Below are 72,089 nucleotides of genomic sequence, written 5' to 3' on the forward strand. Positions count from 1 at the left end.
CGTCATCGTAGGACTCAGGGGTGTATGTTTACGCGATATTACTTAGTACGTCCATGTACCCCTCTCCTAATCCGAACTGCTTCGACGGTGTCGGACTGGCGCAATCGTATTGACGTTGGGTAAATATAGCGAGAGACCCAGCTCGAATCAGAACACGGGAACCATTTTTTTCTTCAATCCACCCACTATCATCACCGATGATGATGATGATGATGATTTCTATTGGTTTCCCCTTTGTATCGGGGTGATGACATGTCATCTTACCAAAAAAGACTAATATACCTATGTTTTACACTTTTGGTTCAATACTAGCGCTGCTTAGGGCAGGCACAAAAAGCTTATTAGGCACAAAATATTTTTTTTTCTGTTACAAGTGGTAACTGTCCTAGGCAATATTCCCCTCTCTGCTTTTCGTCCACCAGCATTCTAATCTTCTTTTCGTCCCCTCGACAGCCTTGAAGTTAACTTCCTCTGTGATACCTTTAAATCCTAGGGCTTCTGACAGCCCAATATTCCCTTCATGTAGATTTGGATGGATACCCTCACATTCTAGCACGATGTGCCGCATAGTTTCTGTTTCTTTTCCGCAGACCACGCATACCCCATCATTTTGTGAATACTTCCCCACAAAACTCTTATTTCGCAGGCAACCTGCTCTAGCCTCAAAAAGCAAAGGACTGCCCTGGGAATTATCGTAGAAATTTTCCTTTCTGATGTTCATCTTCTCAGCCCTGTACATCTCTAACGACGTTTTGGCTTCCATTTTTTCCCTCCATTTATTCGTTTCAATCTGCCTTGCCTCTTTTTTGGTTACCTTGGCTGTTTTGGATTCCCCACTGTTATTTCCGTATTTCATCGTTAGCCTTCTAGTCTTTCTTAACCACTGCGTGTCCACGCTTTTCAAGTATAGGTACCTAAAAACCTTAGCTGCCCACCTTCGTTGATCCATTGCCCTCAACCTCATCTCAAAGCATATTTTACTCTGAGCTTCTCTAATTTCAAACGACGCCCAGCCCATATCTCCCTGAACTGCTTCGTTAGTTGTTTTTCCATGCGCGCCTAAGGCCAGACGTCCTACCGTTCTCTGGTTTACTTCAAGGCGTGATAGAACGTCTGATTTTAAGCAGAGTACAGCATTCAAAAACGTGAGACCCGGAACCATTACTCCTTTTCACATTCCTCTTACTACTTCATATTTGTTATACCCCCACAGAGCTCTATGCTTCATTATAGCTGCGTTTCGCTTTCCCTTAACCTTAAGTTGCTCCTCGTGAGTACTTAAGTAGCTATCCCCTTTGTTTATCCACACTCCCAAATATTTATATTCCTTAACTCTAGGTAATTCGCCTTGCTGGATAGACACTACGTCGGTGGTAGCGTCATTGAAAACCATTATTCCTGATTTTTCTGCACCGAAATTTAACCCGAGGTCAGTGGCTTGCTGGCCGCAAATATTTATTAGCCGCTGCATATCGGCTTGGTTATCAGCTAAAAGAACAATGTCGTCTGCGTATAACATTGCCGGAATATGCTGTTGTACCACTTCGCCTTGCAGCATATGGGTTAGGCTAAACCCTACTTGACTTTCTTCCAGTTTCTTTTCTAACCCTGCCATGTAAAGCATGAACAGTATTGGGCTCAAAGGGCATCCCTGTTTCAGTCCCCGATGGATGTTGACCTGCCGGGCGCATTTCTGTCCTTCCCAAGTAAGGTGCCCTCTATTGTCTTTATAGATTGCTATAAGGAACTGTACTAACTCGTCATCTAATCCCTGGAGTTTCAACATTCTCCACAGCCGTTCTCTGTTTACGTTGTCATATGCCCCTTTAATGTCCAAGAACGTAATCCATAGTGGTCTATTCTGTGCTTTCGCAATTTCAATGCATTGCGTTATCACGAACAGATTGTCATCCAGTCGCCTGTCTTGTCTAAATTCATTCTGCAGTTCCCCAAGTATTTCATTTTCTTCCATCCATGCTTGAATTTCTGATTTTATCGCCTGCATTACGAATCTATACACCACTGACGTTACTGTGAGTGGTCTGTATGACTCAATACTGGCTTTGTCTCCTGTGCCTTTATATATTAAATTCATCCTACTTTCTAACCAGTCCTCTGGTACTTGTTTGGTTTCTATTACCTTATCTATTGCCCTCATAAACGATTCCTTACTTTTAGGTCCAAGTAGGTTTATCAGTTGCATTGGTATTCCGTCCGGGCCCACTGCTGTCTGAGGGGAAACCTTTTGCTCTGCTTTTTTCCAATCAAGGTTGCTCAAACCTATTTCCCTTTCCGCAGTCTTTTGTGGCGCTGATGTTATCGGTGCAGGTTTCCCTACCACTATTATCCTAAACTTCTCACTAATCACTCGATGAATATGCGCCAACGCGTGCTCTCCTTCTAAATGTTCCCCCTCCTCATCAATCAGGAATTTTTGATGGTTAAACAACGCCAGTGAACGTTGGCTTTCCTGCAGTGCGTTGTCAGTTTACATCACGACATTTTTCCACCAACGAAAGGTATACTACTTCGCTGTAGAAAAGATAATGAACATCACCTCCTCAGAGGTGCTGAAGAGGCCTCCGGTGCCCTGTGCAAGCCAAGGAGTCCCTGGTGGAATGAGGACTGTAGGCGTGCACGAGAGGGTCCGAACAAAGCGTGCGGAATCCATCGTTGTTACCCCACGTCAAAAATTTTAATTTCTTTTAAATTGGCCAAGGCTGTTTGGAAGCGAGTGCATCGTGAGGCGAAGAGGGAGAGTTGGCGAACCTTCCTCACTTTTGTCAATTCATAGACAGACACACACAAATTCTGGAGACGAATACGAAAAGTGAAAGGACGACAGACGTAGCCAGCCCCTGGCTAGTACAAAAGGGAACACACTTTAAGACCAGGATAACACACTTGCACAACACTTCAACACGTGTTCAGCTCAGCACACTACACTAACAGTATCATAAAACACGAAATATATTTTGAGAAGTCTTTGCGAGACAGCAATATGTCAAACTCATCTTAGAGCACCCCCTTTTCACTTAATGAGCGGAAGGCTGCACTCGGTACTTTTAAACCTTAAACTTAAGGTCCAGAAAAGATTTCATACACAATGATGCAACAATTACATGCAGACACACTCGAAACACTGATTCACTTCTCCCTGTCTGTTAACCAGGTGGGAACATCCGGCGCCTCTTCAGCTAAAAGGATAGGGCTGACAAATAAAGTACCCCGTCTGCCTGCCTCTATTCTGTGCTATACGATATTTTCTAAACCCTACCGTCATGATCCGTCCCTGAAGAGTAGCCAGAGCGAAGTATCTTTTCGTTTATTGCAATCTTTATTTTCTGAACCGGATAATTACCATCGATTTCTTGTTATGTAGTCCATAATTCCATCCCACCCTCTTGCATCTCAGTCAGTCTTCTAGATTGCAAAATATTTTAAAGCCATAATAGGAAAATCGCATCAGGCAAAAACAATGTTCCGGTGAACTAATCATCGAAATAATTCACAATAAGCAGTCCACAAAGCTTCTAGCTCAAACTATACTTTCTGATCTAGACATCAGGGTCGCACCCCCATTGGAGCCTGAACTTCATGCAGGGTGTGATACCCGATTCAGATCTTCTGCACGAAACGGATGCGTATCTCCTTACCGGCTTGAAAGATCAGGGCGTCACTGCAGTGAGATGCATCACCATCCGCAGAGAAGACAAGGACATTCCCACCAAGCGCAGTCTTGACCTTTGACTGGGCAAAACATCCACAACATATAAATGCAGGTTTTATCCGGTGCTGAATAAGTCCCTACATCCCGAACCCGCGGCGCTGTATTAAGGGCCAGCGGTTCGGGCGCGGTACCAACTCTTGCCGTGGCCGAACGGCCTCTGCAAAATACGCGGTGCATGATCATCCGAGCAGCAACTGCCATCCGCAACCTCACTGGTGTAAACTGCGGGGGGCCGCATGCTGCATACTCCCGCAAATGTGAAAAATTTCAAATTGAGAAAAAGGTCATACACATCAAGGTAACTGAGAACACCTCCGTTCCAGAGGCGCGAAAGAGGTTCTTCTCCTTCCCCCTAGGGAGGTACGCCGAAGCAGATCCTGGGGGACGGAGCAGCGTCTGGTTTCCACAGGCTTCCAGATCAGCGAGTCGGAACTGGTCCCTCCTCCACACCCGCTCGGTTGCCTCATGAAGCCCAACCCGCCAAAACGCCGCTTTCTGAGGCAGCAGCGGTTGTAGGGTAAACTGCCTTTGTCAGGACCGGTTCCGCTACCGCCGCTACCTACCCTTACTCCAGTAGGTTGAGAGGTGCTGGTGAGATGGACACCGGGGCCACGCATCGGCTCCCACCGACACAGCACCAGCCGTGCCACTTCTGGTGCCCCAGACGCCCTCGGCGGTGGCGGGTCAAACGAAGGGTCACCGAAGGGGGTTCATGTTGAGGGGGCCTGTCACGTCGAGCACCCCTCTGACATCTGACGAGGCGACGGACGTTGGATCGTTCCTGCCTGCAACGCAGAACAAGAAGCGGCCGCCGACGGCCAAGCATACAAAAATGCCCAAGAAGCCTATCCCAGAGTAACAGCCCCAGAAGACGACAAATGAACGCTCACACAAATTCCGTTCATTCCTAAATGTAAATAATAGGAACACAAAACATCATTCAATGGAACTTCTGAGGCCTCTGAAAATCTTGACGATGTGTATGAGATGCTGCATATCAATCAGCCAAGTGTCTTGTGTCTCCAAGAAAGACACCTCAATTCCAAACAAACAACTTTCTTAAAAAGGTACATAGAATTCAGAAAGTATAGCGTTGGCATCACACTCTTCAGGGGGTGTGGCTATTGTCGCCCAGAAATCATTGGCATGCCACCCTATCTTCTAAACGCAGTCTTTGAGGCTGGAGCGATGCCTCCGATCATATTCAGTATGTTGATAACGGTATGCTGCATTTACATCTCATGATTTTGCACCATTGTCCTCTGATCTCGAGGCACTGGTTCACCATCCACCCGAACCATACATCCTGAAAGTCAACCTTAAAGCACACAAATCCCTTTGCGGCTCCACCAGAGAGGATGCCAGAGGTCGCCTGATGGATAAGTTCCTTACGTGCTCTGGAGCATGCCTTTCCAACAAAAAAACAGCCCACTTACCATACCTTAGGACACAATACATACCCACATCTTGACTTGGCTTTTGGATCCGCAGTTCTCGTTCTATACAATGAGTGGGGCGTGGGCATGGACCGACAACATCTTGAGCCCAATGTACAATACATTGCCCACTCGTTCTTAGTGCTCTGGAAGTTTTCCAACAGCCGTAGAAGAAAATACCGCCTGTGCAAAAAATTGTACAGACATGTGCTGCCATCTAGCACAGAGGGTTATTAGTCGACTGCGCGGTTCTTTTTGCGCGCAATTTGGAAGATCGCCTCCGTTCTCGTGAAGTCGTTCTACTTGACCCGTCCAAGTCAGATTTCTATTTTTCTTACCTATTTTCTTACCGCTTTACGGTATTGTTTGAGATTTGTGTTGAATAGATTGTTGAATGTGTAGGAATAATCTAGAATCAATTTTATTTCCCGCAAACATGTATTTTTTTTGTTGTGCTGATTTCTTTTGTGTAGAATTTATTGCACCCTGGGATCGAGGTACATTGCATTAGCCATTTTCGCGTGTGTGTGCCGTATGTACTGTTACAATGACCAGGCAGTAAAATCATATTTATGTCTGCGAAATATGCTTTTTTTGGTTTTTATTGCAACGTTATCAATATCCAATTTTCTGGAGTGTGCTAGGGCTGCAGCTGAAACCTGCCGTGGCAATATTGTAAACCATTGCTTCTCAGGACACATCGGATGTCGACTTGTCACAAGACAAAGAGGACACAACTGTTCTGCAAACACCACTGCCAGATGCTTCCTCTTCTAACACGACCGCAACATTGCTTCCTATCTCTTTCAGGGCAGCGGGTGCCAGACACATGCCAGAGCTTTCTGAAGCAAGGTCACCATCAAGGAGCTGTAACCCCGGATGCTCTGAATGCACGAAGTTTCACTGCCCTCGCTGCGACGTTCTCCTTTGTTTTCCTTCCTCAAGAAATTGTTCAAGCAGTTTCATAGCTAGAATTTCTAGCTGGAGTACTGTCTTATTTTATTACGCGCAATATGTGATTTTCTTTTTTTTCGCGCACTGAATCCCAGAGTGCAATATATTGCACATGCCATGGTAGGACAATGCCACATTTTAGATCAATAAAACTTTTTTGTTGTAATTTCCTGGGTGTAATGGGCTCATGCACCCGTTTTTGTCTACTACACGCGGCAGTTTGGTAGCCGGTCTAACGAGGATATGGTAGTGACCACATCTCCACTTTAATAACGTATATAGGCACACGCCCAAGAAGTGCATCTTCCCATAACAGGTTTAATGAACAAAAATCAAACCGGAGTACATTCACAGAAACATATAAACTACACCACTCATCCGTAAAACATCTCGTGGAGGAAGCTGCCCACCTAATCACGGCGCACGTCCTCGACGCCACCGAACAGTCCATTCCTCATGCTTCCGGTTACCCCCGCACAACCAGAGGAGGCTGTGGTGGAATGAGGACTGTGGGCGAGCGCGGAAGGCCCAGAATAAGGCGTGGGGTATCCTCCGTCGGTAGCCAACATCCAATAACCTTGTATCATTTAAAAGGGCGAAGGCAATTGCTAAGCGTGTGCGCCATGAGGGAAAATGAGAGTTGGCGCACCTTCCTTACATGCATTACCTCATGCACAGACAGGCACAAGGTATGGACAAGGATACTTAATCGTAAAGGACACCATACACATAGCCTGCCCTTGGTCAGTACAACAGGAGACACACTCGAAGAGCAGGCTAACACACTCGCAAAACACTTTCAAAATGTGCCAAGTTAATCCCACTGCACCAACACTTTCTAAAAACACAAAACATCCTGCGAGAAGAGTCTTTGCGAGGTAGAAATAAGTCAACTTCATGGTATAACACTTCTTTTTTACTTCATAAGCTGAAGATTGCACTCTGTACTTGTTAACCTTCAGCTCCAGGTGCAGACATCATTACATACACTGTTACAAAAAGCGATGTTTGAGACCATAACAAGACGACGAGAAGGAAGAAGGGACAAGCGACTGCCTCACGAGGGGCGAGACTCGTGCTAGCTTCTTCCTCGACCGAATCGCCCGCTCTAAAGTCTTAATAAACCGGTGCTAGTTTTACCGCGTCTGCCTCCTGGTTTTCAACAAAATGGTGCCGTGACCAGGATCAAAGGATAACACAGTTGAAGACCTGAGTGCGCACTGCCCCACAACGATGACGTGAGTGACCGCAACGATGGGACTGAACTGTCACCGCTGACCATTGACCGCAAGCGTCCACAAGAAAACTTAAGGAATTGAGGACGCGCCAAACGTGCATGTACCGAATCCCACCCCCTCAACCATTTTACCGATTCTTGACGGACGTCTCGCGGAGACCACTGAAAGACAACGACAACGGCTTCGACATTCCACCGAGCGTGATCCTTCTCGACGACTACCTAGACATTAACGACGTCGAGAATGGACCTGCAAAACCTTTGCCAAAGAAGAAGCGTAATCCGACAGGACATCAAAGCACTGATCGACGACATAAAGTCCCGCATTACTGACGAGACATCATCAATCGGTGAGCTAATTTTGCTGAAAAAAAGTTTATTAGAAAAATATAAAATGCTGTAGAAACTGGACGGTGAAATTGAAGAGCTTGTCGAATTGGATGATTTAGAGAAAGAATGTGAAGCATCAATCGAATTCGAAGATTCCATCCTGCTGACAAAATTTAGAATGGAACGATTGTTCCCGGAATTACAAAAATATCCTAGCAATGACACTGTAGCAATAGCCTCCGAACAAGACGACAGCACCATAAAGATGAAAGAGTCAGCACTAAAGAACAGTGGCCGTCCTAACGAAAACAGCGATTTGGCGGCACCTCCGAAGGACGATCGTCAGGAGCCCCATGTCACCGAACGAGCTGGTACTTTCAAAGTACAACATAATGCCTCAAGTGACAAAGTGCAGGCAGAGGCTCCTAAGGCTTGCTCAGACGAACTTACAAGAACTTTTTTCACAGTTGACACTGCAAGCGATGAACCTGTGTCATTACCTCCAATGAATATAAAGAGGGATAGAAGCGACGACACTACATTGGAGGTACCAAAAAAGAAGTCTTCTGCGCAGGATTTTGAAGAGATTAAAAAGTGTGCACCGCACAACGAACGACTTCATGGAACCCCGAAGGTGAACCAAAGAACACTGCAGAAACATCGACAGTTTGACGCAGTTGCAGGCGCACCTGTCGATCGTTCAATTATATGTTGCCATCACGGAAACACGACTTTGGTGGGGATTTTATTGAATAGAACAAAACGTGAAGACTTTATAACCCCGATGCCAAAACAACGACGGCGAAAATGGCGAAGCCGGACAACCCTACGACAGGCACGTACAAGTAGCACAAATAGGGCTCAACCGAAACGTGTGATCCAGTACAATGTGAGACTAAAAGGAAGGAATCAAGGGAAAGCCACATGTCGAAGGACCTGTATACACCTGAAGAGATATATCCGGTACTTGAATTTCCTTAGGACCCGACAGTCAACCCGACGACCATGCCGCATGAAGTTTGTACGAAGTCTGCAAGGTCGTCATCCAGGACGGACGACGGAGCAATCGACTCGATTACCCTGCTCAGATTCTGCAAGGCGCAGGTATCACAAACGCACCAAGCATCGATGGAAACGAAAGTATAGACTAGACCAACACAGGGCGGCTACGACGTTCATGACAAGGATTTTGAGCACATTGAACTGATCACGGGACCTTAGACGAAAGTGTTGTGTTGAAAGACGAGTGCTTGCTTGATGACCGTTGAAAACTGCAATCCTTCACGTCATGCCCATTCTCCTCCGCCATTTATCGCGTGGCCGGGAGGATGTTGGAAAAGTCCGAAAGGAGGAAGAGGTGGCCATTAGCAGCTGCCTCCTACTATCACTATCATTGTACAGTTCCATCCGCCATTAAAAAGAATCGCTCACGTCCCGCGGTCCTCGCCTCGGTTCTTTAACAAAATGGTGCCGTGACCAGGATGCAAGGTTTACACAGTTGAAGACCCCTAACGATGAGGCAAGACTATTGAAAAGGACACCCCGGCCTCGAGAGGCGCATCGAATCAGCTTCGACAGAGCAACATCAACGTACCGGGCCTCGCCATAGACCGTTTGAAACGGAAACGTGGGACGCACCGCGCATCAACGACAAGGATCATTAACGAGATGAAATCACTGCTGGATGGTAACCCACTACCTATCGGTGAGCTGAATGAACACCTCAACATACTCAAACAGAAGATGACTATATTAGCCGACCTGGACAAAGAGATAGAGCAGCATGTACCAGATGAGGAGCTAGACGAGGAATTTGCCACAGCAGAGCATTACCAGGACTCAATCGATCGCATGATCTATCGCTCGGAGAGAAAACTTGCGGCCACGTGCCCTTCGGCGATTACTACAGGTCAGGAGGTCACTCCATCCCGCGAAAGAGTCCAGGTTCGACTGCCGAAGCTCGACATACAGCCCTTCGATGGAGAATTTATTCGCTGGCCAGAATTTTGGGACCAATTTGAATCTACAATACATAAAAATCCATCGCTAGACAATGTGGACAAATTTAAGTACCTGCGCAGCTACCTTAAGGGAAAAGCGGAAGGCATGATAAGCGGCTTATCAACAACCAATGAGAGCTACCTTACAGCCATCGAATTGCTGCAGCAGCGTTATGGAGATAAAACACTGATAATAAACTAGCACATGAGCAAATTGCTGAACCTGCCTAGAGTGACCTCCTGCGACGACCTGAACGGCCTTCAGACGCTCTATGAACAGATACATACCCACGTGAGATCATTGAAGAATCTCGGTGTGGATGTCGCGGCCTACGGAGTAATGTTGAAGACTTCGCTACTGCAGACGTTGCCCCGTGAGCTCGTACTGAAATTCAATCAACTGACTTTAAAAGAGACGTCAGCACGAGGAACGGGAGGTGAACGGCCTGATGAAGTATCAGCGCTACTGGATCTGTTGCACCTTGAAGTACGGAGTCGTGAGACCACCTTGGTCATGACTGGATCACCAATAGACCCGCCAATTAAGACACAGCCAGTCCGTAGGCAAGTCAAGGACCATTTTCAAGGTTCTGCTTCTATGCTTACTGTACGGTCTTCCCGCAACGGCTGTGTTTTCTGTGATTCTAACGACCACATCACATAGGACTGTGCAGCTCAACTAACGTTAGAGGAAAAGAAAGCGAAGTTGCAAAAACAAGGAGGCTGCTTTCTATGCGCGAGGCCCCTTCACCGTGCCAACGAATGCAAGAATGCGAGGAGACTCTCATGTCGCAATTGCCAGGGGCGCCACATCACTCCCTTGTGCGACCCAAACTGGAGACGCCGACAACCGGAAAGACCAACGACGGTGTCGAGTTCGGCGACTGAGTCCGTGACTCTTCAGAGAACTGTCCTTCTCCAAACGGCACGGGTGTGGGACAAGGGAACAGCTACCAAACATCTGGTGAGACTGCTGCTGGACGGGGGTAGTCAGCGTAGCTTCATAACGGAAACGCTGTCTAAGAAATTGCGACCAAAGGAACTCGCCGAGGAGCGGATGACGATTTCTGGCTTTGGGAACTCATCGTTTCATCGCAAGCGGTACAAAAGAGTACAGCTTACCCTATACAGTCAGTACGACAACCACGGGTTTGAGATAGATGCCATCGAAGTTCCCGAGATATGTAATGACTTGTCTCGGTTGACAGAACAATCAATTCTTCAGGAACTCGATGCCAACGCAATGCCCTTCGCCGACTTGTCCTGCTTTGAAACCCTGACAGAACCAGGCATCAGCCTGCTTATCGGAGCGGACTTTTATTGGAAACTGGTGACAGGGGACATTCGACGCCTCAACGGAAATCTCACTGCGGTGAAAACAGTCTTCGGGTGGACGGTACATGGAGATGCTACAGTTACTCCGCCGATCATCGGTTCACAAGAGGTTATCAGTTTTCACGTGGCAAGTGAAGAGTGTATATCCGAGCAGATGAAGGCGTTTTGGGAACTTGAGCACCTCGGACTAAGTGATAAGGCAGAGCTTTCCGAAGACGACCACGACATCTTAAAGGCCTTCGCTGAAACAACTTTTAAGCGCAGTGGGCGCTACCATGTCGAATTGCCATGGCGCCCGAATCGTCATGAGCTCAGAGATAACAGAGATGTGGCGTGTCGAAGGCTTGAGACTTTTCAGCGCAAGATAAGACGAGAACCAGAGTTTCAAAACGAATACGACATGACCATTCTAAGTTACTTTCACAATAACTTTGCTGAGAAAGTCACCTCGGACACCATCCAAGGACCTGTGTACTCTATGCCCCACCGTGCTGTGGTAAAACGAGAAAGAGAGACAACCAAGGTGCGCATTGTCTTGGATGCGTCTTCTCACGCTCCTGGATGTCCGTCTCTACACGACGTTTTGTGGGTGGGACCTAACTTGAATCCGAATATTCTTCACTTACTCCTTATATTCCGCAGCTATCGAACGGGAATTACTGCAGATATAGAGAAAGCTTTTCTACAGGTTTCCTTGGTGAAGAGAGATCGCGATGCATTCCGCTTCCTCTGGTATGAAGAAAACTCGTCAAACATAGAGGAGTACAGAATGACCGGAGTTCCCTTCGGTGCGTCGAGTAGTCCCTTTCTTCTCGCAGCAACACTACGACACCATTTTCGTCAGGTGGAAAATCAGTACCCGAAGATCGCTCCTCGTTTGAAGGATCACTTTTACGTTGATGACCTCGTAATCGGAGCCAGCAATTACGAGGAGGCAAGGACACTTGTGAACGATTGCTTCCACATTTTACAAGACGCGGGAATGCGCTTGACGAAATGGACTACCAACAGCAGACGTTTGCGAGATAGTTACAGCGAGAGTGATCCCCTCAAGTTCGACGCAGGTGAAGAAAAGAAGATCCTTGGTCTGGTCTGGAACACCAGGGCGGACACTCTAAAACCACCCCTACAGCACATGCTCAACCAACAGGAAAAACCCAAAAGAACCAAAAGAGAAATCCTAAGCTTCGCCTCCCAGATATATGACCCTTTTGGTCTTCTAGCCCCTTTCGTACTCCCAACTAAGCTACTAATACAGAAGTTATGGATGCAGAAGTACTCCTGTGACGAGCCTATACCTGAGTGCTTGCTTAAAGATTGGATAGTCTGGACGGAGGGACTAAAAGATATTGCAAAGTTTTCGTTCCCAAGATACTTCGGTTGTTCCCCGGATGACAGGCGTGTCAACACAGCGATTCATGCATTCAGCGATGCAAGTCCGGTAGCTTACGGAGCAGTGCTGTATTTGAAAGCTCAAGGAGGAACGAGGCCAAAAACTGTCCAGGTGCTCCTCGCCAAGTCAAGAGTGGCACCATTGCGGAAGTTGACCTTGCCGCGCTTAGAACTGATGGGAGCCCTTGTAGCAGCTAGACTTGCAAAGTCACTTAAACAGGCTTTGGACATAGAAGGCATAGACACCGTCATCTGGACTGACTCTACGATTGCGCTCCATTGGATAAAAAACTCAACGAAGAAATGGAAACCCTTTGTCGCAAATAGAGTCGCCGAAATACAGTCGCTGACAGACGTCAACGCCTGGAAACATTCTCCTGGGGAGCAAAATCCAGCGGATTTACTCTCCAGGGGAATCACTGCACAACAACTTTTAGAAAGCTCACTTTGGTGGAATGGACCGCACTTTCTTGCGTCAGCGGTACCCGACATCAACGACATCCCGGATTTCGACCACTACGAAGATATCGACAGCACAGGCGAAGAAAGTACGTTGCCTTCAACCAACCTAATTCTCCTGTGTGCGGTTACAGATATCAAATCATACAGCTCATACAACCGTCTCGTACGAGTAACCGCTTGGCTGAAGAGGTTCATTGATAACTGCAAGAACCCTATGAGTAAACGTGCTGGAAACCTCCAAACGAGTGAGACACAAGCAGCTGAATTGTATTGGACCCGGCAGACTCAACAAGACGCATTTGGATCAACTGTCACTGTAATGACTTCGTCGCTAAAACGCTTCGACCCCTATTTCGACGAGGAAGGAATACTGAGGGTAGGGGGGCGACTTCAGTTCAGTAATCTAAGAGAAAGCTCTAAGCACCCAGTCTTGCTACCTGCTACAGACCCATTCACAAGACTCTTGGTAATCAAGGGACGCCGCAGGCTTTTACACGCGGGTGTCAGCCTTGTGCTTGCCGAACTGCGAGAAGTTTTTTGGATCATCAGGGCCAGGCAAGTAGTGAAGAAGGTCATTCACGAATGTACAGGCTGCCGACGATACTCTGCCAAGCCTTATTGCGAGCCACTTGCGCCCCTGCCAGCCAACAGAACTGTGCCATCTCCCCCTTTTGAGGTAACGGGCATAGACTTTGCCGGACCTCTACTGCACAAGCGGAACGGAATGATGGAGAAATCCTATATACTGGTTTTTACCTGCGCAGTCGTCCGAGCTGTTCATCTTGAACTTGTAACTTGTCAGCGCAACAGTTCCTCCTCGCGTTCCGGCGATTTGTTGCTCGGCGAGGCCTCTGCAGGATCATATATTCCGACAATGGGAAGACTTTTAAAAGTGCTTCTAAAGACATTAAGCGGGTATGGGCTCTCGTGAAAGGAGATGAAATTCAGGGATATTTTTCGGAAAACTGCATCCACTGGAAATTTATTGTTGAACAAGCCCCCTGGTGGGGAGGGTTTTGGGAACGATTAATTCGGACAATCAAGACAACCCTAAAGAAAACAATCGGAAAGAACAGCCTGAATTTCGAGGAACTTGCAGCCATTCTAACTCAAGTAGAAGCAATAATGAATTCAAGGCCCATCACGTACGTCTATTCAGAACCCTACGAACCTAATCCGCTAACTCCAGGCCACTTCCTCATTGGGCAGCATCTAACAATGTTGCCCCAAGAAAGTTTGTGCCCCCATTCAGCCCCTTAAACTTCTGCCGAGAAACTTCGTGGGAGATGGAAACACCGAGAGCAACTACTCGAAAGACTCTGGACCAGATGGCGACGCGAGTACCTGCATGAACTACGCTCCGCGCACATGAGTCCAAGGACAGTTACGTATTCTATACGTCTCGGAGACGTTGTCCTTATTGGAGAGAGGAACGCGCCCCGCCAAATGTGGAAGTTGGGTCGAGTGACTCAGGGTTTCCAAGGTAGAGACGGAAAGGTTCGTTCCTGTGAAGTGCGTACATCGGCCGGAACCACTTTGCGTCGACCAATTCAACTCCTTTATCGTCTTGAGGCTTCAGATCCATACACTCCAAGCATTGAAGATTGAAGAAGCTAAACCAACCTGATTTATTTTATTTGGCCGGCCCGGAGCCTGTTACAAAAAGCGATGTTTGAGACGATAAGAAGACGACGAGAAGGAAGAAGGGACAAGCGACTGCCTCACGAGGGGCGAGACTCGCGCTAGCTTCTTCCTCGGCCGAATCGTCCGCTCGAAAGTCTTAATAAACCGGTGCTAGTTTTACGCGTCTGCCTCCTGCTTTTCAACATAACTATGATACAACACTCACATGGAGACACTTGAAACCCTTTTCACCTCTACAACAAAATATTTCTGTTGGGGCGCCTTCCAGGGTCTAGGAGGGAGGCCATCGTAGTGGCCTTCCTGAATGCGGGGAAGGACCCTTCCTCTCGCGCAACTTATCGTCCCATCGCGCTCACAAGCTGCTTGTGTAAACTTCTAGAGAAGATGATCAATAGGAAACTCATGTACATCTTAGACTGCAATGGTCTTCTCGACCGCTGCCAGGCTGGCTTCAGGGTGGGCAGATCCACCAAGGATCATCTGCTTGCGTTGGAATCGTATGTAAAAGATTCCTTCATCCATAATCAGTTTCGCATTAGTCTTCTTCGATATAAAAAAAGGCCTATGAGACCACATGATGGTACGGCATCTTCATTGACTTCAAGTAATTTTGGCGTTTCAGGCAACCTGCCGATCACCCTAGCTAGCTACATGTCTGAAAGGACCTTTCGAGTGATGGTTGGAAGTACACTTTCAAATGTATATGTGTAGGAAAATGGCGTTCCTTAAGGCGGTGCCTAGAGCTGTACACTATTCATTGTTATGATGAACTCGCTGCAGAAGGCATTGCCACCCACTATTTCCTGTTCTGTATATGTAAATTATGTCCAAATATCTTTCAAGTCTTGTAACTTCTCAAATTGTGAACGCGAAGCCCAGCTTGGGGTGAACAAACTGGCTGGCTTGGCGGACAGAAAAGGTTTTAAACTGAACCCTGTATGAAGTACTTGTTTTGTGTTCTCCCAGAAGCGCGGTACACAAGCGGATCCGATATATGTTGTAATAGCGTAGTGATTCCTTTCAGAGGGGAACAGAAGTTTTTGAGCTTAGTATTCAATAGTAAACTCATATTTATCCCTCACCTGAGGCAGGTAGAACAGAAATGTCTAAAAACAAAGGACATTCTGAATGTCCTGGCACACCAATCATACGGTGCTGACAAGCAGCTCCTCCTGCGCCTTTATACCGCAGTGGTAGGATGTCGCTTTGAATATGGGAGTGTTGTGTGTGGGTCGGCGACGAAAACGGCGCCAGTACTGCTTGACCCGGTGCTGCATTTGGGACTTCGTCTTGCCTTTGGGGCCTTTTGTACTAGCCCCGTTGAAAGCCTCTATGCAGAGTGTCGCAAATGATCCCTGTATTACCAGAGGACATACAAAGAATTGAATGCCTCTAAATCATGTCTATTACAAATCATCCTTTTAACTTAAACATTCATGATGCATCCTCACAGCAGCTCTTTTTAAACCGTCCATCTATTTCCATGAAGTTCAATCTCAGAGTGAGAGCAGAAGCGTCTGACCTAGCAGTGTCATTCTCACACCTCCACAATACAGACATCACTGATTTTATTGCCCCGTGGCAACTCCTGGCTGTTTGTTGTGACTTCTCCTTTCTGCAATTCGATACAGGACCCAAGGGTAGCCACTATGCAGCGTTTCCTGCTCCTGTAGGAGAAGCATAGCTGCGCGGAGTATTACTGTGATACATCAATGATAGCTATGGCTGTGCCTCGTGCTGCACGTGGTCCTAACTTGAATCTGTGTAAAAGTATGAACTCCCACAACAACATTTTCCGGCTGAAGCACACGGCATTTTAGTTGTTTTACATCACATTGTTCAACATCAAATTTCAAAGTCCATAGTGTTTACAGATTCTTGTAGTGTTGTACGTGGACTTTTGTCTAGAAAACGTTCAAAAAATTATATAATCATAATGTGTTTAAGCCCTTATGTTGGCATACGCCTCCAGTCTTGAAATAACGAGTTGGGTTCCTGGTCACTGTGGAATAGCCGGGAAGTAAACCGCAGATGAAATAGCCACTACTGCTACACTCTTGAATACTGTGAACATAACAGTGCCGTACACAGACATGAAGCCACGCATTGGACACCAACTACGCAACACATGGCAAACAGACTGGAGTGAACAGGCGCACGTTACAAGTTACACATTAGAAAACCACATTATGTACCATGAACTAGTGACTCGCAAAACAGACACATTGAAGTTACCTTAGCTAGGTTACGGATAGGCCATACACATAGTAACACACTCACACCTGCTCACTAGCTCTCCAAAACCCGTGTACAGCAGGTGTTGGAGGGCCGACCTATAGTTCACGTCTTAATCACATGCGACACAACAAGACACATACACTTCAATTAACTATTCAAACAACAGATTCCGATACACCCTTGCTTTTTTTTGGCTGACAATACCATGGTTTGTTTTCAATGAGTTTTTAAAATATTTTTCTGATGTTAACTTTTTAAACCTCATATCCTGTGATGCGCAACCAAGACTGGCCCTATACAGCAACCATCACCATTGCTTTTAATTGATTTTCCTCTTATGCTTGCTCACACACTTTAGTAGCCCCTGTTTTCTGTTGTATACTTTTGTTTGTCACTCTTTGCCCCCCCCTGGCCTTGCGCCGAAAAAATCCAACTATCATCATCTTCATCTGATTCACGTATACAATAAAATATTTCCTTCGAGGCGCTTTCCATGTTCTTGGAGGGAGGTCATTGTAGTGGCTTTTTTGAAGGAGGGGAAGGAGCCTTCCTCTCCCGCGCGGTATCGTCCGATCGCCCTGACAAGCTGCCTGTGCACGCTCTTCGAAATGATAAACAGGGGACTCATGTACTTCTTACAGTACAACGGTCTTTTCGAGAGCTGCCAGGCCAAGGTGGGACGATCTACCAACGATCAACTGTTTGCGTTAGAGTCGTTTAATTAAGGTGCTTTTCTCCACAAGCAGTATTGTAGGACGGTATTCTTTGATCTAGAAAAAGCGTATGGTAGCGCGTGGTGGAACGGCATCCTATGCGACCTGAAGTCCTTTGGATAGTCGGGGAGGATGCCAAACACGCTTGCCAGCTACATGTCCGAAAGAACCTTTCGTGCAAGACTTGGAAGTGCACTCTCTAGGGTTCATGTGCAGGAAAATGGCGTGCCGCAAGGCGCAGTTTTCATTTGCACTTTGTTTATTGTAAACATGAATTTACTCACAAAGGCATTGCCATTATCAATTTCCTGCTCATTCTGTCCGGACGACGTACAAATATACTTTAGGTCTTGTAGCCTGTCTAGCTGCGAGCGCCAAGTCCTGCTTGGTGTTAACAAACTAGCTGCAAGGGCAGATAGCCACGGTTTAACTTTTTCCAAGAAAGTGTACTTGAGTTTTGTTTTCCAAGAGGCGCGGCATAAGGCTGGATCCAGACATTCAAATAAATGGTGCCTCGACTCCTGTTAAAAAGGAACACAAGTTTTTATCTCACATTCATCCTACACACAAAACAACTAAAACAAAAATGCTAAAAACAATGACTCTGCTGAAGGTTCTCACCCGCATTTCTTTTGGTGCTGACAAACCATTTCATTTACGTGTTTTTATCAGCCTGATAGTTTCGTTTTTTGAACTATAGTAGCGTGGTCTATGGGTCAGCCACTAAAACATCCCCCGGAATGCTAAACACTATGCTTCGTCAAGGCCCTGATTGGCGTTGGTGCCTTCTAGACTAGTCCAGTAGAACGCCTGTAAGTACAATGCAACAAATGGAGATTAGAACGCAAGCGAGCATACACAGATCTCCATTATGCTTTGAAATTTCAGATTTGGCTTAGCATCCTGGTATATCAGTTTTTATGATACCTTCATGACTGAACTCCTTTAAATCGACCACTGGTCTCTGCGCCCTTCTCTTACAGAGTTAGACAGGAAGCGTAAGAGCTTGCTGTCTTCTTTTAGATACGATCCAAAACTTCTTGAATAAGCTTTATAACACCAAGGAATTTCCGCCCTGTATCATACGACACATCTCTCATGCATATAGATAAAAACCTACCTCCGAGATGCGCAATTCCGACGCACTTCTTGTATTTGCAACAGAAATATTGCCATGAACCATGTATTTATTTTTTACTTATTGTTTGTTTTTACAGCGTAGCCACACCCGGCTCTGTTTTCTGTGTCAAGCTAAGCGCGTCTTCCATTTTTATATTTATGCTGCATGGGCGATCTCATTCAGATAAGCAGACTGTTTCGTCTTAAATATTCTTCTCTGATCTACAATGTTCTGGATGTTAATCGAGGGTTCCAAAACACTTGCGCCGAAAGAAAAAGCCTGCAGAGGTGACGCCACGGCACTCCGATCGTCGACGCTCTCCCGCACACGTCACTTTATTGACTGCTGCTTCGCCGCCTGTGTATTTCTGAGTTGTTAGGGGAGCACAAGTTGACTCCAATAAACGTGTTCTCCTTCAAGACAACTGCGTCGTCTCTGGCTTCGTGACATTTGGTGGCGGTGGGGGTAGGCACCATTTATGCTGTCTACGACCTCTGGAATCCGCCAGTCCAGTCCAACTTGAGCCAGCCTCTGACTGCAACTATTGCCGCCCGAGTTCGGCCTCCTGCCAGAAAGACCCAAGACAACGACTGCTGCAACCACCACCATGCTGTACGAACCAACGTCGCCAATCGTGCTGCAGGAGCCCCTGGAACCGCCAACAATCCGCGGAGCTTCCACTGAAGATCTGGAGGAATGGTTGGAGAAGCTCGAGTATGGGTGGCTCTTCAACGGATGGGGCGATGAAGAAACCTTCAGGCATGTTTTCTTTTACTTGGAGGATGCAGCACGTACTGGGTTGGAGAACCACGAGAGCACCTCGACCGACAGTACGAAACTCGAAACCGAGTTTCTTAAGACCTTCACGACCGCGGTGAGAATAAGACGAGTGCGCTTTTGCTGGAAACTCAAACGCAACACCCCATCGAAGGAGTCGTAATCTTCATTAAGTCAATGAAGCGACTAGTTCGTAGTGCGGACCCGGTTATGATGGAAGAAAAGAAACTGAGGTTTCTGATACGAGAAGTAAAGCAAAAAGTTTTTGGTTGCCTTGTCCACAACGCCCCAAACCGGTGACCAAATTCTCATCCGAGAAGGCCGCCATGGCGAAGACGTTGAAAATTGGCACGCATTGCAGAGCCCCCCACACGCTTGACGAAAGACAGCACCCCTTTTATGTGGGAAACTGATCAAGAAAAATCATTCTGCGAGCTGCAAAAACGCCTGCAAAGCCTGCCCGTCCTAGCCCATTTCGACAAAAACGCCGAAACGGAAATGCACATGGACACCAGTAGTATAGGCTTGGGAGCCACCGTAGTCCAAAAGCAAAGCTGTTGCGAAAAAGAAATCGCCTTTTCCAGCCGTGGTCTGTCGAAGGAGGACAAAAACTGCTCAGCGTCTGAAAAAGAATGCCTCGCTATTATAATGGCGATTCCAAAATTTCGCCCATACATGTATGGTAGAGCATTCAATGTTGTGACAGACCACAATGGGCTGTGTTGGCTCGCCAATGTGAAAGACTCCTCAGGGCGTCTTGGGCGGTGGTGCTTGCGCCTGCAAGAATTCGAAGTTACAGTGGTCTATAAATCTGGGAGGAAACACTCTGGCGCACACTGCCTGTCCCGCACTCCCGTCGACCGACGAGCACAAGACTCTTATGAAGACAGCGTGTTCTTCTGAGTCGTGACAGAGGGCGACCTAGCCACCAAGCAGTGGGCCGACCCCAACTTACCCGTCATAATCGACTATCTCGAAGTCTGCAACTTCGCCGCGCCTAGGACCTTCAAACGCAACTTTCCAGAATTTCGCCTGAAAACCTCCTTTCTCGTGAAGAAGAATTTCAGCCCCAGAACGTGAACGAATAATGTTCTTGTCATCCCCGCAGCCCTTTGCGAGAAAAAACAAGCTAAAAAACAAGGCAAAATACTACTGACCCCGATATACATCCGATGTCACCCACTACGTGCGGAGCTGCCGTAACTCCGAGCGAGAAAAAACGCCCCCGACGAGGCCCGGCGGACGTCTGCAGCCGATCGCAGTCCCATCAAGGCCCTTCCAACAGATTGGAATAGACCCTCTGGGCCCGTCCTCAACGTCCCGATCTGAGAACAAGTGGATTGTGGTGGCGACAGACTACATGACACGCTACGCAGAGACCGCCGCTCTTCCGAGGGGGACTGCACAAGAAGTCGCAACATTCTTCATAGGCCAAGTTTTGCGGGGACATGGAGCCCAGGAAGTCTTAATCACAGACCGTGGAATGGCCTTTGCTGCGGAGCTGATGCAAGGAATATTATGCTACAGCAAAACGCTACAGCAATATCACGCTACAGCGTACCACCCCCAATGGAACAGACTAACGCAACGTCTGAACAAGACAACCGCAGATATGCCGTCAATGTACGTCGACGTTGTACATGAGACTTGGGAGGAAGACGTCCCGTATGTCATGTTTGCGTACAACACGGCTATTCAGGATCCTACGCAGATGACGCCGTTCGAGCTTGTCTACGGAAGATGGCGGACTACGATGCTCGACGCCATGCTTCGGCATGTAGGGTACGACGACCTTTACCCTGACGTCCAAGGATACCTTTAGCGTGCGGAAGAGGCACGCCAGCTTATTCGAGTTCGTAGAACGGACCTGCAGCTCGTGGAGGCGGGGCACTACAACCTCCGACGCCGAGACGCCGAGTTCCACCCAAGGATCGTATTTTGGTTTGGACTCCTATCCGATGATTCGGACTCACTGAGAAGCTTCTGTGATGGTATTTCGGACCCTACCAGATTCTACGACGTGTCGGCCAACGTACCTACGAGATGATCCCCGATGGTGATTCCCGAACATCACGACGACGCCTGCGACCCGAATTCATCTACGTAGTTCGCTTGAAACCTTAATACTCATTGTTTGTTTCTACTGCTCGGCCACACCCAGCTATGTTATCTGTGTTAAGCGAAACGCGTCTTCTACTCTTTATTTTTATTCCGCCACGGCTATCTCATTCAGATAAGCAGACTGTTTCGTCTGGTGTAATCTTCTCTCATCTACATTGTTCTGAATGTAAATTTATTGTTCCAGAAACACTCGCGCCGAAAACTAAAAGCCTGCAGAGCAGGCGCAAAGGCATTCCGATCGTCGACGCTCGCCCACACATGTCACATTGTTGACTGCTGCTTCGCCGCCTGTGTATTTTTTTAGTTTTTAGGGGAGCATAGGTTTGCTCCAATAAACGCGTTTTCATTTAAGACAACTCCGTCGTCTGTGGCTTCGTGACAATATCAGTGTTGTGAATTTTATACGGACGCCTCTAAAAGTGCCATCTCTGTGTCCAGCGCTAAGCATAGTCCCGGCCTTAATGTCACTAAACCTTTGAATAGTAATACTATTATCTTTATGGCATCATATAATAGCATAATAGTGTCCCTGAATTAGTCAAAAACCATCTCCTTTCAGTCTGTCTTGCTGACTTCCAAGTTATTCGAAAGCCTTATCAGAAAGTCGTTGAAGACTAAGAAACTCACAACAGGAGAGGTTTCGATTGAGGTAAAGAGCTAAGAATTATCCTCAAACTTTCTCACGCAAACGTGCATGGTCGATATGGACAAGATCACGCCCCTTCACTGCTTCAATAGCTGCCGGAGCCTGATCTCTAATCGGGCTCTAATAAATTAGACTGAAGCAGATCTGCTGGAGGGTGTCTGAGATCAGGGCGTGGCAGCAGTGTGGCGAATCACCATACCCCGAATTGAATAAATAATTCCAACCAAGCACAAAATCTTGACGTTTGACCACTCAACACTTTCTGACTCCATCATGGCAGGTTTCATGAGATGTGCAATCCGATCCTACGGGCCAAACCCACGCCGCTGGTTCAAGTGTCAGCGGTTTGTGCACGGCACACCCTCTTTTCATGGTAATCTAACGTCCTCAAAGTGTGCAGCACATGATCACTTAACGGACAATTGTGCATTCGAGAGCTTCACGTGTGCGAACTGCCTGAACCGCACGCAGCGTATTCTGGTAGTTGTGAAAAGTTCAAGCAACAGTGTTTTATTTGGCATGAAGTAGGAAACGTGCCTTGTGTACCTTTAAGACGTCGTCCGGTTCTCAGACACATTCCAGGAACACCTAGAGCGACCGTCAACCATCATCTACGCCATACAAACCATTTCGGTCACGCTCAAGTCAGAAAACGGCCACTTCGGCAATGAGGAGCTACTTTTTCTCGACCCCATCGTTAGCAACGATGGCATTCGCGCTACCCTGACAAGCGTTCAGCTGTTTCTCGTTTGGAAACAACTACTGACATGACTTCCGTTGGTGTTTCCTTGGACTCTCCTTGTTTTATCTGTGATTCATTGCTGATTTCACACATACTGCCCCCTCTTGCCCACGCCCTGATCGTAATGACGTCCATTTTGTCGGGTCCGCTGAACAGCAAGAAGAATTGGAGCAGCTACAGCGTTGCCTGCTGACCCCCCGCCCCTTGTTTTAGGGAACTCCGACGAGGATGCACCAACTATGGTGCATACTCGTGCCAGCAATGTAGCGCTAGGCTGTTTTTGTCTAATGGCAACCTGCTGCCGAATGAGCCATTGCCTACGCTAGTCGTACGCTGTCACGGGCCCAATGCAATTACTGGGCCACCGAAGAGGAATGTTGAGTGGTTGTATGGGCCGTCTTAAAATTTGGACCGTACCTGTTCGGCCGTGCGTTCAAAGTTGTAAGTGACCATGACTGCCTCTGCTGCCTTACAAACCTGGGAAATCCGTCTGGCCGCTTGGCACACCGAAATCTCAGAGTACAAGAGTTTGATATGACCGTCATCTTCAAATCTGAAAGTCGCATTCTGAAGCAGACTGCCTCGCGAGAGTGCCAGTCGGTAACTCGCCCGCTGATAAAGATGATAAAGACGATGAACCATTGATTAGAGTTCTAAAGGCGGCCACCGCTCGGGAACAGCAGCAGGAAGACCAAGAACTGCTACCACTGACCGACTTCTTGCAAGGCAACAACAGCAGCTCGCTCAGGTGTTTTATTTGAGGTCGGCCAACATTCTGCCTTCGAAGCGGCGCGTTATCAAACGCAACTTCGCGTCCAATGGCAGGTGTCACCATTTTGTCTTCTCGTCACCCTCACGGCGCATCCTAATACATCTGGCAGATGTGTTATTATGCGCCGGACGGTGGCCACCTTGATAACGCACCCGCACTTGCAAGAATGAAGAAGGCGTATTTCTGCCCAAGCTAGTGTAGTGTACGCTCGTAATTATGCGTGAGATTTCAAACTGAAGGCGTGCCATGCAAATTTTCTTTTCACAGCACCCCCTGAATTTTTACATTGCTGACACCTCTCTTTTTTATGAATTTTTTCACCCATGCTGGTGAGAGACAATCAATTTGTTGTGAGGCATTTTTTTGTTTCCAAAACCACGTAGCTGTACAAAGTTAAAGTACTGTTTTATATCTGTTTGAACCTGCTGATATGAAAGTGCGCTTCAACGGTAGTAAATTCTCGTATGATAATTTTATTACCTTACAGGATCATTGGGATGAAGACGCCTAGCAAACCACTCCTCCTGATCACCACCTAACCATACTAGGAAACGTTTGCACATTATGTTTCGCATACAGATTCTGCGAGACTCTAAGCCGTCTTCAAACAGCATCCGTGGTCATTTTATATTTTGCGGCATTTCTCAGCAGGACAAGAATTTGGCTCACGTGGTATGCACGTTACACCTTACATAAACGTGTCAAACATAAGTTGAAAAAACTCCCCAGTGGGCAGTCTGAAATTGGAAAGAACAAAAGAATAAACAATTGGTAATTGCTGCATACAAGAAGTGTTATATGTAATTTTAAAATGTTACAACGTTCTAAAAGAATAATAGTTTAACCACCGTGCAAGATGGTAAAACACTCTCCTTGTATAACATTGTAACAGGTTGTTTTATTTCATCTTACGTTAGGCCTCGGTCTTCTGTGTTGATATTTTATCGATGAAATTATTTCCCTTCTTAATATCGTCCACACTCTAGTCTCCACCTCTAGAAACATAGGTTGTAGCTTTTAACACCAGCCTAGGCCATGGTCATCTTAACACTACAATTGTGTATGCTTTAGCGTACACCACACTTTTTCAATTTCTCCCCAGGCTCCCAGAGGCATTTTAGGATAATAAAGAAGATAACGTAGGGTTACTAAAATAGAAATACTGAAAGAGACGGGTTGTTCCTTGAGGCCGCGTTTATTAGCTGCTGACTCCGACCGTTCCGAGGAGGCCGAACCCACGATGAAGATGATTATCCGCAGATGATGATCACGATGGGCGGCTAGCTGTGAGTGATTGAGGAGCATACCCCTTGGTGACCAGAATGGATGATGATGATGCCAAGTTCGCGAGGAACTGTCTCAATGCACATCCCCGATGCTCACACTTTTCCCCGCGGCTGAAAGCGGGCGCCTGCCCGCAGAAGGTTACGTGTGGCGACGGTTGAACGGTTTCAAGCGGGAGACATGTAGTATCTCTGTCCCACGACAGCGACGGTCTGAAGAAGGGTTAACTGGTGACACACAATAATTGACTGGAGAAGTCTAGTCGATGACGACGTACGGACCAATGTACCGGTGCAAGAACTTCTCGCAAAGTCCCGGTTTTCTAACAGGTGTCCAAAGCAGGACCTCTTCACCTTTCGAAAACTTAACGGAGCGATGGGTGTCGTCATATTTGCCCTTTCGGTCTTGCTGGCTCGCACCTGCGTTTTGTTTCGCCATACGTCGATAATGGGTGATCCGATCGATGAACAGTTCATGAAGTGGCGAAGTAGCGGAAACTGGGGCAGAGAAAAAAACGGTGTCGAGCGCAAAAGAGGGGAGGCGGCCGAAAACGAGAAAGAAGGGCGAGTAACCGGTGGTGCGCTCGACAGCGGTATTATAAGCAAATGTAACAAAGGGAAGAATGATGTTCCAATTTCGGTGGTCGCGGCTGACGTACATGGAGATCATATCAGAGAGCGTGCGGTGGAACCATTCAGTAAGTCCATTCGTCTGCGGATGGTAGCTAGAACAAGTTTTGTGGATGGTATTGGCAGCGCGAAGAACTTCTGCAACAATTTGTGAAAGAAACGTCTTGCCGCGGTCACTGAGCAAAACTCGAGGTGCTCCATGTCGCAGGATGATGTTGCGCAGGAGGAAGTCGGCGACTTCGTGAGCACACCCGGACTGTAAAGGAGCGGTCTCTGCGTACCTGGTCAAGTGATCGACAGCAGTCATGATCCAGCGGCATTCAGTTGATGTCAAAGGTAACGGCCCGTACAGGTCTATGCCTACTGTGTCGAATGAAACAGAAGGCCAAGGAACCGGCTGTAGAAAACTGGCAGGAGGTGTCGTTTGTCGCTTGCGCTGTTGACACAACGCGCAAGAGGCGACGTACTTGGCGACGCTCGTGGAGAGGCACGGCCAGAAAAATCGACTCCGAACACGGTCATAAGTCTTCTGGAAGCCAAGGTGCCCAGCTGTTGCGTCTTCGTGAAAAGCCTCGAGTATGCGAAGGCGGAGCTGACGAGGAACGACAGGCACCCATTTATGACCGGAAGGGTGATGTTTGGCGCGGTAGAGCACGCCATCACTAACCCGAAAGTTATTCAGTTGGCGTCGCAACCGGCTATTCGGTGGTCGCGCCAAGCCACTCAGGCGGTCCAATAAAGTTCGGCAGTATGTATCGGCCCGCTGAAGCGAAGGCAGCTCGGTGGCCGTCTCTACGGCGGCATGGTTGAGGGGTGCCATGGGTAAACGGGGCGGCCGTGGCCCGGAAGACGCAGCTTGCGACGGGGAGGATAACGGGCATCGCGAAGGGGCATCCGCATGCGAATGCTTTTTGGCGGACTTGAATGTAACCGTGAAGTCAAACTGCTGCAAACGCAGTATCCATCGGCCGAGGCGCCCAGATAAGTTTTTCATCGTGGATAGCCAACAGAGGGCATGGTGATCCGTAACGACTGTGAAATGACGACCATAAAGGTACGGGTGAAACTTTTGTATAGACCAGACGACAGCGAGGCATTCCTGTTCCGTGATGGTGTAATTCTTCTCAGCGGGCGTCAGTGAACGACTGGCATACGCTATGACTCTTTCTCGAAGCTGAGCATCGCGCTGGAGAAGAACGGAACCAATGCCACACCCACTGGCATCAGTGTGTAATATAGTAGGCGCTGAGTAGTCAAAATGACAATGGACGGGGTCAGAGGTAAGTGAATCTTTCAGAGCTTGAAATGCGGCTTGGCAACCATGCGTCTATATAAAGGGCACGTTAGTGCGCAAGAGCTGATGCAGGGGAGACGCAAGGGTGGCGAAGTTGCGTATAAAACGCCAAAAATATGATGCCAGGCCAAGGAAGCTTCGCAGATCTTTTTGTTGAAGGGGTCGAGGGAAATTAATAACGGCAGCTGTTTTGTCCGGATCCGGGCGTATTCCATCCCTGGAGACGACGTGTCCGAGCACCTTAATACTCTTGCTCGCAAAATGGCATTTTTTTGTGTTAAGTTGAAGTCCCGCGTTGGACAGGCAAGTAAGTACCTCGTCAAGGCGCTCAAGGTGCTGTGAAAATGTGGACGAAAAGATAACAACATCGTCCAGATAGCATAAGCAAGTTTTCCATTTTAGGCCACGAAGCACAGTGCCCATCATCCGTTCGAAAGTAGCCGGGGCATTGCATAACCCAAATGACATTACATTAAATTCGTAAAGACCATCGGGGGTGGTAAATGCGGTTTTTTCTTGGTCACCTTCATGCATCGGGATTTGGCAGTACCCCGACCGAAAGTCCAGACTAGAGAAGTACTCGGCCCCCTGTAGACAATCTAAGGCATCGTCTATGCGGGGCATACGGTAGACATCTTTCTGCGTAATCTTATTGAGTGCCCTGTAGTCGACGCAGAACCGTACAGAACCGTCTTTCTTCTCGACGAGTACCACTGGGGAAGACCAGGAGCTAGTCGACGGCCGAATAATATTGCGCTTGAGCATGTCAGCGGCGTTGTCTTCGATGATTTTCCGTTCAGACGAAGAGAAGCGATATGGCCTGCGGCGGATCACAGCTGACCCATCCGTTTTAATTGTGTGCTCGGCTGCAGACGTTTGTTTGAGCCTACATGAGTGTGCGTCGAAAGAGGCTTGGTGCTTCGTTAGGACGTCCAGTAATGACTTTCTCTGATTAGGCGTCAGGTCTTGACTGATAGTGGACGCAAGAGCCGAATTATTATCAAGCGGGGCAAATAAGTTCTGACTGGAAGGGGGCACGTCACCGGAAACTACTGATGCAGGGGCATGGTCGGCAATTGAAGCTATAGTGGTTCCTTCGGCCAGTAATATCGCCTCATTCGTAGTGTTCAGTGCAGCAAGCACCGCACACCCGCGCGCAAACCGAACAAGGCAGGTTGGGATGGCGATTCCCTGGTGTAAGAACCGGGTAGAGGGCACCACCACAACATCACCAGCGTTAATTTCGTCCGAGGAGACCGACAGAATTCCCTCACAACCAGCTTCCAAAACATGATCACATTTCAGCTCGAGTGTCTGCTGTGGCGAATCTAGGCAACTGGAATTTTTAGTGTCGTCAATACGGATGGCGGGTTCACGGCAGGAAATAACGGCAGAGGCAGAGGAAAGAAAGTCCCATTCGAGGATAAGCTGGTGAGCACATGGTGAAAGAACAGCACATTGAATAGAATGGCGGAGTTCTCCAATTAATACGCGCACAGTACAATAAGCTGAAAGCCCGATGTCCTGATTATTTGCGCCGTGTAAATAGGGACCGCCATACGGAGTCTTGACCTTTCGCAGAAGGGAACACAGATCAGCATCAATCACAGAAATACTTGCTCCAGTATCCACTAACGCTTCCACTTCAATTCCTTCAACGAGAACAGATAACAGGTTACACGGAAGTTCGGGAGGAGTTGTAGTCGGTCCACAAAATACATTTTTCCCTCCAAAAACTGCATCGTCAAGTTTTTCTCGCGCTGGTTGGGGACATTTGAGTTGGAGACAGGACGGAGAGGCGACAGAGCATGAAGGAAGGGTGAAGGGGAACGACGTCGTGTCGATCGGGAATCGCGAGGGAAGCTTCTAGCGTCATGAACGGGCGAAGGTTGGCGCGGAGTTGGCGAGTACAGGCGCTGACGAGGGGCGCATCCAAAATAGGCGTCGCGCTCATACGGTGCGTAGCCCCGGCGTTCGTCCAGCTGGCGTCGCCGACAAAACCGCGAAATGTGCCCCCTGATGCCACAGTAATAGCACAATGGCCGCTCGCTTGCTGGACGCGGTGGTCGCCACGCAGGGAATGGAGGGGGCGACGGCGAAGGAGCAGAAATAGCCGTCAAGTGGCCATGAGTAGTAGGAGGGGGAATTCGCTCCATGGGCTGGGATGGTCTCGTAACAGCTTCGGAGTACGAATGGACGTGCGCAGGAGCAATACAACAAGGCTGTGGAACGCCGGTCACGCACGCTAGCTCCTCTTTTATTAAGTCCCGCAGCGCACGGGCTTGTACGGGAGTGTTCTGGGAGCAGGTAGTGTCACGCTGCTGTAGCTCCTCTCGTATGATTGTTCGAGTTAGTGTACGGAGCTCTGAATCCGGAAGGGAGCAAGAACGCGTACAATCATGTTGGAGGCGAATAGACTGCAGGTGGTCCAAACGCTGGCAGATCGTGCGTACATCCGCAATGGTGGTAGGGTTTTGAACCACCAGAGCATTAAAGGCGAAAGGGGCGATCCCTTTCATGATGTGCTGCACTTGGTCTGTTTCGGACACGTTACTGTCAGCCCGACGGCACAGTGCGATGACATCTTCGATGTACGATGAGTACGCCTCGTTCGGGAGCTACACACGGACCGACAGTTGCCTTTTGGCTTCATCCGACCGGTTCGAGGACGTCCCAAAAATACGACGCAGCTCTGAGACAAAGTAGGCCCAATCAGACATGTCTTTCTCAATATTGCGGTACCAGGTCTTCGCCGCTTCGATCAGAGAAAATGAGACGATCTGATGTTTGAATCTGTCGTCCCATCGGTTGAATGCGTTTACCCGGTTGAACTGATCAAGCCAGTCTTCAAAATCGTCACCGCGGAGACCAGAGAAAAATGGAGGTTCGCGCTCACGGCCGGTGAGGGCAAAAACTGGCTGGACCGGGGCCGCAGCGGTGCTGTCCGACCGGCACCCTCGTGCTGCACGGGGGTGGTGGGCAGAAGCAACCTCCGACCTGAACGGAGCTCCAGTGGTGCGACTGCGAGAGGTAGACAGCGGGACGAAAAGCACCCTCCACCACTTGAGAGAGACGGGTTGTTCCTTGAGGCCGCGTTTATTAGCTGCTGACTCCGACTGTTCCGAGGAGGCCGAACCCACGATGAAGATGATTATCCGCAGATGATGATCACGATGGGCGGCTAGCTGTGAGTGATTGAAGAGCATACCCCTTGGTGGCCAGAATAGATGATGATGATGCCAAGTTCGCAGGGAACCGCCTCAATGCACATCCCTGATGCTCACAATACGTTTAGATGCCTAAATTTTCCCCTTGTATCTGACGCTGTTCCCGCAATAGTTTTTTTCCTCTAGCTATATACCATTTTCAAACAAAGATAACTATGTTTTCCCTGCAAATTATGGACCCCTAATACACCATCCTTGTATTTTCTGTATCATGATTGAAAATGTCTCGAATTACAACCGGAACATCTTGGCAATGATGCAGTGTTTTCCTTTCTGGCTTATCTTAACAATAGGAGATATTGTACCGAAAACCATTTTTAGCTATTCTAAGAATTTAGAAAAGCTGTGTTCAGCCACTGGAAAGCAGAAATATCAATTTTATTCAACCAACCTTTTGTTCGTTGAAATAAAGTTTTATCTCCTATTTTGTAGAGAAAGCAAAGGACTAAACGTTTTTAGCAAAATTGATATCAACATTAGTCAATGCATACCCTTTATGGCAACACTGGCTCTGAAATAAAATATTATGTGTTTTTTTCTGGAAAGAAAACGAAAAGAAAAGGGCACACATTGTCATATCTATGTTATCTTTTGCCTGTGAGGCTCGAAACCAAACTAGACAGAAGACGGAGGTGGGGGTGGTTGTGGTTGGCGACAGGAAAAGGAAAGGAAATTCACAAGAGATATTTTGAGCTGGTTAGAAAGCTCACCTGCATACAACCCAGTCCAGGGGAAGGGAAGTAGAGAGTGATGGGATAAAGCAGAAAGATAGAGAGAGAAAAAGGTATAAAGAGAGCTGTCCCTCCGAGAAAGCTGTCAGTCCGGGCACATCAGTAAATTACTGCACTCCAGGCCACAGCCACTGCGTAAGGCCGGTCGTCTCGAGGAACTGCCGCTGATAAGCGAAGACTTGTTGCTTGGTGTCCGCAGGCGCGTTCGGGAACAGTAGGTCCTCCGTGCTGGTGCTGGGAAGGCCTCGACGCCGGAGCGCTCAGTGGAGCTCCGCTCTCGGCCCCGCATGCTGTGGCAGGAGCAGAGTTGGTGCTCGAGCGTCTCCAGTTCGCAACAGACCACACATGTAGGGGAGTCCATGCGCCCGTGTCGGTGCAGACGCTCCGCCACACTGCAGCTGTTGAGCCGCATGCGCAGAAACAGGCAGCGGACGTACCTGCTGATGCGTGCGGGCAACGGTCTGGGCGCCAGGCCGATCACGACCCGAGGGTGGGGTGCATCGTCTGCATCATGCGGGCCAGGGCAGAGCAGGGCTCGTCGAATGCGGTGACATCTTGAGAGACTGGAGTGCCCTCCTGGTGGGTGTACCGGGTGCGGGAATCGGCGTCTTCGTTGCCCCCCATGCCACTGTGGCTCGGCAGCCACTGGAGCCCCAGGTCGTTGCCTTGGGAGACAACAGTGCGCAGCTTGGCGGCACGGGAGCGCTCCGGGTAACCGCTGCTGGCGGTGACTTGATCGACCGCGTGCAGGCGCAGGAGGGCAGTACTGGAGTCCGTGAGGATGACCACCCCGGAGTGGTTATGGGGCCCCCTCCGAGGAGGAGGTCGGCGGCCACGTGCACCGCTGCCAGCTCCGCCTATGTGGAGGAAGTTGGGAAGGGCAGGCGGCTGCTCCGGCTGGCTCCCAGCTCAGGCACCATGCACGCAGCCACCCCGTCGCACGTGCTTTGCTTGATGGAGCCGTCCGTGACCAGATGTTGGTAGCTGCTCAGCTCGTCCTGCATTAGGGCGGCGGCCTCTTGTTGGATGGCCTGGGGTGCAGTGGCCCGCTTGTTCGCGACCCCGCGGAGGGTCGTGGTGATCTGCAGGGCCTCCCCGGTGTGTGGTGGTGGCGCCTCCAGACGGGGACGGTTTGGAACCTTGATGCCCTCTTAGAAGATAGTGATCAGACCTCCGTTGAGCGAGTTAGGCCGGCCACGGAGGATCGGCGCGTATGGTCAGCAGGCGCTGGATGTGCCGCAGCCCCGTCTTCAAGGCCCGCATCTCGATGGGCCACAGGGACATACCGATCAGGGGCAACCGTTTGTGTAATAACGATTGGCCGGAGCCTTATTTCGTTGAGAAATCACTAAGGAACGCTGATGCAGTGATATTCCGGCTCTCTAACAGACTTCCAACCTATCTTGGGTACTGTTTTGTGCACTGTTCTATTCTTCCATATTCGCTCCTATGGTCTGCCTGGTACAATCTGTACATTGTGACCAGGTGCGATATTACTTGCTGAGCATGTTTCCTTTCTTGTTTACTCTATAATCAACACACAAAACCATCTGTTCACCCCCATCGGAGATTTTGCATCATAATGTGGAGTCCCATCAGCATCTACGGATGCCACACAACACGCAAGGCGCAAGCTCTTTTCCTTTCTCGTGACACTTCTACAACGCTAGTTAACTTTCCTTGATGCTAAAACATTCCGTACATTTTTTTGTAGCATCTACATGTAAAACATTACCTGTTATCGCTAACTTTCTTATGGCTCCGCGACCTGCTGGCCGCACTTGCTGAACATACAAAGCAAAAAGGTGTTGGTATTTAAAATATGCGTTTGGTGCAGAAAGATATGAGTTCACAGATTTTTTTGGTTTTGTTTTTGGCAGTTTCCCATTTACACATTTTATGGGGAATTACCATCCATTTTGCGCTTGAGTAACTTTGATTGCTTATGTTTGGCCCTATTTTTTAGCAATGCAATATGTTAGTTTTGCTTTCTCACTTGATTTGGTAATTTTAAATTGCCAAATTTTGTTTAAAATAAACATCCCGCATGTAGCTAGAAAGCGGACCGAATCATCAGAAATTATGTCGCATTGTTGGATGTGGAAAGGAAGTCTTAATTCAGCATTTTTTGCTTGTGTCTCAGCAAAATGGCAGAAAGTGTAAAAGTATGTTAAGTTGATTGCGCACCACAATTTGTGGACGTGAAACAAAGTCGTACAGCCCTTTGAAATTGAATCTGGTACTGTAAAATGCGGTAACCAAGGAAATAAAAGGCAATATATTTTAAGCATCGCATTTTAAATACATGAACGAACAGCTCAAGGGCAACCATGCCAACCTAATTGCCTCTGCTACCAAACCACGTTTGATCAACGTAGATTGAATGCACGCATTTCCATGTCAACCAAGCAACATTTTATTACACCCACCTATACTTAGTGATTTTATGTTCGCACCAGACAAAAACGAACTTACAATAAACACACCTGCCCTAGTACCTCAGGTATATCGACAAGAAATATTTCAAACCAGCATCTGCGAGGGCAAAAAAGAAATAAATAGGTGATACTTATCTTACACAACCTTCAAGGAGTTTGTATGGGAGGCTTTAGCCTCCCATGGTATGACGCAACTCTTATTTTCCGTCTCTGGCTGGGGATGGCTTTCAAAAATGCTAATACATATAATAACAATGACAGCGGCGCCCCGCACACGATAGACCACTTTTTAGGCGAGTGCCCATGCTACTCGTCTGAAAGAAAAAAAGGGTCGTCCGCACTGAGGAACCCAGACCCTTTGCCGCCATTTTCGGAGGAGCAGATTCAGTGCCGATGGCCTTCTCTTTCATATTCTCAGAAGGCCACGAAGGAACTCTCACGCTATCAACAGCTGACAAACCTAAACACCAGACTATAGACTGAAAGACGCCAGTGTCAATCAGTGTCAGTGCTTCAGCCCTGGGCATACGTGTCTTCATCAACTTTTCTTCATTCTTTCCTTCCTCTTTTTGCCTATTTTCCCTTTCCCACGTGAGGAAAGCCATATAAGCTCTAGCCGGGTTAACCTTAGTGCCTTTCTTCTACATCCTTCCTTCCTTCCTTAGTAGTGGCACCAAAACTTGTAATTTTTTATCACTTCGAATTATTCGGTGTCACACTATTCGATTCCCTGCGCTGCTGAAATATCCGTAATGATCCTGAATATCCATAAATTCTTCGGAATATTTATATTGATAACGTAGTCTCTGGAGTATTTGTAGAAACAACGTTTGGCGTCGCACTACAACCACAATTATCACGTAATTAAACGGATGAATTATGTATTGGTACAAGAAAAGATATAGCAACGTCATACTTTTTCGAAGTTTCGAAAGTAATTGATCAATAATATATTTTATTAAAACTATCGCTATCACTAGAGTGCAGTTCACGAGGTAAACCTATAAGACCCATGAGTATTCCTGTACCTTAAAGCTCGCTAAGATGAGACTCACTTCTATAAGGCTATATTGTGTTGTAGGTTAGATGATACTGACTGCGCTTGTTGTAGCTGTCAACCGTTCAGTTTTCTATCAAATGAATACAATGTATGATGTCAATCCATTTTAACACAAGGACTTTCTGCGGCGGCACACTATCATTTTTTTGCGTAAAGTGTCTGGGCAAATGTTTTTTCCTAGAAATCAACAGAGTGTGTCTCTGAATATCAAGGAAGCCGAAGCATGAGAAGGTAGTGAAAGATAACTGGTTAGTCTTATACCCCAAAAAATGCCGGTTACTTTCATTGATCTGTAGAAAAGATCAGACCATATCGAAAATTAATTTTATAGTTTTCGATGTTCACTCCACCAAGCACAAGGTACAGTGTTCAATAGCATGTAGATGTTTAGGATACTTTGAAAAACCATATGAGGAAGAAATGACAGTGACGGCTAACATCTAAGAAGCCTGTCAGAATAACACAATAGTGCATCTTTCTTAAGCGTGTTCTTTGCTGTGAAAACATGTAAGGTCTGTGAAAAGTATATTATTCAACTCTACACAACAATGATAACAATCTCCTTCTCAAATATAAATGAGAACCAACCGAACAGGCCAGTTGCTGTCAAAACGACAAAACATTTTCACAACCGCACAATGCCACACACAACAACCCCATAAAATAAACCCTAATGAATTGCAGAACGAAATTAGCAATATATATTTTTTAGCTTGACTTGCCCGTGCCCTAACTCAAGAGGCTACCTCATCTCCTGCTCATAGCAGTTTTCTTGGATTTGTAGAAATTCAACCGTCTCTATTTTTCGTATTGGAGAAGAAATATATGTCATTCAATCATTCGAAGAGTCCGATATATTCAAACGAAGGGCTATCCCGCCTTTAAATAATGCTGCTCAAGCATCACTAAAATCAACTCGGTAATTTTGAACAGCCAACGTAAAATTGACTTCTCTCAGGAGTTTTGGATGCATCAAATAATACACCCAGTAAGATACGCAGCACACACACGCAGAGTAAACCAAGCCCTGCATACTTTTTTGCAATGTATTACATGCATAATTACGTACACAGATTTAATCAATACGGTAACCTAGAAAAAACTGCCGGTCCACACTTGCAGAAGTACGGGCCGGTGGTTACCGCTTAACGCAGGAGCACACCTTTTGAGTGGCACTACATAGCTTGCTTCGTATTTATGTCCTAAGTGGTTGTTTTTAAATCAAATAAAGAAATAGCAGCGAGTGATGTTGCCAAAAAAGTTTGCAACGATCGTATCTTGCAATTCAGTCAAGGGATGGTATTATTTGCGATTCATCTAGAGTTGTACTTCAGTTGACATCACGAGTTTTTTATTGTTCTGTATTCCAGATCAGATCTCCTTAGATCGCTTTCTTACGGTGTCATTTTCAACCAAAACCAGATGTCTGTTGTGCCAGTAAACAATAGTTTTGTTGAACTAAAACAATTGATAGGGCACTTTTTAGGAACTCGAAAAAAATCTTCTTTGTTATGTCTTTAAACACGTCTATTTTGGGAACATAGGTGATTATGTGCTGCGGTGAATATGTGCTATTATGTTAAAGGTGATCATGTGCTGAAAAATGTTAATAGATTGCTTTAATCCCTGCTTCTTTTTGGCGGAAGTTTTATTATAAAGCCTAAGCATAGTTGAACGTGTTAGCGGAAGTGCCTGATATTTTTATTACGCTTTTCTTTGTTCTTTTGTGCCCTTAAAATATGTGATACAAATTGAATATATTCGAACAATAGGAACCACCACTTATTTACCATGAAAGTGTAATCCAAACGCATTATGTTTTTTTTTGTCTCAATGATCGTATTTTTTTTTCACGCCTTTTACACGGCTTCTTTTAGGGCATTGTGTGCGCACTGGTAAGTTTTGTTTACGCGTTTACCTTGAGGAACACCTAGTAACGTTCCTGGCAATATATATCCTATTGCTATACGGTATAAATTTTTCTTGTTATATTGTTTGCCACTGTATTTATTCAGCAGCCTGTGGACGAGCCAGAGGTTGCTAAGCGGGGCTATATTCCTTTTCTTTTGCAAGCCATGAAGCATAAGGTATTTCTTAGAGAGAGTATTTTACGCATTTCAGCTACTCTAGAACACTCTTTTGTGACCACCATTGTTCTCAATTTATAAAGTTCAGGAAAAAATAAGTATTGAAAAGAAGTACTCATACTGTAAAAGCCACCACATTTTACTCGTCGACTATCGTTGGCGCCCACAACTTACTTTAGTGGCTTTCTGACAACATTGTATAATTTTGCTGATTGCAGAGCACAGCCACACTCAAGCAAGCGTTAGTCAGTAAACAATTTTTCGCTTTCCTTTTCTTTGGAACATCTGCTAGACAAGTACGCTTCGCGAAACTTGCGCCAGAGAAAACGTCTGGTAAGTACGTCCCGAGCACGCCGCCGACTGCTTTGTCAGTTTCAGAAATACTGCCTCCGTCAAAGAGTCAAATATCACCGAGGATAATTTAAAATAACCGGTTTCGTAAGTCTACCCCAGTTGACTTTATTAAAAGCCTCTAAAATCGCATCATTTCGGGTATCCTCTTATGAGGAACCAGAAGACCCGTTGGCGAACGCAGTGCGTGGGCTAATTTTCAACCGGTGAAAGTACGTTGAAACCTTTCGGGGTGTTTTTTTTGTTATAACATGTAGATAAATTTGGCTTCAAAACCTAATCACCTTTCCGGGCAAGCAGACTGTAATTAAGGAACACCTTGTTGAGGTGCACTACCATTCTTGAAAAGGAGCAAGCTCCGCATGTTATAGCAACGAAGACGCAACCCCACAGCAAATGGTGCGTGACCTTGGTTGAGGAGACGAAGGTATTGCTTCGCAGTTCGGAGTCGAAATGGTACAGGAAACGCAACTACAACATTCTATTCAGCGTTACAAGAAAGGCTGTGCTGTGTCATTGTCCGTTTTCATCGGAGTTTGTCGCTGATTTTATTACTGAGGCGGTCTAGATATGGAAAACGTTTGCAATTTGCAGAACAAAATACTACCGCCTAGTGAATGCGTTGCTTTGGACAGAATGGACAATCAGCTGCTATGTCCCGATACACCAGTCGAGACGCGCCACGTACTAGTCAGACAGAAGCTTCGAAAGCTTTTCCGATGGGTGGCCCAGCAACAATTCGCTTCTTTTACCTATGTGATGCGTGGAGAGGTTTAAAGGGACCTTGGGCGACATACACCCCCCGTTAAGCCGCTGCCAATGGCAAGCGTTGGCTTTAGCGGTCGTGCTCGTCCCCTCTTCCTAGCGGTAACTCCTAATCAAAAGGCCCCTTCATGCCAGCCTACCTGCAGTGCAAATTACGAAGACCAAAAGGACAGACTTGTTGCGAGCAGCGAACGTCGTCTGCTGTGCTACTACAGCAGAGCAGCTAAGTAACAGATGATGGTGCAAACTCGTACTGCGTTTGCAATTGACAAATATAAGTAGGATTTTGTTTTTCCATAACCCGCGCAAATATAGAAGTAATGCCAAAAAGTAAACCACCGATGAAGAAAGAGCGATAACATACGAGAAAAGAAGCGCATGTGAATGTACAATAGGATGGAAGTGTACAACCTTGAGTGGAAGGTGCAAATTGATACAAACGCAGGGAAACTTTCCTGCTGCGGGTTCACAAACATTTCCCGTTATTGTTCTTCAGGTTCGGACAATTTACCGTGTTTATTTAAAATGAAGGCGGTTATGTTCCACCATAATATTTTTATAATTGGTATGAAAACGAAGGTGAACATCGCGTGGCGGGGGCTGCTAACCAGATGGATAATACGCCGCAATTAGGAAGGTACAGATATTTGTGTAAACGTTGGGGAAGACCTGTTAATTTTCGTAAGATACGTCAGTTTTAGATGTTCTCAGGTGAGGTTCTATTGTGCGTCAAATTGTGTTAGTATAGGTCGCAAGTAATTATGACTGCTGAGGTAACATTCTTTTCGGTATAGGAAAGATATTGTTAGTAATTATTTTGTTATATTTACGTAGAATAAAGTCTACTGCGGTCATTGGCTGCAAGCTACGCCTAAAATGGGAATTTATATTTCTCCCAGTTAAAAGCACAACATGACAAAGCTTGGTCTGTTCTAAACAGTCATTTAGCATACTTTTTCACATTACATTACCATGTGCACTTCCAAGGAAGAAGATACAGATGCAGTTGAGTTCTTCACTCACATAACACCATTTATGTGGAAAAGTCTTGGTGATTTGCAACTTTACATTTTGTCCTTTGCTTGAAAAAACATTTCTGTAGGTATGCTTGCTTGATAATCACCACTTCTAGAACATGCATATAAATTTTACATAGTCTTTTTTACTTAGGCGGCCTGGGCCTGACTGAATATATAATAGTTTTCATCAGTGTTGTGCACGTTCGTCGTTCCTTGACAATTTTGAAACAAGTTCCCGTTACAAGTTCCTTTATTGCGAGAGGAACGCGTTCCAGTTCAACTTCGAAAATTGGAACGTGTCGTTACATTAACGTTACAATTAGATTTTTAAATTAAAATATAGTGTCGGATAATCCTGGGTCGAAATTAAGTGAGACATTTAAAAGTCACATCAAACTACGTATATTATACGAATATTAACACCACCGGCAGCAGATTATCTGGAGATAAAGATAATCAAAAGATACGCTCCTAGGCGAATGTTTTCAGGGAGCACCGGGCAAACTCCAGATGGCTCGAGGGCATTTCGATGCAGGATATTTAGGTGCGGAAATTTTGGTGTACGGAAATATCGGTGTACGGGCGTTTCGGTGCACGCAAATTTCGTTGTACGAACATTTCGGTGTACGGACATTTCGGCGACCAAATTATCCGGTGCTTGCCGGTTTGCTACAGCAGTTATATTTTTATTTTCGCTTTACCTGGGTTATGGAAAACAATCTGGAGCAGTGAATTTATTTTTTTTATTGAGGCCGTGCCAGATTTTTGGAGGTATTTTTAGAAGTTTTACATTTATATATTTTTGTTTATTACCTCTTCTTGGGGACACCTGGTATGCAGCCGATTGCATATTTTAGCACGCGTTTTTTTATTTATGACAGGTTGTTAATTTATATTCACTCTTTTTTAACTAAGGCAATTACCTGTGTTTACTATGGTCATTCGCCTCTTCTGTATTTTTCTAAAAAACACACCCCCGAATTACATAAATTACATGCACACTCTCAATATCCAAAAAGTAACAAACATTAGCTAGCCCCCCAGAATGAACAGAACCTTATGAAGAGTATTACGTAGGCTGGGCTACCTTGCTAAAATGAATTCGCGAACACTGGTCTAAGATATTGTCGGGGAGGAAGACAGGCCTTTTGGAAAACAGCCGCAGGCTCTAATGTCCTAAATGCTGATTAAGCATGTACCGGTTGTGCATACAAATTCCACCCATTGTGTTCGGGACAACCAACCTTCGTTTAATGTTAACAAGCCTACATTTACCACTTTTTAATTCTTTGTTCTAGCCCCCCCCCCCTCCCACCTCTCACCTGTACACTTGAATCTCGTGCAGATTTTTTTTTTTGAGCTATATTATTTTCGGTTTCCCCTGAAAATCCTACTGGCGTGGTGGAGTTCACGGTCTCCGAAGCGTCACCGCATTGATTTTTTCTTTTTTATTTAGAACATACTGCTAGCCTCTTAGTGGAGGCTTTTGCAGGGAATTGGGTGATACATTCAGAACAATGACATTGCACACTTCGCGTTTAAAACAGAGAAAAAGCTTTATATTCACCATAAGCGCACGAAAGCTCTATATAGTGACACAAAAAGCCACCCAAAAGCCGCTGAGACCACAATGGCCACTATAGTTTGCTGGCTACGCCCTTCCGCGCGTCGCGGTCATATATCGACGCCACCCCCACTCCAGGAATCGCTCTTTCTGCGCCTTCAGTCGCCTCCTTGGGAATTAACTCATCAAGTCGCGCATATCATGGACACCGCAGTTATACATCGCTTCCTCCCATTATAAGGAGCAAAAAAATGAATAGGCTAGTGTGACGAGAGCGGCCACAATCGTCTTCAAGTTTCCGAAGTCCAGTGGACGCAATGGTAAAGCTCAAGTGACACTCCGCTGCAGGCAGGCTCGCAGGCCCGCAGGCAGTGGCAGGCCCGCGGAACTAATCCCCCTACCGCGACGAATGCCCAAGTGCCCAGCCGGATCCCCTGCAACCCAGTAACAATGCATACGACAGAACGGACACACTGCTAAAAGTCTCTATTCTTTCCCCGCCAGGGAACAATTCTATCTGCCAGACGCGCATTCTGGCATCCCCAGACAAACGATGAAGGGTGAAAAGCATTCTCGCGGCTACGCTATTCACCCGTCGAACGCCGCGTAAGCAACCAGCACGAAAGCAAGCACAAGCTGCGGCCTGCTGCGTGGTTATTCTTCTGCTTTTGGCTTTCGAGGAAGCACGTACGGCTGAAGGGCGGGCAAACTGACCATCTTATAGGAAGTGAAACGCAGTAGCGCTTTGTGGATTTTTGTACTCGAGCCTTGGAATCAAAAACAACCAAATCCTAGCGATGTAACGGCAGGAACGCCGTTCCTGCCGTTCCTTCAAAAACGTAACGAGTTACCGTTACAGTTCCGCCGACCCCTATTGGAACGGTGGCGTTCCTCCATTCTTCCAAAAAGGAACTAGTTCCAGGAACGCCGTTCCTTTTAACGCCGTTCCGTACAACACTGGTTTTCATAGTATTGGCCGGTTTCTTTTTTCTTATTGTGATTAGGGCTCCCTGTGCATCCAAATATAATTTCCACGGGAAAAAATTTAACAAAATATATTGTAAAATGCCACACGATAGAAAGAATTACATTATTCCAGGTGTGTGCTGTCTGCAGGTATACTGTGTTGACCAGGGTGGCGCTCACCATCATTGAAAGCTATCGCAGCCTTAACCATCAAAACGTGACCACTAAGACCGCTTTTCAGCAAATAGGTCTAATAGTGCTTCATTCGTAATGTCACAGAAGGGCCTCAGATGCCGTCGCGATCCCCGAGTGCAGACAAGACTGGTCGCCATGAGGCGCACACAGGCGAAATGGTTCGACTTGCCATAGCGGAAGTAGAGCCTGGAAGCTTGCTACGTTTCCCTGTTTCGCCCCTTGTGAAACGTTGCTGCAAACTCTGCGAGCATGTGGTCCCATGCAGCGGAAAGCTAGCACGAGAACCGTTGCAGAGTTTGAGGCGCTATAAGCAAGAGCGGCTTGTGTCAGCACCGTAGGCAACGTAATGCAGCCTGGTGGATCCGAGTTGTAAAGTGGCGGATCAAGTATGCTTTGCTCTGCATACGACTACAATGTGGTGGAGTCAGCATTGCCTCTAGCAATGGGGGTATGTGCCCTGCTCCCGCATTGAAGTCGGCGAGTTGCTCGTGATCAGCCCAGAGAACAGGGGACTGACTGCAGGGCTTCCTTCCAAGGTCATATCCGCGACATTCTGGAGGCGCCAACCAACGAGAGACAACACAAGTCACAAGGCGCCAACTTATATGATGCTAATGCTGGAAAACCCTGGAAGCTGCCAGATTCTTCAGTCTTTGTCATCAAATGGTGTCCGCCAACTGTGCTCGTGTTGAGGAAACCCGGTCACCTGTCTTTTGGGATTCTTCAAGCACGGACAGACAACGCCGCCACCGCGGTACAGTTTAGTCCGCTATAATGAAAGGAATTGCCGCCATAAAATCCGTGCTGCTGGAACAGGCCACGCAACCTCGTCAAATGAGGTAGGACGCGACAAACGCTATTGACAAGAAATACAGGAGGGGCTCAGTGCCTAAGATTTCTATGCAGACCTCGGAATACAAAGCCAATGCGGTAGACATTCGTACGCGTGTACAGTTAGCCACGCGATCCTTGGTTACTTCAGAAGCCATCAACGCGGTACGGTCCGGCAGGTGATGAACATCGTCGCGTGGCAAGGTCGCGCAGTGAGTAGGCGGCCGTAGCGGGAAGGCCCACCACACACCTTGCCACCCCATCCCTTCTTTCACCACCCCACTACTGCTGGACATGATAATAAATGTTTTATCTCTCTCTCTCTCCGAAGCTGCGCTGGTGATTGTGCCACTAGAGGTCACCTTAAAGAAGCCTCGGACACCACGCTTTGCAAGCTGGCAGTCTCTCCCGATGTCACCAACAGAAGCTTCGCTGCTCTGCCCAAACTGCACACCCCCGTTATTCACATCAGAAGGATGGGGATGAGACGCAAGAACGAAACCTTAGCGCCCATCCCCCGTTTCCTCGGTGGTCACAAGCAACTGCCAGAGGGCAAGGAGCGAACTTGGCCCCTGCTTTCGTGCTCGTGCAAAGCGGCTCTTTATTATATTCAAAACCATGTGAGAACATTAAAACCAAAATGTGTTTGCTGAGAATGGCGCACCTAACATATATAGCCTTTTCGGACATACATTGTACCTTGCTGCAACGTACTACTTCTACAAGGAGCACAACAAAAGACACCTAAACATAAAAAACTGTTCATAAAACAACAATTATAAAGCACACTTTTGATAAATGCACAGTTTACCGCTTTTACAAAAATACACTCAACTCACACGCCCCCATGTTTAAGATAAACAGGAACAAACTGCACGGTATTAAAAACTGCAATACTCTCCATATTTGCACCCCAGCACAGAACCACAAAGAAGTTTTTGTTTTGCGCGTTTGGGTTTGTGCATTCTCTTTACGGAGCATATGTTGCACCTTTTGCATATTGAAAACGCCTGAATGAATAAATTCCCGTGACCTAATCTGCAGCACGTGCTTTCTTTTTTGGTAGTCACGCACACTGCTCAGGTACCATACCCCGTGCATAAAAGAATCTATTAGCATTGATTGCCTTTACGTATGTTCCCCAATAAAGGATTGTGTCGGGACGTTCATACGCTGTTTTGTAACAAAAGAGCAGTATTAGGTTCAGAAAAACTTGTTTCATTATGCCAACCCTTTTAAGAATTGTATTAGGAAGGGCCGAGAAAAAAAATGGTCTTGCGCGCTCCTGCCTCCCTTCGCCGTCCCGCCGCTGCGTGAAATATAGAGAACAAACATTCTTGCGAAAAAGTATTATACTACAGACGATTGAAGTGCCGTTCAGCTGCATAGAGTTGATGACTAAGTGCTACTCGCAGTTCAATTCAGTATTTCGGAGACTAATCTAGCTAACGTTCCAATTCTCTCCTCGAAAGTTCAGTGAGCGATTCGAAGCACAGCTGCTCACCACAGCAAAACTATTGATCAATACGATTCTGCCTCTCGAAACTCTTTAATTTCTTGTATAACCTCTACTGTTTTTATAGCGTCGCAATGATTCGGCAAAGCGTTAACGGCAAAGGAAACAAATTTTCAGTGTTTACCGGTGGCTTTGGTGCATCACTCTTGAAAACGTATCTTTTCTAGGAGAACTATGATCGGGTATGTACTTTTTACCTACTTTTTAACTTAAAAAAGCTGATTTGACGACAAAGTAATGTTTACTTTGGAGAGAACGCCAACAAAAGCTTGATGAAACCAAGGATCGGCTTAGGTTATCTATATGGTGAATGTTACGCGAACAATTTGCTGCAAAATAAATATATTTTACAAGCCTTGTAAACACAAAACAACCTACACGTATTTAACAGTCAGCAACGCATGGGGCACCTTGAGTAATCTTGGTGACGTTGAATGGCGACACCGCGTACCCCGAGTCCCACATACTTAAGCTGTTACCTACCGTGACGAGAAGATGAAAGGTGAAGGGTTAGAAGCCGTGAAAGGTGGCGGTGGGAGCCTTGGTCAAGCTCGGGCCGATGGGCTCCCTGCCTGTCTACCAGACAGGGAGCCCCGGGACCTCTTTGACTACCAGGGTAAAGTCAAAGAAGAAAGTACCCCCGTCCCCTGCTTTTTTCTGTGCTGTCTGGAAAATTCAAAACCCCCCTCCAAACGTGATCGGTCCCTCAAAATGGGCCGCACCGAATTATCGTTTCCCCCATTGCCAGCCTTAACCTTTCCTGAACCGGAAAACTACTCTCGATTTCTTGTTATGGAATCTCGCGATTCAGCCCATTTTATTTCAACGACATCAGTTTTCTTGATTGCTAAATACCTTGAAGGCATAATTGGAAAATATTACAAGGCTAAAAAACAAAGAACTGGTGAGGTCCTTGACGAGGTAAACAACAAGCAGCAGGCCATAAAGCTTCTTGCTCAGACACGAATGGGTGATCTGGACATCAGGGTCACACCCCACCGGAGTTTCAACAGCTCCCAGGGTGTGATCTCTGAGCCAGATCTGCTGAATGAAACAGATGCAGACCACCTTGAGGGATTGAAGGATGAGGGCGTCACGGACGTGCGGCGCATCAATATCCGCAGAGATGATAAGGGAATCCCAACCAAGCACATAATCTTGAAAATCAACCGATCCAAACTTCCTGAAAACATAAATGCAGGCGTTATCCGATGTGCAGTTCGTCCCTACAATCCAAACCCGCGCCGCTGCTTCAAGTGCCAGTGGTTCGGGCATGGCACAAACTCCTGCCGCGGCAAAAGAACCTGTGCCAAATGTGCCGCACAGGACCACCCTGCTGATAATTTCAACTCTGCTACCTTCACTTGTGCTAACTGCGGAGGCCCACACGCGGCTTACTCTAGGAAGTGCGAGAACTTTCAACTGGAAAAGAAAGTAATGAACATAAAAGTGACAGAAATCATCACCTAGCCAGAGGCGCGGAAGAGGTTGGCCTCTTTCCCTCAGGGGAGCTACGCCGAAGCAGATCGCCGGGTGGCGGAGCGGCATCTTGTTTCGGCCGGGACTCAGTACCGCGAGTCGGACTTGGTCCCGCTCACGCCCCCCACTGGGCTGTCTCCGGCAGCCCAAGCCACAGCCGTACCATTCGCCGAGCCAGCAGTGGCTGTGGTGGCAACCACGTCGGTTGGGGATGCCGCTGCATACACCGCATCCACCGCTTCCTCTCCACCGGCCGAAAGCATACGCGAGGGCACGGAGAAGATGGAGACGGAGGCACTCGCGGCAGTTCCCAACCCGCCGCACCGCCTCTGCCACCTGGGGCGCTCCTGACGCTCTCGGCGGTCGGGGCTCCGACGAATGGCACCGGGAAGGGTGCCAAGTGCAAGTCTAGGGTGCCCAGTCCGTTGGGCACACCCTAGCCTTCGGATGACGACATAGACGTCGAGCCGTTCCGGCGTGCAACACAGCGGAAGGAAAGGGCTCGGGCGTCAAGGTAAGTAGATAAGGTCAAAAAACCCCTTCCAAGAGTCCAAGCCCCGAAGGACCCTACATAAATAGTCACACTCCAGTAGCTCTTACACATCATAATAGGAAGACAAAATATCGTTCAATAGAACTGCAGAGGCCTTCTGAATAATCTTTACGACGTGCATGAGATTCTGCATGCCAACCAGCCAAGTTTAATGTGTATCCAGGAAACACATCTTGATTCCAAGCACACAAATTTCTTGTATAGTTACCTGGTATACAGAAAGGACGGGGTTGGCTGCACACACTCTTCCGGTGGTGTGGGCATAATCGCCCGCAAATCCTTATCATGCCACCCTGTAACCTTGAACACCGTCCTTGAGGCTGTAGCCGTCCGCACAATAATATTTAATAGTTTGATAACGGTATGCTCCATCTACATCTCTCCTGATGTTGCACTTTCAAGATCTGACCTTGAGGCGCTGGGTGACCAACTGCCCGAACCATATATCCTTACTGGCCACCATAATGCTCACAACTCTCTTTGGGGCTCTTGTCGATCGGATGCCCGAGGTCGTCTGATAGAGAAATTTCTGACATCTTCAGGAGCATGCCTTTTCAACAGTAAACAGCCTACATACCATAATACAAGTCACAACACATATTCGGATCTTGACTTGGCTATTGGTTCTGCAATTTTCTTCCATGTCTTAAGGGGGGTATGGGCACGGACCCATATGGTAGTGACCATTTCCCCACTTCATTAACGTATATAGGTACAGGCCCGAGCAGTGCATCTTCCCATAAAAGGTTTAATGAGGCAAGAGCTTACTGGAATACATTTAGGAACACATCCAAACTACACCACACATCCTTAGGACACATACACGTTGAAGAAGGTACCAAAGTACTCACGGCGCACATCCTCGACGCCGCCGTAAAGTCCATTCCCCACGCCTGTGGTGCCCCGCGCAACCAGCGGAGGCCGTGGTGGAATGAGGACTGTAGGCGGGCCCGAGAGGCCCAGAACAAGGCGTGGGGTACTCTGCGTCGGTACCACACGTCGGGAAACTTCCTCTTGTTCAAACGCGACAAGGCGTTCGGAAAATGTGTGCGCCGTGATGCAAAAAGACATAGTTGGCGCTCATTCATAATATCTATAAACTCATACACAGACACACGCAAGGTATGGACACGTATACGCAAACTCAATGGACAACAGACACACAGCCTGCCCGTGGTCAGTACAACAAGAGACACTCTAAAACCAGGATGACACACTGGCACAACACTTCCAACACGTGTTCAGTTCACACCCTACACGAACACTTTTCTGAAGTATAAAGACTCTAGTGAAAATAAGTCCCTACGCGACAACCACAAATCACAGACTTCTTACAACTCTCTGTTTTCCCTAAATGAGCTGAGGGCTGCTCTGAGATCGTGTAAGCCCTCAGCTCCAGGCCCAGACAACATTGCATATGGGTCATTCCACGCGAAATGTCCCAGCCCAAAAATCGACCATCGCCAATTTCAATGAGAAAAATTGTGCTAGGTTCCAATGAAGTGTAGGAGGTCGGCACGGAGTATTTCCCTTGAAAAAAAAATTTTCGGTCGTGGGAGCGCTCCTTGAAATTTCTGCAAACACGCAAAATGTGGTTGGAGATAATAAATTTTAAATAAATAGTGCAACTATGTGTAATGACAAATATTATTTTGGATCATTCGCCTTGCATTGTTCTTTGATGTGGGACTGTGTCTGAAGCTGTGTAAGTATTTTTGGCGTTGTATTGGCTAAGTAAAAAGACATAAAATGGCACGTTTTTGGGAATTTTTCGCAAAGGCACCGTGAAAGTGTCACCCAAAATATTTCTATCGTGCATTGATATTGCCTTTGAGTGTCGAGTAAAACAATTTAAGCAGATTACAGAGCGTACTTTTCAAGCAAATTGCTTACAAAGATGCAAGAAAATGAGTTTTTGCCGAACTTCACACCTAAAAAAAGCCCCAAGGCCCTCGAGGTAAAATTACATGAGATGGCTCATTATACCCACCAGCACCTTGCCTTTTAATTTAGAAAATTTGATTCGGGTAAATTTTGCTTGAGGCGAGAAAAAATTTTTAAAATTCACAATCATCCGCACTTGTGTCCACTATGGAACTGCGCCCCCAACTCGGAACGCGTTCGTGCTGCCACCCCTTTTTGTGGCAGGCATGTGCACACGTGGCTCGATACTGAATGAACATTGGTTGTGTCGCTTGACAACACAAAAAATACACCGTAAACAACATACTCCACTCTGCCACTTTTGTGGCGGGAGCTACACTACACTATCTCGGCAAGTCTTCGCGGGATGACCAGTTTTGACATTGAGCACTCGAGGTCAACCTCCTTCCGCAAGTGCCCGGCACGGAGCAGCGGCCTTAGGGTAGGGACAGATAGACGGCAAAGGAGAGATAGGCGAGGAGGGAACGGGAATGTGCAAGCAAGCCGCCGCCGCCGCAGTGATAAGCGCGCAGCACGAATGGAGGCCAGGAGGCCACGTGCGGCGCAGAGCCACGTGCGATGAAGGAAGATGAATATCCAGCTGTGGTCACTCATAAAGTGGCGAGGCTTAAACGACGCCATGAGGTGGAAAAGAGGAAACACGCTACTGTTGCGTACAGCTTCGCTACTTTCGTCTTGCGTGTTAGTGTGAGCTTCCGTCAATTTTATTTTTGGGTCTTCGTAAAGTGAACACAGCAAGGGAGTGTTTTGTACGGGCAGTTATCAGAAATGCTCTTTCCGTCAGACGTTTAAGTGCGCCGCCAATGCCGTGACATCCACTTTTGCCGTGTAAGGTGGCAAAGAAATTTTATTATGCCGACAGTATATGGCCATCCTTGTGTAGAAGAGACTCACGAAGATACTTTTTTTCTTGTATTGTGAAGAAGCTCCGTCAAAGAAATAATGAATTTCTTCTTTTAGTTGAGGATGATTTTGTTTCTCTATTCCGAGCACTGCGCTCTTAAATATGTAAACTGCAATGATGGGAAGTCACTGGGCAAAGACTTTGAAATAAATAAGTGGCAGAGTGGAGTATGTTGTTTACGGTGTATTTTTTGTGTTTCCAAGCGACAGAACCAATGTTCATTCAGTATCGAGCCACGTGTGCACATGCCTGCCACAAAAAGGGGTGGCGGCACGAACGCGTTCCGAGTTGGGGGCGCAGTTCCATAGTGGACACAAGTGCGGCTGATTGTGAACTCTAAAAATTTTTTTCTCGCCTCAAACAAAATTTACCCTTATCAAATTTTCTAAATTAAAAGGCAAGGTGCTGGTGCGTATAATGAGCCATCTCATGTTATTTTACCTCGAGGGCCTTGGGGCTTTTTTTAGGTGTGAAGTTCGGCAAATACTCATTTTCTTGCAGCTTTGTAAGCAATTTGCTTGAAAAGTACGCTCTGTAATCGGCCTAAATTATTTTTACTCCACACTCAAAGGCCACAGCAATGCACGATAGAAATAGTTTGGGTGACACTTTCACGGTGCCTTTGCGAAAAATGACTAAATATGTGCCATTTTTTGTCTTTTTACTTAGCCAATACAACGCCAAAATACTTACACAGCTTTAGACACAGTGCCACATCAAAGAACAATGCAAGGGGAATGAACCAAAATATTATTTGTCATTACACATAGTTTCACTATTTATTTAAAATGTATTATCTCCAACCACATTTTGCGTGTTTGCAGAAATTTCAAGGAGTGCTCCCACGACCGAAAAATGTTTTTCAAGGGAAATACTCCGTGCCGACCTGCTACACTTCATCGGAACCTAGCACAATTTTTTTCAATGAAATTGGCGATGGTCGATTTTTGGGCTGGGACATTTCGCGCGGAATGACCCATATACAATGATACAACACCTACACAAAGACACACTTGAAGCACTTCTACATCTATGTAATAAAATATGGCTTTTGGGGCACGTTCTACACTCTTGGAGGGAGGGCATTGTAGTGGCTTTCTTGAAGGAGGGAAAGGACCCGTCGTCCCCCTCAAGTTACCGTCCAATAGCCCTGACGAGCTGCCTGTGCAAGCTCTTCGAGAAGATGATCAATCGCAGGCTCGTGTACTTCCTCGAGTACAATTGTCTTCTCGAGAGCTGCCAGGCATGCTTTAGGGTGGGGCGATCGACAAACGATCAACTGGTTGCACTTGACTCATACATCAAGGAGGCCTTCGTGCATAAGCAGTACTGTTTAACTGTCTTTTTACCTCGAGAAGGCCTACGACACCGCTTGGCGTTATGGGATCCTTAGTGCCCTCAAGTCATTCGGTGTTTCGGGTAACATGTTTGACACCCTTGTAGTTATTTGTCAGAGAGAACGTTTAGAGTAAGAGTTGGTTGTACACTTTCAAAGGTTCACGTCCAAGAAAATGGCGTGCCGCACGGTGGCGTCTTGAGTTGCACTCTCTTCATACTAAAAATGAACTCACTTCGAAAGGCACTGGCACCAACAATCTCTTATTTCATGTATGTAGACGACGTGCAAATATCTTTTGAATCATGTAATATCTGAATGTGCGAACGTCAAGTCCAGCTTAGTGACAAGAAGCTTGCCGGCTGGGCAGAAAAGAATGGGTTGAAATTGAATCCCGCAAAAAGCTCCTGCGTTGTGTTCTCTAGGAAGTGCGGGATCCTTTTGGACCAAGACATTACTCTTAATGGCGTGTCGCTTCCTGTGAACAAGGAGCACAAGTTTTTAGGTGTTGTATTTGACCAGAAACTCACATTTATTCCACATATCAAGTAACTTGAACATAAATTTCTGAAAACGATGAATATTCTGAGGGTTCTCTCCCACCAATCATATGGTTCCGACAAAGAACTCCTACTACGGCTCTATACTGCTTTGGTTGTGTCTCTTTTGGACTATGGCAGTCTGGTATATGGGTCGGCGAGTAAAACAGCGTTGCGAATTCTTGACCCAGTGCTACACTTGGGGCTTCGTCTGGCCTCGGGTGCTTTTCGCACTAGTCCGGTCGAGAGTCTATGTCGAGTGTAATAAGTGGAGCTTTCAGAACCAACGAACGTACACGGATTTGCTTTATGCTTTTAAGATTTTAATACTGAATAACAATCCTTTTTATCCTGTTCTTAACGATACATCAATATCTCTGCTCTTTGTAAATCGCCAATCCGTACCTCTGCCCTTTTCACTTAGACTGAAAGAGCGAGCCTCGGATCTGAGTGCATCGTTTTTAGATGTGTGCAGGTCATCCTTTTCAAACAATTTACCGCCTTGGCCAGTTCGCCCTGTGTCGTGCGACCTTTGTTTTATAAAACTTGACAAAAATCGAGTACCACGAACTTCAATAGTGCAGCACTTTCTTTCTTTGCAGTTTAATTACACATTTGCAGAATTTTGTAGTGACGCTTCTAACACCTCCACTATGGTGTCGTGCGGTGCTCATGGTCCAAATTTTAATGCAGCCGGAACTATTTTAAAAGTGTGCACACAACAATTTTTTCAGCAGAAGCGTAGGGAACTTTACTGATTGTACGACACATTCTTGAAAATCAAATTCCCAATACCATCATCTATACATATTCTTTGAGTATTGTTCGCGCACTGTCACCGCACAAGCCCCACAAAAAACGACATAGTTAATCCTGTAATCAACACAATCTTGTTCGTCTATGCACAAAAGCTTGAGGCTCTCCTCTGCTGGGTTCCAGGACACGCAGGGATCCCTGGAAACGAGTTGGCAGACGAGATGTCCGCTGCTGCTTCACTCAGGAACACTGTAGACATTACAACGTTACCCTATATAGACCTGAAGCCACACATAAGACAACACTTGCGCAGAACATGGCAAACACACTGGAACGAACAGACAGAAAACAAACTACATGTAATAAATCCCCATTGGGGACGGTACACAGCTTACTCACACAGCAAACACACAGAAGTCGCCTTGCGTAGGCTGCGGATAGGGCACACTCATGCAACGCATTCGTATCTGCTGACGGGATCTTCTAGACCCCAGTGCAGCAGGTGCAGAGAGGCCCTATTCGTTGTGCACATACTAATCTCATGCAAGGACTTCACACCACACGACACAAACACTTCAGAGAACTCTACAGACAACATATCCCCCTACCCCCCTCCCGGTTTCTTCGTGACGATGCCGTGGTTTCCGTGAAACGTGTGTTTATTTGTCAGACGTTCAGTTTTTAAACCTCATTTCCTATCACGCATAATCAAATCTGGCCCTATACACCAGCCATCACCATTATCTTCAATTGACTTTAGTATGTTCGGTTTACATATTTTTATATCTACCTTTTTTGTGGTAATCACTTCTCTTCATTAAGTAACTTCTCTGGCGCTCTTTGCCCTCGTTGGCCTTGCGCCATTAAACACCAACCATCATTATTATTATTTAACAGTCAGGTCGGACGCCTGTGTTTGTGCGCTGAAATTGAGAGTTAAACCGTTACTTTTGATCTACAAACAAATTGAAGCTGTAGCCATACGTACAAAGATCTTAATCATAAGCATTCTTAATATGCCAACATAAGTCAACACAGGAGAATGGTCAAAAGTAAATGATAAACACTTTGAATGCTTTTCTGAATAATTTTCAGAACACCCAGCCTCTATGGAATTAAAATGGGAAACAACATATTGGTATTTACTTGCGTGAACGTCTAGTTGGCATAGGTCTCACAAAATAATGTTATCCTAAAAGAGAGCACTCACCTAAAGCATGACTTTACTTTGCTCTGGATTTGTCATTCCTAGGGATTGCTGTTCGTTTAAAATTCAAGTTGGGGACACCATGCGCTAATAACCCTGCACAGATATTTCCAAAGCTTGGAAGTGCAGTATATCTAAGCACTTCGTGGAGAAAATGAGACTGTACGACCAGAAAAAAATGTTCACAAGTTGTTCCTTTGCCACGTGACTAAATCTGGTGCGAGCAAAAATGTGTACAAAATTTCACGTTTTTTGCAACAAGAAAACAGCAAGAACATTTAAAACAAAAGGAGCTCCTAAGGTTCCAAAACTGTCAGGGGGACCTCATATTGTTACTTAAACAGAGGAAAAGCACAATTTCGAAGGCAGTGGGATTAGTGCATTAGTAAACCAGAATAAATTCGACTGTGTAAGAATGCTTGCACAGCATGATTGAAAACACAAGACAGAAAAAAGAAATCGACAAAAATATATACTGCAAAAGCAATTGTATAACGCAAAGAATCATCACAACACATTGCTAAAAGTTACATCAATAAAATAGACCAGCAACAGAGATATGTTTACTTATTTAGGCAGCGTTCGTGCCATTGAATAATCATCATTTGGGGTAACTAGGATCTGTTTGACATGTTGTAAAAAAGATTATGATGAAGTAGTTTTGATATTACTAGGAGGTTTTTTCCGGAACGTAATTCCCGTAAAACACACCGTTAATTTTCTATAGTTCGTTCTAACATTGGGTAATAGCAGATTGTTGTTTTCTGAGAATCTCGTGGGGCTGAGATTAAGCAAGTTAGTTTGCAATAGGGCACCAAGGGGTATTTTATTTATTTCTTTATTTACAAGATACCTACATCGCCACGAGGGCATTTTTGTAGGGGGGACATGCAACATGTACAGAACAGAGCATACAAATACATACACATCCATATACTTTATTCAAAAGCACTTATTCGTAGTGATTAAAAAAACGAACACCACACTGATCATAAGCGGGAGAAAAAAAGAAAGTTATTTTGAAGACTAACCAATTCCTCTGACAACATATTCCAGTCACTTATTGTTCTAGGGAAAAGAGAATTTGCAAGAATATTTGTACTGTGGGAATACTCTCGCACTTTTTTCGATTATCATGACGAAGTGATATGTAGTTTGGCTCGAGGAGATACCTTTTTTTGTCGATGCCTGTACGATTGTAATAAATGCAGTGGAAAAAATTTAACTTTAACTTTTTACGTCTGAACTGCAGTGGTTCCCAGTTCAGGGTAGCTTTAACGCCCAGATGCTAGCAAAAGGGTCGTACTTGTTGGTAACAAGTACTTTTGGTAACAAGTTGGTAACAAGGTAATTTTGTTGTTAACTATGCGGTAAATAATTCTTTTCAGCTTTGCTGGAAAAGGTTGCATAATGGTAGTACATTGAGAGTCCTGAAATTTGAATTTGCGTCTAAACAATAACTATAAAGGTAATTATACTTATTGCCCCGCAGGGGGTACCTTGAGCAACCATGGTGACGGTCTTGGTGACACCATGGACCCCGAGCCCCCATACATAAGCTAGATCCAACCATGGCGATGTGTTTTAAGGTGAAGGGCAGAAACTTCAAACGGTGCCCCTCGGAGCCCAGGTAAAGCTCCGGCGGATGGGCTCCATGTCTGTCTACCAGGCCGGGAACTCCGGGATCTCTCCAGCTATCAGGGTAAGGCCGACGAAGAAAGTACCCCTGTCTTCCTGCTTTTTCCTATGCCATATGAATATTTCAAACTGCCCCCCCCCCCAAAAAAAAAAAAACGTGATGGACCCCAAAAAGGGGTTGCGCCGAAGTGTCCTTTCCTCCCTGCCAGAGTTGACATTTCCAAAACCTGACAATTTCCCGCTTTCATTCATAGAATCTCTTGACCAGTCAAAGCCCGTCAGTGCACAGACTGTTTTTCGTATCTCTTAGTTCCTTGAGGGCATTGTAGGGAAATTCTACAAAGCCAAGAAACTCAGAACAACGAAAATACCGATCGAACCTAACAACATGCAGCAATCTATCAAACTCATCAAACAAACCCGCATTGTAGATACAGAGCTAAAGATCACGCCCCACCGCACGCTGAACAGCTCCCAGGGCGTCATCCCCGTTCCTGACCTGATGAACGAAACAGAGATAGATCTGCCTGAGGGCCTTTGAGATCAGGGTTTGACGGCAGTGCGAAGGATAACCATGCGTCGAATTAACACCAAAATCCGTACAAAACACTTGATCTTGACATTTGACTGCTCAACGCTCCAAGGGTCGGTCAATGCAGGCTTCATACGATGTCCAGACCGACCCTACATAGAAACCCGCGCCGCTGTTTCAAATACCAGCGGTTCGGGCACGGTACAAACTCTTGCTGCGGCCAACTGACCTGTGCTAAATGTGCCGCACAGGAGCATCCACAAGATAATTGCCACTCCTCCTTCACTTGTGTTCACTGAGTGGGGCCACACGCGACATACTCCCGCAAATGTGAGAAATTCCAAAAAGAAAAGAAAATTATCAATGTGAAAGTAACAGAGAACATCACCTTCCCGGAGGCGCGGAAGATGTTCGCCTATTTCCCTCTGTGGAGGTGCGCCAACGCAGCTCGCCGCGGGGCGGAGCAGCGTCTGGTCTCGGAGGGGACCCAGTACCGCGAGCCGGACTTGGTCCCGCCCGCACCCCCTATGGGGTGCCTCAGGCAGCCCAATCCGTCGCCACAGCGCTTGCTGAGGCACCAGCAGTTGTGGTGCCAATCTCTTTTGTAGCGACCGGTGCCGCTCCCGTTCTGCCTTCCAGTCCTCCAGTACGTCGGAGGGTGCCGAGGGGATGGACACCACGTGCCCCGCACCGGCACCCACCGCCACCGCACCGCCCGTGCCACCTCTGGTGCCCAGGACACCCTCGGCGGTGGAGGATCAAATGATTGGCTCCCTAAGGGGGGGCCGTGTCCGTGGGCCCGGTCCGTCGGGCACCCCTCGGTCATACGACGAGGAGATGGATGTCAGGCCGTTCCTGCCTGCAACGCAGCGCAAGGAGCGGCCACCGACTTCCAAGCCTACAGAAAGGCCCAAAAAGCCCAATCCCAGAGTAACAGCCCTGGAAGACGACACATGAACACACACACACACACTCTCCAGTCATTCGTAAATGTAAATAATTGGAACATTGGAACATACAACATCATTCAATGGAATGGTAGAGGCCTTATCAACAATCTAGATCATGTGTACGAGATACTTCATTCACATCAGCCAGGTCTCATGTGTCGTCAGGAAACACACCTAAATAGTAAACATACTAATTTCTTGAATATATACTTGGGATTTCGAAAATACAGGCACACGTGCAGTTATTCTTCAGGTGGTGTGGCCATAATAGCTCAAAATCCTTAGCCTGTCACACCATCCACCTACACCATGCTGGAAACTGTCGTGATTGGAAGAGTTATTTATGATAGGTTAATAAATGTATGCTCCCTCTACATCCCTCCGGATTACCAACTATCGAACGCTGATTTTGAGGCCCTGATAGATCAACTACCTGAACTGCACTTAGTGTTAGGCGGCCTCAATGCACATAATTCTATCTGGGGCTCTTCCCGCACAGATGACGGAGGTCGCTTAATTTTAAAAAAATTCTAACATCATCTGGAGCAAGCCTTTTAAACAAAAACCAAGCTACGTATTATAACATAGGACAAAACAGGTATTCACATCTTGACTTGGCTCTTGGCTCTGCAGTTCTTTTCGCATTTCTTGAGTGGCATGTGGACAGAAACCTATGTAGTAGTGACCAATTCCCCACCAAATTGACATACATAGGCATAGTTACAAACACTTGCCCCTCTCATAAAAGGTTTAAAGAGGGAAGAGCAAACTGGAGTACATTCACAGAAACAACTGAACTACACTACACATCCATAAAACACCTACACGAAGAAGAGGCGACCCAACTCCTCACGGCGCACATCCATGACGCCGCCAAAAGGTCCATTCCCCAGGACTCCGGTGCCCCACGCAACCCTAAGAGGCCTTGGTGGAACAAGGACTGCAGGCGAGCGCGAGTGGCCCAGAACCGGGCGTGGGGTGGCTTTCACCGGTACCCTACGTCGGATAATCTCATTTCGTTTAAATGGGCTAAGGCTTTTGGGAAGCGTGTGCGTCGTGAGGGGAAAAGGTAGAGTTGGCGCGCCTTCCTCACTTCTATCAACTCGTACACCGATACTCACAAAGTCTGGACACGAACACGCAAACTCAAAGGACAACAGACACACAACCTTCCTCTGGTTAACACAACAGGAGACACACTCGAAGACCAGGCTGACACGCTTCCACAACATTTTCAACACGTGTCTAGTTCAGCACACTACACAAACAGTTTCATAAAACACAAAAGATCTGCGGAGAAGAAGTCTCTGCGTGATAACAAGGCGCACACTTCGTACAATTCCCCCTTTTCAATCTATGAGCTGAAGGCCGCTCTGACGACATGTAAGCCTTCAGCTCCAGGTGCAGACAAAATCACATACACCATGATACAACACCTACGCCAAGACACTCTTCAAACACTCCTACATCTATACAACAACATATGGCTTTCGAGGAACATTCCACGCTCTTGGAGGGAGGCCATAGTTTTGGCTTTCCTGAAGGAGGCGAAGGACGCTTACTCTCCTTCCAGTTACCGGCCCATTGCTTTGACAAGCTGCATTTGGAAGCTTCTCGATATGATAAACAGGAGACTCGTGTAGTTTCTTGAGTACAATGGTCTTCTCGAGAGCTGCCAGGCAAGCTTCAGGGCTGGGAGATCCACCAACGATCAACTGGTTGCATTGGAATCATATCTTAAAGATGCCTTCATTCATAAACAGCATTGTATAACAGTCTTCTTCGATATGAAAAAGGCATATGACACGGCCTGGCGGTGCGGCATTTGTGTGACCTCAAGTCGTTTGGTGTTTCTGGCAACATGCTGAACACGCTTGGTAGCTGCATGTCGGAAAGGAGCTATCGAATGAGGGTTGGCAGTGCACTTTCGAATGTATACGTGCAGGAAAATGGCGTCCCTCAAGGTGGTGTCTTTAGCTGTACACTCTTTATTGTAAAGATGAACTCTTATCAGAAGGCATTGCCACCAACCATTTCCTGTTCTATATATGTACATGATATTCAAATATCTTTTAGGTCCTGTAACTTTTCAAGTTGTGAACGCCAAGTCCAGCTTGAGGTGAACAAACTTGCTGGCTGGGCGGGCGCTAACGGTTTTAAACTGAACCCTGTTAAAAGTACGTGTGTTGTGTTCTCCCGGAAGCGCGGGATTAAGGCAGACCCTAAGCTTACCCTTCCTTACGCTTCTCTTCCTGTAAAAAAGGACCACAAGTTTTTAGGTGTCATATTTGATGAAAAACTGACGTTCATTCCACACATCAAACAACTTAAACATAAATGTCTGAAAACACTAAACATTCTCAAAGTCCTCTCCCACCAATTCTATTGCGCAGCCAAAGAACTCCTTCTTCGTGTCTTTACCGCATTAGTCAGGTCCCCGGTAGACTGCGGTAGTGTTGTGTATGGGTCGGCATCAAAAACAGCACTAGAAATGCTTGACCCGGTGCTCCACTTGGGCGTGCGCCTTGCGTGTGCTGTGTTCCGGACAAGCCCGGCCCAGAGTCTGTACTCTGAAAGTAACAAATGGTGCCTGGATCATCAACGATTGTACATTGATTTATTTTATGCTTTTAAGGTCTCATCATTGAATAACCATCCTTTTAAACCTGTCTTCAACGATATATCTACAACCCGGCTATTCTCAAATCGTCCATCTGTGTCTTTTCCCTGCTCTCTGAGGGTCAGAGAGGAAGATTCAGGTATTTCTGTTGGGTTTATAAATGTATGCACATCATCAGCAATTTCTGACGTTATACCACCTACAGCCTGTTTGTTGTGATGTCTCTTTTATGAAAATAGATAAAAACAGGGTTCCGAGAGCTGCGATTCTGCAGCATTTCTGGTCGCTTCAGGATAAATATAAATGTGCCGAATACTATTGCGATGCTTCGAAAACTTCAAGTACGGTGTCCTGCGCGACTCATGGTCCCAACTTTATTTCTTGCAGAAGCATGATTGTACGGACCACTATCTTCTCAGCAGAAGCATATGACATTTTACTCATCGTTCAGCACATTCTTGAAAAACGAATTCCCAAGTCTGTCTTCTTTACAGACTCTTTGCGCGTTGTCCGTGCATTGTCGTCACACAGACCCAGGAAAAACCACATTGTCAATCTTGTCTTTAATGCCATAATGTCTATATATGCTAAGAATTTTCAACTGATCCTGTTCTGGTTTCTAGGCCATGCTGGAAGCGCCGGAAATGAGACCGCGGATCAAATGGCCGCCGCTGCTGCACTTGCAAATACAGTGGACATAACAACAATACCCTACACTGACCTCAAGCCACACATAAGACAACACCTTCGCAAAACATGGCAAGCCGACTGGGGTACACAGACAGACAAGAAGTTACACATTATAAAACCACACTTAGGACAATATACTAGTGATTAACACAACAGATTCATCGAAGTTGCCCTGGCTAAATTACGGATAGGCCACACACACGCGACACACTCCCATCTGCTCACTAGATTTCCAAGACCCCTGTGTAGCAGGTGTGGGGAGGGCCTATCCGTACTTCACGTCCTCATTACATGCAAAGCACTACACACAAGACGTAATCACTTCCCTTAACTCTACAGACAACACATTCCACAACACCCAGCACTCTTTCTAGCGGATGATCCCGTGGTTCCTGTTAAATTTCTTAGTGACATCAAGTTTTTACACCTCATTTCCTATCACGCGTAGTCTTTTTTGAACCTTATTTTATGCCATGCACCACCACAGCATGGTCTTTTACACCAGCCATCCTCGTTGTCGTTTACTGATTTTACTGTTGTTTTGTTAAACGATTTTAGAGTTTACCTTTACATCGTCCATACCTAACCACTGTTTTGGCGCTCTTTGCCCTCGTTGGCCTTGCACCATTACACGGTAACCATCATCGTAATTATACTTACTGCTTGTCTCTGTAAATGATGTAGATGGGACACTCGGGTTAAGTATTTCCCCATGATGAAAAACATTACTGTAAGCATTTATGAATGAGTGAGAAATATACGGACAGTATAAAGGGGAACTGAAAGTAGCGTCTCGTTTATATTACTACTATTATCCAAAGCCCATTTTTCTCGATAGCATAGTAATGTGTTGTTTAAATTTTACATGAGTGCTCTTAGTACACGCAGAACTACAACGGCACGTGATGTGCGAATGTCAACGTGTTGGAAAGTTTTCGATAGTGTAGGATCAATATTGCGCTTTGGACCATAAAAAGCATAAAACGGGTTTTGGCAGGGTTGATATAGGGTTGATTAAAATTGCACTGTAATATGAGGTTAGGTAGGTGGGAATTTAAAAAGATAAGACTTCAGTTAGGAATTTTGTTTAGCCAATTTCAGCGTATTATCAGCATATATTACAATATTGGTAAAATAAGAAAACTTTAAAGATTATTTACACTTACTAAAAATAAAAGTGGGCCTTGAAGAGAATCTTGGAGAACTCCTTTTATTCAATTTGGGTTGTGAAAGACAACCGGTTTTTTCTACGACATACATCCTATTTCTAAGTAACTGAGCATTAAAGATACTGGAGGACCATAATGCCAAGTGCATCAAGCGTGTGAAGAAGAATGGCATGATTCATCGTATGAAATAATTTATAAAATCTACAAATATAGTCCTTACAATATTACCCACGTCCACAGGGGGGGGGGTTTACGGTATCCGTAAAAGACATAAGGGCAAGTTCTGGCGAAAATCCTAGATGAAAACCAATCTGATGAGGGCAGAGGAGATTGACTTTGTCGAAATATTTTGGGAGGCGTGTACAATAGGCTTTCCAGCAATTTTACTGAAACATGGTAAAATGCAAATGTGTCTATAGGTTGCAACCTCTTCTCAACACCTTTTGTTAACACCGGTATTGTTTTAACTGCTTTCAACAGGTCAGAAAATGTACCTTCTTTGAACATGCAGCTAATAAGATGACATAGAGGGAGGGAGACTTGGTCGCGAATTATTTTGATTGATGAATGAACCAATTCATGAAACCCGAGACAGGTGGATTTATTTAAAAATATTCAGGGTTGCATAGGGTTAAGGTAAACTGACTGGGACACCTGTACACATGAACGGAAAAGAGGTAACTGTAGGTGGCAGTAATTGAAGTACTGGTAAAAACTCATAAATGAATTTGCAATATAGCTTGGTTCCAGGAGAGTGCACAATGTACTGTTGTTTTAAAAACTGTGTCCCTCGTGATGGCTGATTATAAAATGACTTGATCAGATCCTACGTTTTCCTTGAATCGTTATTACGTCTCATAATTTCCTCTTAAAAATATTTACGGTTGGCGTTTTTCAGTACTATCCTGAGAGTATTTGAATAGGGGTGGTATCGTAATTTGAGATCTAAATTGAATATTTTTATCTTAGTATTTGTATACCTATTGTGTCTGAGTAATTCTACGGAAGATACCGCGTGTTACCCAAGGATATCGCGTGGTCGAAAACCATTGGGTTGCCTTGACAGAAATAGATTGCTGGGAAGCCCACTGAAAAATTGTATTGAACGTTTGAAACACAATACTTGGATCTGTTTCAGATAAAACCGGAGACCTATCACAGTGAGAAACTGACGCAACAAACTTCTCATTTATTCTTTGTTTTGTTAGGAATGTCCGGAGATTGCTGGATTGAAAGAAAGGGCACACTGAATAATGATCGATTATAAGCCACAAGGTTGGTTACTGGTCAGGTTCCATGAGGTGTGGTCTGGTATAGTTTCTCTCCTTTCCTAGAACATGTAAAATCCGCATTAGGTAATTTAGAGCAGTCTCAGCTACTCAATTTCTTGCAGGCCTTCAACATGTTTTATATGCTGATAATATCACGTTATGGATGTCTGGAGGCAAGCAAGGCGATATTAAAAAATGCTTTAACAAGCTGTGGACATCGTTTATGATTACGTAACCGCTCGAGGTCTTGCGTGTTCTCAGCAAAAGTCCGACCTCGTTCTTTACGAACCTTCAATTCCCAGGCGCCGATGCCCTCAAGCTACCCCAGAAATTCATCTGCAAGTAGAAGGGCACATTATTCATCGAGTCCTGTGCATTAGGGTTCTAGTCCTGAGAATACAAGCTGATGGCTCCAACTTAGAAACCATTCGAGCGCTACGCTCGAGCGCGACGCAAATAATTCACCTCATCTCCCGGATCGCAAATAGATATCATGGGCTCAACGAAGTAAACCTCGTACTGCATTTAAAGGCATTTATTGTGAGTCGAATTACGTCGCGCAATTTCTGGCTTTCAAAAAAGCTGAACAAAATATTTATAACTGCAATAATAGGAAACTTTATAAACAGGTGGTCGGAATTACCATCACCGCATCTACTGAACATTTTCAAGTAATGAGTATCTACAATATCCTCCAAGAGCTTCTTGAGGCGCAAAAAATACCTCAATTTTGACGTCTCTCCTTTACCAAACTGGGGCGCACTATCCTTCAACTGCTCCACATTGTTTACGCCTTCCAGCATTTGGAAAAGGTGATGCTTACTGACTCACAGCTGGAGCATATCCGTACATCTCTTCTTCCTGGAAACATGCACCCTGTATACAACGTTGATCGACGCCTAGCCAGTGCGGCTGCTCTCCACCGCCGCCTTCGAGAGCAGAAACAAGTGTTGAACGTCGACGCCGCGAAATACCCAGACAGAGTGGCCATGAGCATAGTGGCAGTGGATCAGCAAGGCAATTCAACTGCCTCTGGTTCAGTTTGTTTAATTCACCCAGAGACCGCGAAGGCAGCAGCCATTGCACTTGCCATATCCTCCACACCCGCAAAAATATTTGTGAGTGATTAGAAAACAGCCATTACAATCTCTGAGAAAGGTAGAATTTCACCCCATCTGCAGCACCCTCTTCAACCCTTTATTGGGTCTAAACGCCGGAGGTCCTTCTTATATAGACGCCAGCACATTCGTTCGTGCAGGTAATGACCATGCTCACGAAGCGGCCCGAGGTTTCAGTTACCGCGACCGCCTCGATCTTGATGAGCAATCGCTACATAGGCGGCAAAGGAAAGACTTGTAAAATATAGGGGCATAACCGCTCACTATCACTGAGGCAGCCTGAAATACCCGGCGGCGCATTCCTCTCTCAGTCGGTTGCAGTCTGTATACTGGCGACTCTTGCAGTCAAAAACCTTTCCGAACCCCGTATCATATAAGCGCATATACCCAGACCTTTACAAAGAGCAATGTAGATGGCGCTCGGAACGAGCCAACCTGCAGCACACGGTATGGGCCTGTCCCGAGAAACCACAACACAAATCACAGACAAGAGTTATAAAGACTCTGGAGAATTGGAAGGCCCTTTTGCTCAGTTCTAACCAAGAGACTCGACGTAGCCTTGTCCAACTGGCCAAAGATTCCGCTACGGCTCACAGGCTCCTGGCCGCCATTTGACGGTTAAGGGCCGTCGACCGGTCCTTTTCGTCCCCTTTCTTCTCCCAGTTTCGGGAAAATAAAGTTTTGTCATCATCATCATTCGTTGTACTGGTGCGAGGTTTAGACGAAGAAGATAAATGGTAAATGGAACCTCTACGTTGTCTTTGTGGAAGAGCGGATCGGGTTTGTTTACTACACAGTCAGTGCTTACGACGTGGTGGGGGAACAGGCAGCTCCATGTTTTTTCCAAAAGCCATAGTTGGTTCCTTCAGTGGTTGATTCAGCTAATTGGCTAGTAAATATGCTCCATCGCAAATTACTATAAACTTGCTTTGTTTTGTGCACTCGGTAGACTGCGTCCACCTTTGCAGGTCATCCTCTTCACAGAATGAAAGGACAGTAATTGTTTTATTACAATCCCCCCGGTGACAAAGAGCCATCCTGGCGCTTGATGGCGAGGGCGAGAGGTAGGACTCGTGGCCGGGCTTCAAACGGTTGGCATGGACAGTCTCGCGGCCTCGGCAACGAAGATCGTCAGATGGTGTGAGTCGCTCGACGAAGTATTTCACTGGTGATGCGTGCTGTATGATGCGATATTGGTCGTGATATTTGGAGAGAATCTTGCAAGGCAGGCCATGCGTTGTAAGCAGTATCTGTAAACGAACAACAGAACCAGCGCGGAAAGAGGGAGGAGATGACTCAACTAGGTCGTGTTGGTGCTTTGGGCGGTTTTGTTAACTGGCCGTGAAGGAACGAGCTAACTTTCTACATTCTTCAGTTTGTCGCGCTATCTCGAAGACGGGATTGCTTTCCGAAGATTCGGGGCTGTATGCGAGGAAGGTGCCCATGATGCATGAGGCCTCGCGTACGTGAAGAAATAAAGAGAGAGAATACCTGATGGTGTTTGCGTTGCAGCGAAAGAAACGAACGGGAGCACTACGTCCCAGTTAGAGTGTTTGGAATGTATGTACATGACAAGCATGTCACCAAGCACGTGACGGAATCGTACTGCCAAACCATTGGTCAGCGGGTGGTAAGCACTAGACGTCCGGTGAACAATCTTGCCTGAAGTGATAAGAGCCCACAAAATTTCTGACAGAAAGACTGCTCCTCTGTCGCTGAGAAGCTCCTTAAGGGAACCATGACCTAGGATGAAGTGATGAAGAAGAAACAGGACCACGTCACGTGCAGTAGCGCTGGGAAGCGCGGACGTCCCTGCCCAGCACCTGAGATGGTGTACGGCGACTGTAATCTACCTGCTCTCCAAAACGCAATAATAGTGAGGGTTCATAAAGTTCTAATTAAGCCCGATCAAAGTGGCGCGAAGGGTACAGTAGAGGTTGCCAGCCTGCTTCAAGCTTTGAATGGTGTAGCTTGTGTCGTTGGCAGGCCTCACGACTACGGATATACTTGTTCACAAATTGTCCATTCCACTCCAGAATAGCGCTGACGACACCTAGCGTAAGTTTTCTAAACGCCAGCATTCGTGCATTCGGATTCAGCGTGGAAAGCTGCCCATATTTCGGCTCGTAGATGGCGTGGTATCACGAGCAACCATTTTCTTGCGTGGATATATAGTGGTGACGGTATAGAAGACCCTCCCACACAGCGACATGAGTGGCTTGCCATAGTAGTTGTCGTGGTTGGAAAGTGGCCGTCGTGGCCGTAAGGCACGTCATAATGGCAGAGGCCCAGGTGTATTGTTGGTGGTGAGTGGTGAAGTGAGTAACCGGGAGTACAGAGAATCGCGACAATCCCCACGAGTCCAGCCCGCAGTATGCTTGATGCGTGAGTATTGTTCGTGGGGATGATCCGGGTTCAGCTGGAATTTCGGCATTTTGCTCGAAGGCCTGATTTAGAGCCCTCTTCCCCGTTACAAAGTATGCCAATATATCTATATATAGGTATATATTGTATTTATTGTATATAATATTGGTTTAAATTAAGTAGACACCTATAATATCTACCCTTAGACTGTTAGCTAGTTACACAGAGAGATCGGCTGGGTAAGATGAAGAGGAAGACAAGACAGTTCAAGATAATGACTTGTTAGCTAAATCAATATACTAGTGCTGTGTACTCTTTAACTGATTTGTACGTGTGAAAAGTCGCCGTACCATTTTTGGTGCCCGCGGTTGGATTAACACGATCACCCGCAGTCAAGCTCGAGCCATCGCCGAGATGCCACCCAGTCTTGCTTCCCCTGTGTCCAGCAGCAACGACTCCCCTGAAAGACAAAGCGGCGTCAACTCTTACCAAGAGGGGGGCGTGTTTTTTCCACAAGCAGTTGGACCGGAAAGTGACCCATTCACATCGCTTCCCGTGGGGAATCTCTCGGCCAGCAGTCCGTTCACCACCCAGTATGTACAGCGTGTCGAAGATGAGGCACACGCTAGGGATTAGAATCTGCACAATCCCCCGGTTCCACCAACATCAAGACCCAATGTTGTCTCGGACCATGCAGCGATAAATCAAGCGCACTCAGGATACTTTAAAGCTGTCTTTTTCAATCGTTGGCCGCCTGCACTCCCCTGCTGCGTCATTAAGGAAACGATGAACTCAATTACTGAGATAACTGAATCATTAGCGAATGGCAAAGGTAGAATAGCTAAGGGGTCCAATCATATGGCGGTCATAGAATCGTCATGCTGCCGGTTGTTCTACATCTGACGGCACCCGTTGTATCCACCATGCATGTTGTGCCGCCCTTGGCAACTCAGCGCCGGCTTGTGCTACTTCGTCCACCCAATTTTAATGGTTCAAGCTAGTGCGCTGTCTTCGGTATCAAGGTTTTGTCAGTTGACATGGAGAATGGACGGACTCTTACGGACAACGCTCGTGTTTTGGTGAGACAGCTACGCCCTCCGGCATCTCATGTACTGAAAAACTTCTTGGAGTCCACGACACTCGACTACCCTAGCCTAATGAGAGCCATGGAAGACTGCTTTGACGACGCACGTTTTGAGAAGCTACATTTTGCCTAGCTAAATTGTGTGCGGCAGCAAGGTTCGACTTTAGAAGACCCCACGAAATATTTAAAATTACTAATGTACAATGCCCTCGCGGGTTCCTCTAACGCAAAAAAAAAGATCTTATTGGCACTACAGCATTTGTCGACGCCCTGCAGAATCCAACGTTCAGCATTTTGTGCGTCTGGCTGGGGCGATCATCGTTCGTGTGGCTCTTGGATTGGCGTTGGAAGATTCCGCTGTGGAATCTCCTACTCTACAAGTGGACCTCGTCTCTTCACCTATCACACTCTAAGCTATCTTATAGCGGGGTTCTGCAGTCACCTTCTCGTCTGGGCTGTTCCCTGTGATGGCGCGTAGTCAAGATGCAGGTGATTGCTACCACGGAGCAGATCATGTGTATTCAACCTGGGAACACCTGCGCGGGTCATCGGTTCCCGGAATGCCTGTAACTTACAAAGCCTCTCGCCTGTCGCCAAACGTTACTCCAGGCCATACGGAATCGGATTACCAGGTGCTTTAGTAGGCAAAACCACTCAAGCAACTAGACTTGAGGTAAACCCTGCAGTGTTGTCTGTCCCACGGTGGCTAAGGTTCCCCTCGACGCTCCTTACGAGTGTCGAGGTGTGGTGAAGCTGAGCAACTCACTAAAGTTTTTATTTGACACAAATGCAACCGTCAACAACTTGGACCGTTCTGTCGTCACTCATGAGCCCCACTTTATCCAGTCGGCACTTGTTGCATGGTTGCTTGCCTTCAAGGGATCTGCGACACAACGATGGGTTACGTGCTTGAGGATGTGGGTATTCTCGGAAGGCTCCACCATGTCGAGTTTATGGTTACGGGAAGCCCGATTTGAGGGGTAATTGTCGGATACGGTTGGTGCAACGGGCTGTTGTCGAAATAACATTTTCGCCAAAACCTAGGCGCATCTGGTGTAACAGCCTTCCGTCGCGTACCATAGCTGGTCGTTGGTCCTGCCTTCCTGCAATTGTTTTTGCTTTTGTAGTACGTTCCATACTGTGTGTGCGTGCAAGCTGGAGAGCTCTTCTTGATCGTGTATTCTTGAGGTTCGGTGCACATGGGGCACACATATTACATCGGAGCAGCAGCCGGTGTTAGCACATGCTTTGTGCCAATGTCAGGGACTAGAGTGGCAGCGGAGGTTGAAGGCAGAATGACTCAACACGTATTCTTCGAGCCAGTATTCTGCCCAGCCCAATTTCAGCGAGTTGCAGGAAGGCCAAGTAGGTGACAGAGTACGAGGTGCACGATGGAGTACTTGAAGTGCCACAAGCTGGTACACTTTGTCCGCCAATGCTCACAACATGGAGTCTGCGCAGAACACAGGGACGGAGACTTGGGCTTAAGCGGAGGAGTTCGTGGCGGGGATGGCCTTAGTGGCCGCATACACTACAAGCCGCACACAAGAAGCAATACAAGTGCTACCGGACAGGAAACTTTGCAAGAGATTGCAATGATGCTGAGGACCGATGCTGAGGACCGGTGTTGAAGCTGCAATGGGACTTTCCACATCTTCAAGAACTGCCAGCATGGACCGGGTGAAATATTCTGCTAGAATTGCGGCAAGATGGGCTACATTGCCCGCGAGTACAATGACTGAGAGAAAACGTGCTGCATTTGGTGCAAGCTTGACCTCATCTCACAGGACTGCCCCAAAAGTAGGCTCAAGAACCGCATGAGGTACAACTGCACACCGCAGCTGTCTGGCGGCCGGTGTCGACGACCCTGCCGCCAACGTCTACTACCGCTGCAACGAGCACGGGCACATAGGGCACAACTTCATAGCCATGGGCACTAGGCAATTGCTGTCAAACGTGCCGTGAGTGCGGACCAGAGGCGCCACTGTTACACAGGCGTTCTCTTCGACCTCCTCACACCCCTCGGGGGAGGGGTGGAACTGTAATGAATCAAGTAGACAAGTACAACTTACCTGGGGAAAAGGGTAATCCTATGGGGCTTCGAGCTAGTTCGACAAATGGGCTGAGGAAGTGGAACAGAAAGACGAGAGGGGAAATAGCGATAGTGACTGGTACGAATTAAATAGTGTTGTGTTCTCGTTAACTGATGTTTACTGAAAATACCAATTACTGGCGTCGTCGCAAATGTCAGGACAATTACAAGTTCCCAGAAGTCCTAGAGACGCACATGCCAGCAACACAACCAGTTATGACAATACGTACTTGGAGTAACCAGGTATGTTCTGCAAGGAAGGAGCCACAAAATCGGTCACCAGTAATGGTCAAGACGTTTCCGTGTAGAGTATCAGGCCATGTCACAGCAGAATGAAGTCTTGGAACTAAGTGGGGAATAAGATATTTTAAAAGTTAGGTAAACTGTCCAAAAAGCGGAGCTGTTGAGAAACCGCGCTCAACGAGAATTGTGAAAGACCGCGCGAACGACGCATTCGTGGGAACAAATGTACCCCGAAATTCCTCCATAGGGGAGAACAATTTTCTGAATTCCTGGTTCTTAAATATTGCTGAAATGTTTCCAACACCATAAGGTTAAATTATTGTTTTTATGAATGCGAAACACGTAGGGACACTGCTAAATTGGTTACAAGCTCTCCAAACTGGACGCGACCCCCAAGAGGGACGAATACTTAGGTATGTATATCAAAGTAGTGGAAGAAGGTAACACTGCAGCTTACAAAAAGCAGTCTAGCTTCCACCATAACCTCACCATGAGTGAAAAAACAGTATAAACCCTATTTCACTGCACTGATATTGTAATTACACCCGCTAACAAAGGTTTTGCAATAGCAATAATAAACCAGCATAACTACGTTGAAAAGCAGAGGCAGCTATCCGACACGTCTTCTACACACCCCTAGAAGGTGATCATACAGCCGAATTTAAGGAAACTGTTACAAAACATCTCCCTAAATTGGTGAAGGATCCAATAATACAAGAAAGAACACCCCATGCACTTGTTCCGATAATCATGCAGCCGGCAGGCTTTACTTGCTGCCAAAAAATCAACAAAAAAGTCATTCCCGGCCGCCCAATCGTCAGTCGAATAGGCACCATCACGGAACACCTTTCACGGTAAGTGGAACCGATTATTTGCGTCATACCGCCTAGCTTTACTGTGTGCACAAAAGTTACTAACGACTTCAGTTCGGACACTCCCAGCAATTTCATCCTGTTTACAAAGGATGCTGCATCATTATACACGAATATTCTGCATGGCGATGAAATCTGAGGAGTACTTCAGGTCTACAGTGAATCAACCTTCGATAAACTTGGTGATAGCTTTACACTAAGCTATATTCTTTATTTAATTCTAGAGCTCAACTATTTTCGGTTTCATGGAAAACACTAAGTCCAAAGAATTGGCACATCTTGGGAATACGTGTAGTTCAGACTATGCCAATATATGCATGGGCGTCCTAGAGGGAGAATTTCTGAGTAGACAAAACAAAGCCACTCTATTGTAAAGGTTTCATTGATGATGTATCCTAATTTTGACCCAAAGAGAGACGAACCTTTTAACCTCATAGCCGCATGAACCCCGCCAATCTCTCCATTTACTTTTCTTTCCGATACTCCCCGTCAACTGTTCATTTTCTTGATGTAAAAGTCTCGGTCTTTGAAGGCAAACTGATCACTAAAGTGTACGAAAACAGACCGACAGGACACATTACCTCCATTTTAAAACCAGTGAGGTCAAACATTGAAAACCCAGAATTCCGTTTTGCCAAGCTCATCGTTTTCGTCAAATTTTCTAAAATAAGGGGAATTCGATGATAATTGTCAGGAGCTACGCAGTGCACTTTCGAAAAAAAAAATAGACCGCTGAAATATTTGACAACGCTATACACAGAGCACAAAACCACAATCGCTCAGATCTTATTAGAGGCACCAAAAACTAACACGGCAGCCACGAAACGAACGTAGTCTTAAAATACTCGGCATCTGTTCCTTGAGTCTCGTCTACAATAAAACACCATAACAATATTACCCAAAGTGACCTCCTAAAACGTACTTTAACAGAGCGCCCACGGGTTGTGTACAGGATAAACAAAAAAATTCCGGATGTCCGGACTTCATTTAACATCGGGACTGAGACGCCCGACGGATGCAGCTCTGGAAGAAAGCCTCGGTGTCAGATATGCACGCACATGTCCACAACATATACTGCGGTCAGTAGAGCTGCTAACTTTCGTCTAGAAATCAGAGGAAAAGTAAACTGTGACGGTTCCCACTTGGTATATTTGCTCCATTTCTTGGTGTGACACCTAAAATATATCGTACAAACACAGAAGTCGTTCAGAACTAGATTTATTATTAACAAGTAACCTTCCAAGTCTCTCCCATCTCTTCAGCTGATACAACACGTTAACCTTCCTGGGCACTGTTTTGACAGCCTCAGATGCACCATATTAAAATCTGGATTTCTTCCTCCCTACAATCGACAAAACCGCGTATCGTACCTCATTTACATGTTCAAATCCACATCCTCATGCATTAATGAGAGTTTGTGAAAGATGTCGACTTTCCCGGGCAACGTAACTATTTTCACCTGTTTAGTTTAGTTTGTTTATTTTGCTCTACCAAACACCTGTCCGCCGACATACATTCCCCCCGCGTTTTTTGTTCTCTCTCAATTTTTTGCGTCTCTGCTCCCCCTTCCCACTCTAGTTAGAGCTATATATATATATATATATATATATATATATATATATATATATATATATATATATATATATATATATATATATATATATATATATTTATATAAATATATATATATAAATATATATATAAGTATTGTTTGGAATGATAAAAAATCAAACAGAGCGGGAAAAATAATGTGGTAGTAGAGAGTTTACAGACGTTTCTAGGAAGAAGGCTTCCTTTCTTCAGACTACAGGAAAACTTGGTTTCAGGGTTTTATATATACAGAAAGTGTAGCAAGGGCGAGGGCGAGGGAAGGGAGAGTTTCTACAATGGGATCGTGGTTGGTGGGCAGCAAAAGAATGACAGAAGTGAAAAGGGTAGGGAAAAGACAGAAAAAAGGCGAAAAAATAAATATAAAAGCGTAACAAGAACCCACAGTCACGCGGTACAAAAATGAGAAAAGCCAAAAAAAAGGTAATCCCCTCTTCTCCCCTGGCAAGAAGGGTGAAAGAGGGGTCAAAACAGGTAAGTCGCATGCACGTGTTTGACATCTGCAGCAAAATCAGTCACGAGGAACGAAGGTCCAAAGAAGATATGTCCATGCACCCAAAGGGCGAACATCTGCCTATACAAACCCGTTTTAACAATCAAGGTCAGGTGATTGAAAAATGAGACACTTGTCTCCTGTAATGGCAGGCAAGGGCGCGCCCTAAAGAACTAGTACAGGCAGTTTCGACAGAAAATGGACGTACATTGAAACACAAAGAGCATAGAAAAAAATACATGGTACAACAAGTCATGAAAAGAAAGAAAACTAAAGGCATGTGCGCGCGTATGACGCGGCACCGGGCGGTATGCACCTGGCGGCGCTGGGTACCAGTTCAGGGAACGCCCAGGCGGTCAGCAACGAATCTAGAAAACCGCGATATGAAAGAGAAAGGGGAGAGGAAAGCAATCACGCTTGCGGGCACAAATTGATTACACGGTGAGAATGTCAAAGCTAACAATGGTACAGCAGCCTTCTACCAAGAACATAACGTCCAGACTTACATGTTCTTTGGTTTAGTAAAGCCATTGTGCTAAAAGCGCGGTGCTAGCACGAAACTATAACAATCTACGGGGTCTCGCCAACTGATGGAAGAATATAATCGCGGGAAAGAAATGAACAGGCATAGCAGTAGCCTGTGAAATGCAGCCTACATTTTATTCGGACGAAAGACACGTCAATTTCCCTCAACTAATATTTTATGCCAAACGACGCAAACTTAAACTTATAGATGAGGTAGGACTCACAAACCTCGCAGCCGTGATGCGTTTTAAAACTCGATTCAAGAATTGTGGCCTTGAGTTGTTCAAAAGAATGAGCAGCAGTGTTAACATGCTTTGATAGAGGCAAAGAATGGCAGGTTTTTGCGTGAGAGCGGTGATTGTTAAACATCAAACAAAAGGGTGTTTCAGTCCGGCCGATGTATTGTTTGCCGCAATGGGTGCATTCCGGCAGGTGTACAACGTTGGCGGAATTAGAGTGAAAGTTCCCTTTTACATTAACATAATAGCTTATAGCT

The sequence above is a fragment of the Haemaphysalis longicornis genome, unplaced genomic scaffold, assembly GCF_048455015.1.
Source record: "Haemaphysalis longicornis isolate Haplotype H1 unplaced genomic scaffold, Haemaphysalis longicornis Haplotype H1 scaffold_5, whole genome shotgun sequence".
In the NCBI taxonomy this organism is placed as follows: Eukaryota; Metazoa; Arthropoda; class Arachnida; order Ixodida; family Ixodidae; genus Haemaphysalis; species Haemaphysalis longicornis.